Source organism: Triticum aestivum, chromosome 2A (assembly GCF_018294505.1).
Source record: "Triticum aestivum cultivar Chinese Spring chromosome 2A, IWGSC CS RefSeq v2.1, whole genome shotgun sequence".
In the NCBI taxonomy this organism is placed as follows: Eukaryota; Viridiplantae; Streptophyta; class Magnoliopsida; order Poales; family Poaceae; genus Triticum; species Triticum aestivum.
The window spans coordinates 573877426-573949514 of record NC_057797.1 but is presented as its reverse complement, the minus strand read 5'-3'; positions in this window follow the sequence as shown (position 1 = coordinate 573949514).

Sequence of the window (72089 nt, the reverse complement as noted above, 5' to 3'; positions counted from 1 at the left end):
TTTCATCGCTTTTCCCTTTGGTTGCCGCTTTCCCCCGTTGGATTCAAGTTGGATTCGAGTTTGAGATTTGCGTGTGTTCGGGGAAGGGGTGCTTAGTCTCGTTCGAGAAATTTCCTGCGTTTTTGTGACCGCATCGCCTTAGCTGCCTCCCCTCGCGAGCCCCTCGCAAGCCGGGTCAGGCCTAGCTTGCGCGCAGCCCAGACTGCCGCCGACGTGACCTCTCAGGAGGGTGTTTTACTGCAGATCCTACGAACCCAATCAGGGAACACTCGAAACACCACAACCCCCCATGGGCTGCCTCAGGGCCAGCATGGGACAAAGGTAAACTAGCCGACCATCGCGTCGCTTGGGCCAACCACTTGGCGCGGGCGCATGGGCAATGTAGCGTCTACTAATATGACGAACACAAGTTTTACATAAGGGGCTCCCCCTCCAAAATGCTCTCACTACAATCAGGCGAAAACCTGAGCTCTATTCATGCAGGGTAAGGAAGTAGGAGCAATGCACAATCAGTCGGATGAATCTCCCAATGCATTCTCAAGAGCACCACCCGAGCCGTTGTTGGCGTCGCTGAACTCGCCATCGCTATCCGCATCGCCGCCAGCAGCGTCAGGGCCGTTCACCACGCCGCCCTCGTCGGCCGCCACGATCACGTCGTCATTGTCTGAAGCGAAGGCCCTGATAAGAGCGTCCACGTTGTCCTCCACCCAGTGTGCCAGGTCGCCTCGGACGGCCTGGGGGACTGGGGCGATGGCGGCGTCAAAATCAAAGTGGGGATCCATGTTTTGGAGGTGGCTGAAGACGCAAGAAAAGGCGCGCCCAAGCAGGCCGCGGCTCCTCTCCTCCACCAACCTGTCAGCCCTGACCGACCGCGCCTCCAGCTGCGTCACCAGCAACCTCGCAGACTGGAGGGTCCAAGAACTGAAGATTGCCAGCATAGTTGACTGCGTGCGGCTCGCCAACAGCAACCTCGCAGATGTTGCCCAAGGCAGCGTTGGCTCTCTCCCAGAGCGTGGCAAGCATGGGGCCGTGCTCATGCTCCAGGATCCGCCGCTGACGGATCTCGACCGTGTTCTGGCCCGCGACAACATCAGCCTCCTCCACCCGCTGGCGGAGAAGGAGCACCTCGGCCTGGGAAGCGGTTAACTCACCTTGCGCCACCTCAAGAGTGGCCCGGAAAGCGTCGGCCCGCCGCATCGCCTCCTCCAGCTTGGCCCTCAAGGCAGCAGTCCTGCCTTCAGCTTCGGCCCGGATCAACCCCAGCTTCTCGTTTAACTCGTGCTCGAGGTTCAAATGCGCCATCGCCACTCGATGCCCGACCTCCTCGAGGACGCGGGCTTCCCGTGCGGCAAAATCATCCTCCGCCTGCGTCACCAAGCGCTCCCTCGTCTCCAGACACTCGTACTCACAGGTGCGTTCGGCGGCTTCCAGCGTCAGCGCCTCCTCACGCTTCTGGAGCTCTGCTGAGTCGCCAGAGGCCACCTTCATCAACGTGAGAGCTGCCTCGCGCAGCTCCACCTGCTCCTCTAGTGAGTGGAACCAGGCCAGGAGCTCCCGAGCCCGCTCCTCCGCCGCCGTTCCCCGCCGGTCAGCTTCCCGAGCCTCCTCAGCGGCCCAAGATCGGGCCTCCCAAGAGGCCACCAATGACGCCTTGGCCTCTGCGTCGCCAAGATCGCGCTGACAGCGTGCAAGGGCGATGGCGCCCTCCAGCTCGCGCCTCTCTGCAGCCAGGCGCAGGCCCTCGGCCTCAAGGCGCGCGTCTTCATCGGCAATCTCCTCTCCAAGCAGGCTTACCGCGTCAGCCGCCCTTCGAAGGAATCCTTGGCGGAGAGCGCGACGCTCCCGAGCATGCTCGAGCACGTCCTCCACACCATCATCTGCCCCAAGCAAGCGCCGGGGGCCGCGAGCCAGCATTCCCCCTCCGGGCTGGGGGCTGGCACCCTCGCGAAGGCCGGGCACGCCGCGTCAGAAGCCCGGCCGGGGGCCAGCCCGTCCCCAGGAGAAGAGCGTAGGAAGCGCCTCAGCCAATCGCAGTCCACGACCAGGCGAGAAGCCCACGGCAGGCCGGCTATGCCACGAGAAGGCCCGCGAAGGATCACGAGGTGCGCAGGGCCACGATACGCCTCGGGACGGTTCGCCTCGTCAGTCGCCCTCACCACAAGGGCTCCACTGCTTGGAGCGCTTGAGGACGGTGGAGGGGGCGAAGCCAAGGGGGACGGCTCCTCAGCCGTCTCCGCAAGCTCGGCTGGAAGGGGCCTGCGGAGCAAGAGTCAGTAAGAGCAACAGAAGGATCGGGAGCTGGGAAAGGAGAAGGCTTACTCATCAGTGGCGAAGTACTTCCTACGCTTCAGCAGGCGACAAGGGTAATCGTCGCCCAGGGCCTCCTTCTCTTCCGGAGGGCCTGAAAGTCCACGCGGAAGCGGCCTAAGAGTCGGGCGCAGGGATCAACCTGCGACGAAGATAGAGTGTCAAGGCGATCTGCGTCAGGGGCGCCTGCCTGGTGTGCGCCGCCAATCGCCTCGCCAAGAGAAGCCACCGGAGCCTCGGTGGCCTCGGTCGAAGGCGCAGAGGGCAGCTGCTTGTCACCCTCAGCCTCGGCGGCACGGGCCCCGTTAACTGCTTCCTCCCGAGCCTCGCCCGGTGCTGTCACCCTGCCGGGAGCCCCCTCGGCCTCTGGCGCCTCGAGCCTCCCTGCTCCGCCACTTGAGGAAGAGTCGCCTGGGCCAACTGGAAGGGCAGTCACCACCACTGGGTTCTCACGAGGCCCCTGAAGGCCGGCGGGGCGCGGCCCCCACTCATTAAAGATAGGCATCTGTCTCACAAAATCGCCCCTGCTCTGGCACAGGTACAGCAAGGCCCCTCCCTGCTAGATACTGCCAGGGTTGGGGTCCCCCATCAGGGTCAAGAGCGCCGTCCTCGGCACTTCAGGCGTCAGGTCCTCTTCCTGGAGCCTCATACGATCATCGCGCCCGCTGAAGGCCCACATCCGGCAGGAGTGGCGCTGGAGAGGAGCGACGCGGCGTAGCAGGAACTCCTTCTCCACCTTGGGCGCTGTCACGCCAAGCGACCTCAAGAATGCGAAGCGGTGCTAGACGAAGACGAGCTGGGGGCTCTCAAGCGTCTCCTGGCCCTAGCCCGAATTGGGGACAGCAGGCGAAGTTGGCTCCGACAGCAGGGGGCTGGGCACCCCAGCATCCACATACAGCCACCGCTCGCGGAACCCAGCCGCGGGCGGAGGGAGCTTGATGTCAATCCCAGAGGCCGCCGTCTCAGGCGTGGCAACGAAGCTCACACACGCCCAGCATTGGGTAGGGTCAACAAGGCGCAACAAGAAGAAGTGGCGCAACAAGGCAACCGAAGGAAGGATGCCCATCATAGCCTCGCAAACAAAGGCGAAGACCGAAAGGAGAGTGATGGATTCAGGACCCAGATGCATCATGTGGATCTGATAATGGGAGAGCACGGCGTTGAAGAAATCAGAAAAGGGAGGAACCAGACCCGCCCACAGGGCGTCGGCAAAATACGGGACCTCGGTGGTTATCCTGCCGATGGAGAAGTTGGACGCATGCCAAGCCGTCGTCCTCCCGCATTCATTGAAGATGGTGGCCAGAGCCAAGCTGACCTTGCCCAAGCCCTCGGCGGGGGCCGCCTACGGCGGCGGGCAAGGCGGAGACACGGGTTTCTCCCCTCTTCCCTTCTTCGTCGGAGCCATGGCGATGGGAGGGGGGAAGGTTCAAGATTGAGTTGGAAACAGGGACCAGAGTTCGAGCGGAGGAAGGACAGAGGGCGCTCGAGCAACCAAACGAGGGAACGGCTGTGTACGACTACGGGTCCGCCTAGCATGGCGCAAAATAAGGAGGGCGTGGGGGAACAATGCCGCCCGCGTCCAATCAACCACCACGTGGCGCCCAAGGCCGCAGGCTGTTAGGGCCCGCGGTGCTTCGCTCTTGCCCTTCCGCCTCCCAGCACGGGCAAGTCCGGGCGCGCCTTGGGCCCGGGGGCTACTCTCGGCGTTCTCGGAACGAGGGTCCCCAGACTTGCCTGCCTGCGGCCTGCGGCGTGGCTCAAAGGGGGGCCCAGCACGGCCCATCTTCACCAACACAAACCCAAGACCCTCGCGAGGGGCCAAGCCTCGCGGGGCGGACGACGCGGAGATTCCTCAGGCGTGGCCTCGTTAGGCTGGCTCACGAGGAGGCGGAGAGATCAAGGTGGGGTACCTCACGAGGTGCCCGTGACGCAAGCCATGATGACCGGGGGCACCAGGCGGGTGCCAGCCCGTGCAGCGTCCTCCCTTCCTCTTTGGTGCAAAGGGGGCAAGCGCAGCCGTGGAGTATCGAGGCATCAGGCAAAGGTTGCCATTTCGGTGCAACGAGACCAAGACCAGGAGGACTACGAGACGGAAGTCACCGTGGAGCCCAAGACGGCGTCATCACCAGAGCTTTGCGTAGGCGAAGACTACTTTTGTCAGGATAGTTGATACTAGCTGCCCCCCTTTAAATTAGCCCACCATTGTTGGCTCCCTTCCTGCTCGATATTTGGGAAGAGGACCAGGGACTCTATAAATAGGACAAGCCACCCACAAAGCAAAGGGAGGCTGGGTAAAAAAGAGCTAGCCGCAGGGATCGAAGGATAGAGAAGATCAGGTAGAAAGAGAGAGAGAGAAAGGTGACTGAGATCCTCCTAGCAGTTCATCGCCCCGACCAAGAACAGACCCTCGCGAGGCTGTTCTTCCTTGTATTGTTCATCATCATCAGCCCAAGAGGCAATCCACCACACCACACACTGGAGTAGGGTATTACACCACAATGGTGGCCCGAACCAGTATAAACCATGCGTCTCTTGTGTTGTTCTTTCCTTAGTTTAGATCTTGGCGAGGCGGAGGGGTGCAGGTAGGTAAGAGGCGAAATCTCCGCGCGCACCCTAGTGTTTGAATCTCAAGGGTCTGCCGGAACCCAAAATCCGACAATATTCATCAAGATCAATCAAGCAGGAAGTAGGGTATTACCTCCTTAGAGAGGGCCCGAACCTGGGTAAACATTGTGTCCCCTGTCTCCTGTTACCATCGACTTTAGACGCACAGTTCAGGAACTCCTACCCGTGATCCGCCGGTTTTGACACCGACATTGGTGCTTTCATTGAGAGTTTCGTTGTGCCATCCCCAAACGGTTTGATGGCCCCTTCAATCGTCAACAACGATGATTTCCAAGGTGTGACCTTCCTCCCTGGAAAGATCTTTGTGTTTGGCAGCTTCGCACTGCGGGCCAACTCGCTTGGCCATCTGGAGCAGATCGATAGCTACGCCCCTGGCCACCAGGTCAGATTTGGAAGTTTGAACTACGTCGCAGACATCCGTGGAGACTTGATCTTCGCTGGATTCGAGACCGTGGCAACCGCTCCTGGTCACCCCGATGGACATGACCTAAATCTGTCATCGGACTGCATCCAGGAGATAGCTCCTATAACCGCTCTGGCTTTAGATCCAGTGCATACTGCACCATCCAAGGACTGGAGGATCAACCCCACCACGGACGCCATAGATTGCCCGGCGTTGGAGCCGCACATGGACTTAACCTCACACGATATCCGCTTCTCCGAAACTCCGGACTCGTTTCCGGCAGTAAGTTCCAGACCATGTGAGTTCGCGGACGCCGAACTTGATCATTTATCGATCCTCGAATTCAGCGCCGCAGACATCTTCCAGCACTCGCCTTTGGGCGACGTGCTAAACTCATTTAAGAACCTGTCCTCAGCGGGGGACTCACAGCCGAACTATATCTGGTTCGAACTAGAAGTTGATGATAGGGAATTTCGCTCCCCACACGCCACCCACTTTATAGCCACTGTCGAAGACTTAACTGACATGCTCGATTACGGCTTTGATGACATCGACGGTATGGACGACGATGTCAGAGAAGAAGAGGCCCAAGGCCCACCGTTCACCGGACGTAGGACGGCCACTTCCTCGTACAATGTGTACATGATTGATGCACCAAAGGAGAAAGCGGCGATGACAAAGAAGATCCAGTTGAGGATAAACCTCCTGAGATACAATCAAAATGTCGGCATCAGCGGCACCACTCTAAGTCACGCCACAGTAAAGATAGCAACACCGGCAAAGGAGAAGATAACACTCCGGAAGATGCCAAAGACAACGAAGACCCCGTTGACGCAGCTACCGAACAGGATGGACGGGAAGATGGGCAAGCCAGCCCCGACGAACAGGCCAGGCCCAATGACTCAGAGGACGGTAGTTATCATCCGCTCTCTGAGGATGAGGAAAGCCTCGGCAATGAATATTTCGTCGTGCCTAAGGAACCTCTCGAGCAGGAGCGCTTCAAGCGCCACCTAATAGCCACCGCAAGGAGCCTGAAAAAGAAGCAACAATAGCTTCAAGCTGACCAAGATCTGCTCGTCGATAGGTGGACTGACGTTTCGGCAGCCAAAGAATACAACCTCAGTTGCCCAACAAAGAGTTACCCAAAGCGAAGGTTGCTACCTCAGTTTGATGAAGAAGCACCGGAGCCCATACTTCCCTCGCGTAATGCGGCCGACCGAACACTATGCGGTCGGGACAGTGCGGCGGACCGACCACCTCGTGGTCGGGATAGAGCGGCAACTCAAGCCGAACAGCAGCCCACCCCGCCGCCAAGAAAAAACAGAGACAAAACAGTTCAGGGTCATACACACGACCTCCGGCAGACCCTAGATAGTAGAGCAGGATATACCCAATCGATTTACGGATCGCGAGGACGTTCCTCGACACGTGATGATGGCTACCTATTCGGACGTGACAAACCTAGTCACACCCGAGCCGACAACCGTAGACGGACTCCATCGGATCTACGTCGCGACGCGGCCCGATATAGAGGCGCCGCACACCCTCTTTGTTCACCGATGAAGTAATGGATCATGAATTCCCCGAAGGGTTCAAACCTGTTAATATTGAATCATACGACGAAACAACCAACCCCGTGGTATGGATCGAGGATTTTATTGTCCATATCCACATGGCCCGCGGAGATGACCTCCATGCTATCAAATACCTCCCACTAAAGGTCAAAGGGCCAGCTCGGCTATGGTTAAATAGCCTGCCTGAAAACTCTATCGGCAGCTGGGAGGACTTGGAAGAAGCATTCCTTGACAACTTCCAAGGTACATATGTCCGGCCACCAGACGCCACGACTTAAGCCACATAGTCCAACAACCTGGAGAGTCAGCCAGGAAATTTTGGACTAGGTTCCTAACCAAAAAGAACCAGATCGTCGATTGTCCGGATGCGGAAGCTCGAGCGGCCTTTAAACATAGCATCTGCGACGAATGGCTCGCCCGCCACCTCGGCCAAGAAAAGCCGAAATCTATGGTAGCCCTCACGACACTTATGACCCGCTTTTGTGCAGGTGAGGATGGCTGGCTGGCTCATAGTAAAAATACGGCCAGCGATGCAGGCTCCTCTGAGGCCAAAAACAGCAACGGCAAGCTCCAACGTAACAGACGCAAACGCCGAAGCAATGGTAATAATACTGACGACACTATAGTCAACGCCGGATTCAATGGCTACAAGTCCAGCCAGCGGAAGAAACCATACAAGAGAAACAATCAGGGAGCATCCAGCCTGGACCGCATACTCGACCGTCCGTGCCAAATCCATGGCACCCCAGACAAACCAGCCAACCATACCAACAGAGATTGCTGGGTTTTTAAGCAAGCTGGCAAGTTAAATGCCGAGAACAAGGAAAAGGGATCGCAGAGCGAGGACGATTGCGAGGAGCCCCTGCAGCTAAACACATGGGGACAGAAGAAGTTTCCCCCTCAGGTCTAAACGGTGAACATGATATATGCTACACACATCCCCTAGAGGGAGCACAAGCGCGCACTCAGGGACGTCTATGCGATAGAGCCAGTCGCCCCAAAATTTAATCCATGGTCGTCATGCCCGATCACTTTTGATCGCTGGATCATCCGACCAGTATCCATCACGGCGGTTGAGCCGCACTGGTCCTGGACCCAATAATTGATGGGTTCCACCTGACACGAGTCCTGATGGACGGTGGCAGCAGCCTCAAATTTCTCTATCAGGATACAGTGCGCAAAATGGGCATTCATCTATCACGGATCAAACCCACAAAGACTACCTTCAAAGAAGTCATACCAGGTGTAGAGGCCCGTTGTACGGGCTCAATCACACTCGAGGTTGTCTTTGGATCTCTGGACAATTTCCGAAGCGAGGAGTTAATCTTCGACATAGTCCCCTTTCGCAGCGGCTATCATGCATTGCTCGGACGGACCGCATTCGCCCGATTCAATGCAGTGCCGCACTATGCTTATCTCAAGCTCAAGATGCCCGATCCACGTGGCGTCATAACAATCAATGGAAATACAGAACGCTCCCTCCGTACCGAAGAGCACACAGTTGCCTTAGCAGTAGAAGTACAGAGTGGCCTTCTCAAGCAGAACCTTAATTCGGCTGTCGAGCCCTCGGACACCGTCAAGATGGTCTGAACTACCCTGCAGCAGGATAGCTCGGCTCGTCAGGAGTTAGACTAACAATTCGGCCTTTGTCTCAGTCCTGTTCAAGTAGTGGCATTCGCACCACGCGTACATAACTACGCACTCAAAATTCCATGGGCATCGACGGAGGCATAGCTAGTTTGTGATCCGCAATACGGCTAGACCGCCCCGGACAGTCATACTTTCACTATTCCCCTTTTTTCTTTTATTTTTCCTTTTTTACAGGCCTTTTCTGGCGGCTTGACCATCGACTCTTCTCAAAGGATAAAAACACCAAGACAACAAGAAGCGTGGACGTACTGGAAAACTCTTAGGTGGTCTCTTTAATGATCCCTTTACCTATCTTCAGGACCCATACGCAGCTCTCTCTTGGTGAAGACATAGTAAATAGCCTTTCTACTTATTGCACTACATGTATAAATGCACTTTAACGCACCAATGCAGTTATAATAGAAACAGTTTGCAGCCCAAATTTTCACGGCTCTATCTTACCACTGGTTCTTCTTTTTCTTTATTTTTGTCTTTTCCTTTCTGGTAATTCTATCAGGTAGCACCTGTACACTCGGGTGCGTTTCAATTTGCTAGGGGCTTCATAGCACCCCACAGTACGGCAACAAAAGTCCGAACACTTTTTATAAGAATAGTTCGGCACCCCGAATTTAGCATTATATCCATTGGCTCTGAATCATGTCTTTGGTCAATAGTTGGGTTGCCCGGCTCCTGTGCTTGCTACCTTACATTCCGCTATATCGGCTAAGGTAGTAAAGGTAGAACTATTGCGATTGTGCCTTGGTTTATCCAAAGGAGCACCTCAATAGAGAAAGCCGAAAACTGATTGTCATGATGCAGCGAGAGCCAGTCAGCTGTTCGGAGGTTGCAAATCGTTGGAGATTTCTTCCGCATCACGCGAAGGATCGGTACTTCCCGATTAGACGCTTGCAGCACTCTAGCTCAGATACTAGGGGTTGTGCCCATGTTTTTGTTGTCAACCTCCTATGGCTAAGTGAGGGCGTTAACGTCGCGTAGTCTGATTGCCTAGTTTGTTGCGCTAAACAACTCCTTCAAGGACCATATAATTGGATCAAGATTGTTTAGATTCCATCCTGAACACCTCCGTACTACCTACGTGGGGGCAGAAGCCAACAACTGGAAAACCCTCAGATTTCACATAACACAGCCGCATAGGAGGACAATTTTAAAAACATAACAAGCATTATATTGCAAACTTGCTTTGTTCTATCATACAAGGTAGAAGGAACTTGAATACATTCATTCAAAGATAGTGTCTTGGGCACACTATGTTGCTACAATGTGAGACCCCTCTAGGACATCTGCAAAATAGCGCTCGAGTGTGCGGTGATCCTTGCCCTCCGGTGGCCCCTTGGTAAGCACGACGGCCTCCATCTTCGCCCACCACATCTTGCAGCGGGTGAAGGCCATGCGTGCACCTTCAATGCAGGCTAATCGCTTGACAACGTCCAACGACGGTGATGATCAAAACCAGGAGAAAGATCTGAAAAAGGAGGGTGGGGCAATAAGCTTGCTTCTTCACAAGCTTATCCCAGCCCCCTTTCTTGTCCGTCCTGACCGGCAGCACAAAAACTTTCTGAGAAATTACCCAGCAAGAAAAGCATGCGCGTGGGTGCAACGGATTTCGCTCCCGTGTGCCATCTGGCCGCATTGCATCAATATGGATCAAATAATCCATTGGGTGTACATTCTGAGATGGATAAAATTGCTTCTTACCCTTATTTTTATGTGATTCGGTCGATGGGAGAAAAAAAGGTTACGAGCGGCAGAGCAAGCACAAGTCTATCAACATTGCCGTAATGCTGGAACTATGGCGAATGCATCTATCTCATTGATGCATAGGCGTTCACCAGCCGCTTCACGAGCCCGAAGTAGCTACCGGGCATAGCTTCGGCTGGCCATAGATATATTATCAAATCCTTCATAGCTAGATCGGCCACCTTATGCTGCTCCACCAGCTGTTTCAGCTGATCGGTGAAGGGCACGGGATGCTCTGGCGCAAGATACTGCGACCAGAACAATTTCTCCGTGGATCTCCCTTCTTCGGCTCGGAAGAACTCCGCGGCGTCAGACACACTGCGCGGCAGATCTGCGAAGGCCCCTGGAGAACTCCGAATCCGGGTTAGTAAGAAATACTTCTTCTTTATATATTTGCTTTGCATGCTAAACGCCTTACCCGCTGCGATCTTCCCGACCTCTTGGATTTCCTGGAGGGCACCCTGGGCTTCAACCCGGGCCACTTCCACGCTTTGCCGAGCCTTGGAGAGTTCGGTCTCTTGAGCCGAAACATCGCCCTCTAGGGTCTCGTACTTCTTCACCATGTCCTGGAGCTCTTGCTGGACCTCGTTCAGCTGGGCCTTCAGCTTCTTGCGAGCGGCCTGCTCCTTGACGGCTCCCTCCTCGGCTTCGGCCAGGGCCGTTTTCAGGGCCTCGACCTCGGTCGTCGCCCCTACACATATAATGACACTACGGTCAGTATAAATCATTTACTCTTTCCGAATATATAGCGAGCCATTGCATACCTTGCTGGTCTTCCAGCTGCTTCCTTGCATGGCCAAGCTCTTCTTCGGCCCGCTCCAGTTTCTGCTTTAGTCCAGAGACTTCGGCAGTATGAGAAGCCACGACCAGCAGTGACGCCTCCTTATTCACATCAGACACACTTGGATAGTTTCCTGTGAAATTTAATTTATCCTCTGTCCGGCTTGTCTTTCCGAACACCGGACAGTGTGTCAGGGGCTACTGTCTATGTGGAGATTTTTTCGGTTAAACGCCGCTTACCGCAAAACCCGTCAGCAGCTGCAGGCTTCGGCCAGTCCGCTCTTGATGGACTGAACCTTCTCAATCACCGTACCCATAAGGATATGGTGTTCTTCCATAATGGAAGCGCCTCGTAGCGCTTCCAATAGATTATCCGGTGCCTCTGGTTTGACAGAGGTTGCCGGTGGCACGGGCGCGCCTCCTTCTCTTGATGGAGGCTTCTTGTCAGACTCCAGGGCCATATGGGTCTCTGGATCCATGCCCAGAGGGGGGCCGAATTGAGTACGGCCCTCGTCGTCAGTCTCCATGGGGGCTTGTTCCCCCATGTGTCCGACGGCCGAGGTATCACCCTCCGGTGCCGCCTTGACGGCCTCCCGAACCACTTCCTGGCCTTGGAAGGTCCTTCGGGACAGCACCTTGATGTCTCCCTAGGCCTCGGGAGAGTAAGTGGCCGGCGGTGTCTCGCTGGCCATCTCCTTTGAGTCCAACGAGCCTCTTGATGAGGATCGCTGGGAGCTATCATGGGCCGCACTCCAATAGCATAATTAATCATGTCAATACGACAAAGAGGAGAGGTTAGATTTATGGGCATGTACGAGTCTTAGCACTTACAATGCGGCCCGAGGCTTAGTGCGGTGGCGTCGCTCCGGGCTGCTGTCGACGTCCCATGCGGAGCTGCCCACGAGAGGGCCTTTCCCCTTCTTGGGCGCCTCCGCCTCCAGAATTGTGGAGGCCGCCCTCTTCTTCCTCCCTCCATCAGAGGAAGAGTCGCTCTCCTCCTCCTCATCGTCGTCATCTTCGGCGACGGAGCAAAGTGTCTTATCTTCGGACGCCACGTCCGAAGTGCCCTTGCAGCGGGGGCCACTCCGGACCCCCTTGGCCTTCCCTGTGGCCTTCTTCACGGGCGCCGTATAGGGAGCTCTTGCTACCTCTTGAGCATGCGTTGGTTTTCCCTTGAAGAGGAAAGGGTGATGTAACAAAGAAGCGTAAGTATTTACCTTAATTTTTGAGAACCAAGGTATCAATCCAGTAGGCGACCATGCACGAGTCACCTTGTACCTACACAAACAAATAAGAACCTCGCAACCAACACGATAAAGGGGTTGTCAATCCCTTCACGGCCACTTGCAAGATTGAGATCTGATAGAGATAATAATAAGATAAATATTTTTGGCATTTTTATGATATAGATTGAAAGTGAAGATTGCAAAATAAAATAGATTGGAAACTTGTATGATGGAAAATAGACTCGGGGGCCATAGGTTTCACTAGTGGCTTCCCTCAAAATAGCATAAGTATTACGGTGGGTGAACAAATTACTGTCGAGCAATTGATAGAAAAGAAAATAATTATGAGAATATCTAGGTATGATCATGTATATAGGCATCACGTTCGTGACAAGTAGACCGACTCCTGCTTGCATCTACTACTATTACTCCACACATCGACCGCTATCCAGCATGCATCTAGAGCATTAAGTTCATAAGAATAGAGTAACACTTTGAGCAAGATGACATGATGAAGAGGGATAAACTCATGCAATATGATATAAACCCCATCTTTTTATCCTTGATGGCAACAATAGAATACGTGTCATTTCCCTTTCTGTCATTGGGATCGAGCACCGCAAGATTGAACCCAAAGCTAAGCACTTCTCCCATTACAAGAAATATCAATCTAGTAGGCCAAACCAAACTGATAATTCGAAGAGACTTTCAAAGATAACCAATCATACATAAAAGAATTCAGAGAAGATTCAAATATTGTTCATAGATAATCTTGATCATAAACCCACAATTCATCAGATCTCGACAAACACATCAGATCTTGACATCCACTCCATGTCCTCTAGATCACGTTTGTTCCAAAAATCACGCTCCCGAAGGTTTCATTCCGTTTGGACTCCATTTGATATTCTTTTTCTGCGAAACACTGAAATAGGCAAAAAACAGCAATTTGGGCTGGGCCTCCGGTTAATAGGTTAGTCCCAAAAATAATATAAAAGTGTAAAATAAAGCCCATTAACATCCAAAAACAGATAATATAATAGCATGGAACAATAAAAAAATTATAGATACGTTGGAGACGTATCAAGCATCCCCAAGCCTAATTCTTGCTCGTCCTCGAGTAGGTAAATGATAAAAATAGAATTTTTGATGTGGAATGCTTTCTAGAATATTCTTCAATGTATTTTTCTCTATTGTGGCATGAATGTTCAGATCCGAAAGATTAAAGATAAAAGTTTATTGTTGACATAAAAATAGTAATACTCCAAGTATTGTTGGGGATATAACTATTAAGTATAAACCGCCTAGGAGGGGCCGGATTATACTCATAGTAAGTTATTCCTATTCGAAGCCCACGAAGGCAAGGCGCTTTATGAAGGATGTTTAACAAGAAGGCCCAAGGCCCAAAGGCGGGTTAGGGCCCGTAGATGTAAACCGCCATAAGATGTATAACTTGTATTGTAAGATAAGAAAGGGTAGAAACCGAGTCGGACACGACTATGAGTTGGCCAGGATTCTGTAAACTGTCGGGCGTCAACCTGTGTATATGAAGGGACGACCCGACGACAGTTTAGGGACAAGAAAGATCAGATCGAGAGCCAGGCTAGCGTATTCGCTCCCTGGTCATCGAAACCCTAGTAATATCACCTCAACTGGATTAGGCCTTTACCTTCACCGCAAGGGGACGAACCAGTATAACTCCCGTGTCCTTTGTCCGGCTTAACCCCTTTAAGCTAACCACAATGCGATGGATCCACGACTAAGTCCTCACACTAGGACATCTACTGTGACGTTTCCATGACAGTTGGCACCCATCGTGGGGCTATCGCACGATGGTTTTGAGTTCTTAAAGTGCAGCTTCGAAGGGCTCAAGGGATACGCTGTGGGCCGGATGACTAAGAGTCATCGTGGCAAGCTCTACATCGATGATGCTGGCTGGGGCCCCAAGGCCGGCTCTATTGAGTACGGGTACCGGGTCCCCTTTGGAGGAATTCACGTCTTCATTGGTAAGATCGGTGAACTGGGCCCTGAGCCGGACACCTGGACCGACATCATCGAGACGGCTCAGCGTTTGAGACCCACCCGAGTTCAGCCCGCCATGAAGCGTACCTTTTTGGGATTCATCAACGATGTAGAGTCTGAACCGATGTCTAATGGCGAGACGGATATCTATTCAGATGACGAATCATCCACCGGAGAGACCGAGTCAATGTACCAGTTACAAGATGGCCGGTTTGGGGGCTGTTCCGATGGCGACAGTATTCCGGACCCCCTTGAACCGTCGAACCAGGTTGCAATTTTCATGGCCGGTACGCAACCCATGCTACAGTCATCAACGGCAGCAGAATTGATTTCCAGATTAGCGGCGACGATGGCTGCTGGGGCAGGAGGCCCTCTGCGTCCACCGGCCCAAGTTTTGACTGACTTGGTGGACAAATTAACTGCGTTGGTGACTACGGTGGTTAACCCGACTGATCAGGATCAGCATAATGCGGCGATTGAAAAATTGCAGGATGAGATAGACATGCCAAGGAAGAGGTGAACATGGAAAACACCAGGATGGCTAAGGAGTGGGCCGCTTTGGATGCTCAGGCACAACGGGTTCAGGTGAAATCTTATCGGCTTATGCTAGATCAGAACGCATCGAATGATGTCATGAGGAGAACGCATCAGTCCCATTTACCTTTGGTTTATGAAGCGAGAAACCTCTTCAACACGCCCGGGGCAGGGACCAGTAACCAGCCAGTGATGAACCGGACTGAAGCACCAGGGACAGGGGCGCCGGTTCAACCATGCACGATGAACCCACCTCGACAGGACATCAACCCGCCGCAGCATGGAACGACGCCGCATCATGTGCCAACACCGCCGGGACATTACTCTAACCCCTTGGATAACATGGTCGCTGCCGCTTCACGGTTAGCGGCTCTCCCAGTCGAAGGCGAGTCCCCGGTAGCTGTTGAGACATGACGGGTTAGGGAGCTCCTTCAGACAGCTTTGGCTTAGCAGCAGGCTTATTCGTACAGCCGTGAGAGGATTCATTCCACCCCCGCCCGAGCCAGAGTTACATCAGACATATCGATGAGCCAGCCGTGTCAAGCAGTGCGTGAAATCTTAATCTGCCTCATGGTCATAACCCAGCGAGCAGTGGTGCCAATGTTCATAACGTGGTGGACCAAGCGAGAGTACGTCAAGAGGCCGAGTTAGCAGCGTAGTACACGGCTCGTCAACCTTCTCCAGTTTATCCTATGACTCCAGTCGAGACAGGAGTGACCTTCAGATCTTTGGGTGTGCCGTGTTTGGCCCCGGCATTGCGTAACGTACGGTTGCCCAAGGATTTTAAAGGCCCCCGTAAGGTACCCAATTATAAGCCGATTTACCTCCGGAAGCGTGGGTGGAGAGTTATGAGATGGAAATGGAACTGTTGGATGTTGACGAGGTTGCATGTGCTAAGTATTTCACCATGATGTTAGAAGGAACGACTCGTACTTGGTTGAAGGGACTACCAGCTAACTCCATTGGGTTGTGGGCCGAGTTAAAAGCCCGGTTTATCCAGAATTTCAAGGACACGTGCAAGCAGCCCATGTCGATTGTGGACTTAGCCTCCTGTGTCTAGGAAGAAGGTGAATCAACAACCCATTGGGTTCACCGGGTTTCAACGATACTGCACTCGTCGGACCAGATCAATGCCAATTCAGCAGTCCTGACATTGGAGAAAAATTGCCGTTTTACGCCCCTGAGGCAGAAATTAGGGCGGCTCAAACGTCATTGCAATGACATGGGAACACTTATGGTAGCTCTGGTTAAGTACGCTGACTCTGACAGTACCAAGGACCCCGAGTCTGATCATGACAAACCGGGAAAGGGAAAGAAGAGCGGCATCACCAAACGGCAGCAGCATAACCCGGCGGCGAATCAAGGAAGTAATGGTAAGCGCAAGGCTGATAACAACCTAGACTTTGTGGCGAATACCAATGCTCAGAGTGATGGCCAGTGTCGTAAGGGTAGACCGCCCCCGCAAATCAGAGGGTCAGGCATGAATCTAGAACATCTGTTAAATCAGCCCTGCCCGAAGCATGGTACACGTCAGAGACCGTCTACTCATCTCTGTAGGGATTGTTACATCATGAAGGAGTTCAAGAATTCAAATCTTTTTCAAAGTAACCAGGAGGTGGTCCAGGATCCGGTTGACAAGGGATGGGTTATGGTGGTGGCGCTTCAGGCTCTGGATTTCAAGGTCATCAAGGTCATCAGGGCAGTCAAGGCAATCATGGGGCTATCATCAACAATATGGTCAGGGGAATCAACAGCAGCAGTCTGGATATCAAAGTAACCCGAAATAGCTGAATAGCGGGCAATACCACATCTTCACCACAAGTTTGTGTAAGCGGGATCAGAAGCTTCATAAAAGGGCAGTAAACTCCATTGAACCGGCAGTACCCCGTTACTTGCGCTGGTCTGAGCAGCCCATTGTATGGAGTCGAGAGGATCATCCACCCCGGGTTAATAATCCAGATCATCTGGCATTGGTGGTTGCACCTCAGGTTGGAGGGTATAAGTTCACCAAGGTGCTCACGGACGGAGGGAGCAGCATCAACATCCTCTATTATGAAACCTTCCGTCGTATGGGGTTGACGGATAAAAATCTTAAACCGTCAAACACTATTTTCCATGGTGTGGTGCCTGGTAAATTAGCATATCCAGTTGGTAAGATAGCTATGTAAGTTGTGTTTGGAGATGAGTATGACTCCCGATCCGAGACATTGACCTTTGAGGTGGTGAAAATCAAAAGCCCTTATCATGCTCTGTTTGGAGGGCCGACTTATGCTAAGTTTATGGCAAGGCCCTGTTATGTTTATCTGCAGCTCAAGATGCCAGGTAATAAGGGGACCATCACGATACATGGGAGCCAAAAGATAGCCTTGGAATGTGAAGAAGGTGATGCGGCTTATGCTGAGTTGGTTTGTGCAACAGAGGAGTTGAAATTTTATAAGGACAATGTTGATCCGGCGGATATGACTTCTTTGAAAAAGCCAACTACAAAGCATGATCCGGCATTGAAGGTTAAATCGGCTAAGGAAACCAAGTTAGTTGATTTTGTTCCTGGCGATTCATCTAGGTAGTTTAGCATCAGTGCTAAGTTGGATCCGAAATAGGAAAGCACACTCATCGAGTTCATCCGTGAGAACAGGGACATCTTTGCATGGAAACCTTCTCACATGCCAGGTGTACCGAGGGAACTCTCTGAGCACACTCTTAATATTGATCCTAAGTTTAAACCGGTCAGGCACTTTCTCCGCCGCTTCAATGAAGAAAGGCGTAAGGCTATTGGTGAGGAGGTAGCCCGACTCCTGGCGGCTGGGTTCTTTGTTGAAGTGTTTCATCCTGAGTGGTTGGCTAACCCGGTGCTAGTACTTAAGAAAAATGGCACTTGGCGTATGTGTGTGGACTACACAGATTTAAACAAGGCTTGCCCGACCAATCCTTTCGCTCTCCCACGTATTGATCAAATTATTGATGCTATGGCGGGTTGTGAGCGTTTGAGCTTTCTGGATGCTTATTCCGGTTATCATCAGATCAAGATGGCGGTTAAGGACCAGGAGAAGACAACTTTTATAACTCCCTTTGGAGCCTTCTGCTATGTGTCTATGCCTTTCGGGTTCAAGAGTGCCCAGGCGACTTATCAATGCTGTGTGCAGAATTGTCTTCGTACTCTGATTGGGTGCAATGTTCATGCTTATATGGATGATATAGTTGTCAAGTCCAGGAAGGAGGAAACGTTGATAGATGATTTGAAGGAAACTTTTGATAATCTCCAGGTTTATAAGATGATGCTTATTCTGGCCAAGTGTGCCTTTGGTGTACCGGCAAGCAAGCTCTTGGGTTTTCTAGTGTCTAACAGGGTATTGAGGCTAACCCGGAAAATATCAAAGCAATCACTTCTCTGGCTAAACCGGTGTGCATCAATGATGTTCAACGTCTGGCGGGTCGTATTGCAGTGTTGAGCCGGTTGATCAGCCGGTTGGGGGAGAAAGCTATCCCTCTGTACCAGATGATGAAAAAGATAGATAATTTTGTCTGGAGTGATGCGGTTGATGCGACATTTGAGGACTTGAAGAGGCAGTTAGCTGAGCCTCCCGTCCTTGCTGCTCCCATTGATAAAGAGCCATTGCTGTTATATTTGGCTACTGATGCCCAGGCTGTCAGTGTGGCTATTGTGGTAGAGCGGAAGGAGGCAGGCAAGGAATATCCGGTTCAACGGTCGGTTTATTATATCAGTGAGGTACTCATTGAGTCCAAGCAGAGATACCCACATTGGCAGAAGTTGGTGTATGGAGTTTTTATGGCAAGCCAGAAGCTTAAACAGTATTTTCAGGGTCACCCCATCACTGTGGTCATCTCGGCTCCTTTGGGGGATATAATCCAAAACAGGGAGGCAACTGGCCAGGTTGCCAAGTGGGCCATTGAGCATGGACCTCACGGGTTAAAGTATATGCCTCGAACGACAATCAATTCCCAGGCACTTGTGGATTTCATCAATGACTGGATAGAATTGCAGACACCAGAGGAAAAGCCGGATAACACATATTGGACTCTTCACTTTGATGGGTCCAGGCAATTGGAGGGCTCGGGGGCTGGAGTTGTGCTAGCTTCCCCTCGAGGTAAATTTTGTTATGGCCGTCGTTTAATGTTTCCTTGCACTAACAATGCAGCTGAATATGAGGCTTTACTGCACGGTCTTTGAGTGGCTAAGGAGATGAACTTAAGCCGGGTTAGGTGCTTTGGTGACTCAGATTTGGTAGCTCAACAAGTATTAGGTACTTGGGACTCTATGGATCCACTCATGGCGGCTTATCGATGGGAGGTGGATATTATCGCTAATCATTTCAAGGGTTACCAGGTTGAGCATGTGGACCGGAGGAAGAATGAAGCGGCAGACACTTTAAGTCGGCTGGGTTCTCAACGTAAACCGGTGCTGCCCAATGTTTTTCTTGATGTCCTTCATAACCCATCGGTCAAGTTACCCACAAAGGAGGATTTGGCTATTCCTGACCCGGAGGCTCAATTGGTGGCGGCTCTTCATGTTATCCCGGATTGGGCGGTTCCCTATTTGGTGTATATGACCCGGGGCGACTTACCTGAGGATGAGGTTTTAGCCAGACAGATAATTCGGCAGTCTGATAACCCACAAGTATAGGGGATGAATTGTAGCCTCTTTCGATAAGTAAGAGTGTCGAACCCAACGAGGAGCTAAAGGTAGAACAAGTATTCCCTCAAGTTCTATCGACCACCGATACAACTCTATGCACGCTTGACGTTCGCTTTACCTAGAACAAGTATGAAACTAGAAGTACTTTGTAGGTGTTTTTGGGTAAGCTTGCAAGAAAGTAAAGAACACGAAAATAAAAGCTAGGGGATGTTTAGATAAAGACACAAATAAATTAGTTTTAGTAGAGAGCTTTTGTCAACAAGAAAGTTATTTGTCCCTAGGCAATCGATAACTAGACCGGTAATCATTATTGCAATTTTATTTGAGGGAGAGGCATAAGCTAACATACTTTCTCTACTTGGATCATATGCACTTATGATTGGAACTCTAGCAAGCATCCGCAACTACTAAAGATTCACTAAGGTAAAACCCAACCATAGCATTAAAGTATCAAGTCCCCTTTATCCCATACGCAAGCAACCTACATACTCGGTCTGTGCTTCTGTCACTCACGCCACCCACCATAAGCAAATCATAAGCATATTGCAAACCCTACAGCGGGAATCCCTCACGCTTGCGCGACACGGAGAGCACCATAGGACAACACCAATAATAAAACATACAACTCAAACCAATCTTGATCATCAAATAGCCATTAGGACAAAACAGATCTACTCAAACATCATAGGATAGCCATACATCATTGGGAAATAATATATAGCATTGAGCACCATGTTTAAGTAGAGATTAAAGCAGTTAAGAGAGAGGTTATACCGCTGCATAGAGTGGGGAAGAGTTGGTGATGATGGTGGTGAAGTTGTTGGTGAAGATGGTGGTGATGGTGATGGCCCCCGGTGGCACTCCGGCGCCACCGGAAGCGAGGGGGAGAGAGCCCCCCTCCTTCTTCTTCTTCCTTGACCTCCTCCCTAGATGGGAGAAGGGTTTCCCCTCTGGTCCTTGGCTCCCATGGCATGGGAGGGGCGAGAGCCCCTCCGAGATGGGATCTGTCTCTCTGTCTCTCTCTGTTTATGCGTTCTTAGATTCTTCCCTTTCACCGTTTCTTATATTCCTGGAGATCCGTAACTCCGATTGGGCTGAAATTTTAACACGATCTCTATCCGGATATTAGCTTTCGTGCGGCGAAAGAAGGGCTCCAACCGCCTTACAGGGTGGCCACGAGGGTCATGGGCACGCCTGACACCCTGGGGCGCGCCCCCTACCTCGTGCCCCCCTCGGGCACCGTCTCGCGATGATTCCACTTCCCAAAATTCATAAATATTCCAAAATAAATTTCCGTCAGTTTTTATTCCGTTTGGACTCTGTTTGGTATGGGTTTTCTGTGAAACAAAAAACATGCAACAAACAAGAACTAGCACTGGGCACTGGATCGATATGTTAGTCCCAAAAATAATATAAAAAGTTGCCAAAAAAGTATATGAAAGTTGAATAATATTGGCATGGAACAATCAAAAATTATAGATACAATGGAGACGTATCACGGTCCAAGTCAATGACTATTGTCAACAGAGAGTTGCATCATTGCAGTGTTACACAGGCGTTTCAGCGTTGTGTTGTGACGCCCCGAGTCTGATGCGCCAGGTGTCTTCCAGTTATTCGCTTTTGTTGCATTGCCATTCGCTTGCGTGTTGCATATTGCCATGTCATCTGTGCATTGCATCATCATGTTTTCAAAACTTGCATCCGTCCGGGTCCCCAGTTCTCCCCGTTGTCTGTTCTGAGCCCAACCACACTTGCACGCGCCCGTGGCATGTCCGAAATATTTTTTTATAAGTGGCCAGAAAATTTTCTCGGAATGGGATGAAAGTTGGCGTGCGGTCTTATTATAGTGTAGATAGACCGCCTGTCAAATTTCATCGCATTCAGAGTTCGTTTGACGCCCCAACGGATAACTATAGCGGCATTATAGTCGGTCAAACATAGGACGTTTTCGGTCTCCGAAAACTGTTGCCAGGATTTCCCCTCTCTTTCCTCCCTAGACTGTCTACACAGTCCACTACCTACCACCAGGCCCAACCTAAACTCTCTCGTCAGACCGCGGACCTCCTCGCGCGCGTCCGAAAATTGTCCCGGACCCGACCCGAGCAGTCGTGACCGATGGGTCCGGAACATCCCCAAACATCTACATCCCCGTTTTCTTAATTGGACTCCCTAACATATTTGTTCTTGTCCATCGGATTTTGATCGCATGATCCAACATCCCTCTTTTCTCGTATATATTTAATCTACCCCTAGTCTATTTTGGACCTAACCCTGTTCCCTAGGGATCCTCCCCAGCCGCCGCCACTACATTCCATCCCATCAGCCAGATCCGCCGCCACTCTCCTTGTTTTCAACGCCAGCCAATCCCCACTGTTCTTCATCGATCCATCCATCCAACCAGCAGCTCCAGCAGCCACATGAGCCAGCGCCCGTCCCTGGGTACCTCCTTCCTCCCGTCCTTGAGCTTGCCGGAGGCCTTCCGATGCCACCGGAGCACTAGCAGCCAACAAGTTGAGCACCTGCCGCGCCTCCTCTCTCCGTTCCTCTGCTTCTTCCTGTCCATCTCTTACATTCTCTCGTGTCAGCTCATATCTCTCTCTGTCCCTGTACTTGTTGTAGCAGGAGATCGCCATGGCCACTATTTGTCCTCATCGCCGCCCTTCGGATTCGCGCCACATCAGCCTCCTACCGTCCTCGTTGACCGCACCCGTCCGCCTCGGAGCCGGCCTCCACCGATCCTCTGAATCGCTCGCCCACGCCTCCTTCAGTGTCACCACCGCCATCTTCTTCATGGAGTCCTGCCAAGCCCCTGGAGCCGCCGCCCTGCTCCATGCCTCGCCGACCATTGCCTATGGCCTCGCCTGTGCTGCGCCCCTCGCTGAACCTCGCCGCCGCCTTGCCTGCTCTGTGCCCAGCCTGCAGCCCTGAGGAGAAGCCTCTGGGTAGACCTCGCTAAGCCCGCGCCAAGCCCTGCCTCCCGGAGATCCTCGCCTTCCGCCTGGATCCGCTGCGCCGCCACGGTTCCCCCTCGCCGTCGACCTCCATGCCTTGCCGTTGGCCTCGGCGGCAATCTGGAAGGCTTGGGCCCCTGGAACCGTTAAGATGTTTGCATGGCTTCTCCTCCAAGACAGACTCTGGTGCAACGATCGCCTGCAGCGGCGCGGGTGGCCAAACGTTTACTTCTGCGCTCTTTGTCTCAGAAATCTCGAATGTTCTACGCACCTATTCTGGGATTGCCCGCTCGCACGGTCGGTTTGGGAGGCGGCATCCTCCTGGAATGGATGTGCATCCCTGCAGCTTGCTAGAACAACGAGCCACTCATCGCTGAGGCACTGGAAAAAAACAGTCCAACTAGCACCATCAAACTCCAGGAAAGGGCTCAAGACGATGATGATGCTGATAGCCTGGGAGATATGGAAGGAGAGAAATGCATGTGTTTTCAACAGCAAACTCCCCCATGCTGAAGACGTGCTGCACTCCATCAGGAACACGATCGGGCTATGGAGAATGGCGGGAGCAACATGCCTAGAGCCCCCCTTTGGGGAATATGTAGCGAGAGATTAGGCCGAGGGCTAAGCCGATCACCCTGTAGTTTTCATTTTCATTTCTCAAACTGCATCCATGATCGCTTGATCACCCCCTGTTCTCCCGCTGCTTTATTATAAATCAATGAAGCCGGATACCCCGGATCTTTCAAAAAAAAAAGAGCTCGAACCGCTCGCAGCGTCGCCCCGCCCCGCGTTGACCAGTCCAGCGCTCGCGCGCTCGCCTAGCGCCATCCAGGGCCATGCCTGCTTCCCCACCTCACGGCCTAGTTTCAATGCCAAGGCCCAGCTAGGGTGAGCGACCTGGGCCAGATCTCAGTTCCGGCCCATGTATTTTTTTTCCCGCGCTGTGAATTTGTCTTTTATCCAGAGTTTACTAGTTTTACAGAAAAGTCCCTAGACAACATGCATATAATAACTCACAAACAGTGCATCATATTAAAACAAATTATATATGTAAAATGCTTAGAATTCTATGTATAGTAATAATTTGCAACTTTCATCTATGTTTAAAATGTTTAAACTGCTGTTTGATTAAATTTGCTTAAATAACTTGTTAAAATGTTTTATTTCATAACTAAATAACCGTAGCTCAAAATTTAATAAACTTTATATGTAATTGGGATAGAAAAATGCCTAGTTTATCGGGTGACCTTACTTTGCATATTTAATAACTCTAAAATATGGTTTAAGGCAGAACAGTACCAAACCTAATATATGCACATGAGGAGTTTCCGAACTTGTTGTTTGTTGTTCCGGCCTCATTTAAACTTGCCTAGATAGGTAGTTTTCATATGCTTCACCTATTGCCATGCTAACCAACATTTAATATTGTCGAGTACATAAACGAGAGAGAACTAAATAAGTCACGTGGTGTTTCGTCAATATGCAATGGAGTTGCATATTGGGCTCCACTTAATTTGAAGGATTGTTTGTGCATTTTGTCATGCCATGCCTCATTAAACCGGACATGCATCATACTTGGTTGTGCAGCATGCCATGCTTATGTGATGGTTGTTTACTTTGTTGTTTGCTTCTTTCCGGGTTACTTCTCCGTTAGCTTCGGTTTAGTTCCGGAGTTGTGAGGATCCGTTCGACTCCATCTGTTTGTCTTCTTCATGGACTCGTTCTTCTTCCTTGCGGGATCTCAGGCAAGATGACCATACCCTCGAAATCACTTCTATCTTTGTTTGCTAGTTGCTCGCTCTATTGCTATGTCGCGATACCTACCACTTGCTATATCTTGCCTCCCATTTTGCCATGTTAGCCTCTAACCCACCGTTCCTAACAAACCGTTTGTTTGTCTATGTTACCACTTTTGCTCAACCCCTCTTATAGCGTTGTTAGTTGCAGGTGAAGCTGAAGTTTGTTCCATGTTGGAACATGGTTATTGTTGGGATATCACAATATATCTTATTTACTTAATGCATCTATATACTTGGTAAAGGGTGGAAGGCTCGGCCTTATGCCTGGTGTTTTGTTCCACTCTTGCCGCCCTAGTTTCCGTCATACCGGTGTTATGTTCCTTGATTTTGCGTTCCTTACGCGATTGGGTGTTATGGGAATCCCTTGACAGTTCGCTTTGAATAAAACTCCTCCAGCATGGCCCAACCTTGGTTTTATATTTTCCTAACAACCTAAGCCTTTTTCCCTTGGGTTTCCGGAGCTCGAGGGTCATCTTTATTTTAACCCCCCCCCCGGGGCCAATGCTCCTCTGAGTGTTGGTCCGAAACAAGCTGCCTGCGGGGCCACCTCAGGGAAACTTGAGGGTTGATTTTACTCGTAGCTACTCTCATCCGGTGTTGCCCTGAGAACGAGATACGTGCGACTCCTATCGGGATTTGTCGGGACATCGGGTGGCTTTGCTGGTCTTGTTTTACCATTGTCGAAATGTCTTGTAACCCCGATTCCGAGATTGATCGGGTCTTCATGGGAGAAGGAATATCCTTCGTTGACCGTGAGAGCTTGTGATGGGCTAAGTTGGGAAACCCCTACAGAGTTTGAACTTTCAAAAGTCGTGCCCGTGGTTATGGGAAGATGGGAATTTGTTAATGTCCGGTTGTAGAGAACTTGAAACTTAACTTAATAAAAATGCATCAACCGCATGTGCAGCCGTGATGGTCTCTTTTTCGGCAGAGTCCGGGAAGGGAACACGGTCTCGTGTTATGCTTGAACGTAAGTAGCTTCAGGATCACTTCTTGATCACTTATAGCTTCTCGACCGTTGCTTTGCTTCTCTTCTCGCTCTTATTTGCGTATGTTAGCCACCATATATGCTTAGTGCTTGGTGCAGCACCACCTCACTACCCCTGTCCTACCCATAAGCTTAAATAGTCTTGATCTCGCGGGTGTGAGATTGCTGAGTCCTCGTGGCTCACAGATACTTCCAAACAGTTGCAGGTGCCAATAATATCAGTGCAGATGACGCAACTGAGCTCAAGTGGGAGCTCGATGAAGATTGTGTTTGTTGTGTTGTTTCGTTTCCAGTTGATCAGTAGTGGAGCCCAGTTGGGACGATCGAGGATCTAGCATTTGGGGTTGTCTTCTTTTATTTTGGTTCTGTAGTCGGACCTTGATTGTATTTTGGATGATGTATGATTTACTTATGTATGGTGTGAAGTGGCGATTGAAAGCCAACTCTTTATCCCTTTCTATTTAGTACATGGGATCGTGTGAAGATTACCCCTCTTGTGACAAACCTACCATGCGGCTATGCCTCTAAGTCGTGCCCCGACACGTGGGAGATATAGCCGCATTATGGGTGTTACAAGTTGGTAATCAGAGCCTTCCCCGACTTAGGAGCCCCCTGGTTGATCGAATCTGACATTGTTGAGTCTAGAACAAAATGTTTTGAGTCTTAGGATTATATATATATCGGAGAGTAGGATTCTTTTTACTCCTCAGTCCCTTCGTCGCTCTAGTGAGGCCTCCTGATGTAGAAGTTTTGACTCTCCTCTCCTCAAATTTCACGAAAAACAATTAGGATCACGCGGGTATCTTGGAATCATTCTGATAGTCTTGTGACGAGAACATTGTTCTTGGTGCCTCCTGACATTTAGGGGTTGTGGCAGTGTCCCGGGGAGTTGAGCTCCAAGGTGTTGTCGTTACAATTTTATCATTGCAGTTCTGGAATACCTGAGTTCACCGACATCGAAAATTTTATTTATGTAGTTGTTGGTGAGATAACCTCGACGCCACCTAGTACTGGGACGGGGGTTCGGGAGTATTGCCATAACTCGTATAACGGATGCTTTTCGAAGGTTGAGGTAAATGATGTCCGAAGGTTTCTTGGTTATGTGCTGAAGGATGGATACAACTGGATGTAGGATTTGTTAGTTTGGGTGAGATATTATGCTTCCCCTGTATCCCCAACACCTGATTGCATAACCAGAAAGTTTCGGGAGTTTATAAGTGGGAATTCAAGTATCACGTAGGATATCCTTCCAACAGACACATGATACGATATGGGGTCTATCATATGTTTGTTTCCGGCTTATTCTGCAAGCCAAATCCTTGTTTTGTTTTGTTGTGGTATTCGAGTTGCTTCGAAGTCAAATGTGGATTCCATACCCTTTCTAAGCGGTGCTCTCATATTTCTTTGGGAATACTAATCCTTCTTGATCATTGAGTTTGTCATCTCAATTTCTTCTCAACCGGTGTGCTCTTCTTCAAGTGGATCCGATCATTTCAACATCCGCAAGATCACCTCTCGGTTTTCCCAACGTTGTTCGTTTTATTCGTTCCCAAGTTGTCTTTGTTTTTCCCGCCCTCCCACCCTTTTTCTTCACGGACTCAGATTTCTTAATCAAGTATCAATCTTATGGATGTGAAGTCTCTTTATTCTTATTCTTTCTATGTTCTTATCCGGTGATTCTCGGGAAGATACTAACACTACAAAAAAAAAGACACATCCGTGACATTTTGGGTCGAACGAAAAAAAATTCTGTCATACATATGACACTTCTATGATGATAATTTTGACAAAACCCGGTATCATCATAGATGTGGTGGGCTCCCACTTCTATGACAAAAAATTATGATAGAAAATGGGCTTTTCATCCTGGGCAGGCCAGAGACGCAGTTGCATGACATTCTTTGGGCCGTCCATGACGGAAAAAACTGTGGTAGAAGCGAGGGGGAGGAAAATTTTGGGGAGTTCCCAGTTACGGTGGGAGGTCGGGGGCCGAGCGATGCTTGTTTCACTCGTACACATACGCGCGTGTGTGCGAGGCGTTGGCTCTAACTGAACCCAAGCGAGGCATTGTGCTCTAACTAAACCCGAGCGATTGCACTGCAGGCTACGCGTTACTGAACCCGAGCGATCGATCGATGGCTGTTAACTGAACCCGATTGAGCGAATCCTTCACTACTACTGCTAACTGAAGCCAATCGATTGGATGAACAGTGAGCGTTGCGGGGGGGGGGGGTGGATGAATAGTGAGTGGTGGCGTTGCCTCTGGATGAACAGGACCCCGTGATGTGGAGGGCTGGATGAACAGTAGACGGTGGAGGGGTGCCCGTGGAGGGGTGGTTGAACAGGACCCCGTGGTGTGGATGGCTGGATGAACAGTAGACGGTGGAGGGGTGCCCATGGAGGGGTGGTTGAACAGTAGCCGGTGGACTAGCGCGCGGTCGAGGGAGGACGACGGTAGCCCGTGGAGGCTGGAGGAGGTCGACGGTGGAGATGAACAGTATCCTGTGGAGTCCCGTTTTGCGGTATGCCACACCCCTCCCGATGAACAGGACCCCCGTTTCGACCGTAGGAGGTCCGTTTCGTCCGTTTTGCGGTACGCCACACCCCTCCCAAGCAACAGGACCCCTTTTTTGGCCGTTTTGCGGTACGCCACACCCCTCCCGATCAACAGGACCCCCGTTTCGACCGTTGGAGGTCCGTTTCCTCTGTTTTGCGGTACACCACACCCCTCCCGATCAACAGGACCCCGTTCCGAATGTAGGAGGTTCGTTTCCTCCGTTTTGTGGTACGCCAAGCCTCGTTTCCATCACCTGTTCCATCCAAGCCCTCGCGATGAACACGACCACGCATTCCGTTCCGACCCAGCTGGTTGGCTCCCACGCGTTCTGTTGCCTCCCGATGAACACGAAGCATTTCGTTGCCTCCCCATGAACACGATGCATTCCGTTGCCTCCCCATGAACATGACGCATTCTGTTGCCTCCCCATGAACACGACGACAACGTTGTTTCTCCGTTCCGACCCAGCCATGTACACGAGCCCTGGCCGTACGTATGCGCGAGTAGGCATTCGAGACCCCGCCCGTATGTACACATACGTGGCCGTATTTTCCTTCCTGCACCCTGGCCGCTGTACGTACGTGTACATGCTACGTGCGCGCCTCTACTATGACAACTACGCGCCTCTACTACGACACGTGCATGCCTCTACATCCACCAGTATATATGTACGTACATGTTCGCGACCAGAATGACAACGATACGTACGCTTCGACCAGGTGGGTCCCGACTGTCAGGCACTTCCTTGTGTGCGAAGATGTAGCTGGTGGGTCCCAGCAGTCAGGGGGGCGAATCATTTTTTTGCACGGACGCACTTCCTTGCGTGCGAAGATGTAGCTGGTGGGTCCCAACAGTCAGGGGGCGAATCGTTTTTTTGCCCGGACGCACTTCCTTGCGTGCGAAGATGTAGCTGGTGGGTCCCAGCAGTCAGGGGGAAACGTTTTTTTTGCGAAATACGGTGGACCGACCGGTGGGTCCCCGCTGTCAGGTGGAGGAATCATTATTTTGCGCGTAATAAGGAGGCACTTCCTTGCTGCGGCTGTGGACCCAGCTGTTAGCTTCTCCACGTACAGTCCTCGTCCGATGGAAGTCATTCCTTGACCACGTTGACCATGTCGCGCCGAGAGCACCACGGAGGTGGACGACGGCGAGGAGTAGGAAGGGGACGACTTGGAGCCAGGGAAGACGCAGCAGTGGATGCCCATGCGAAGAGGAGTACGAGGGTTCACTGGTTCGGCTGTGATGTGAGGCTGCTATCGCCGCAGAATAACAGGGGGTGTGGGTGAGTAGAGGGATGGCCTGGCCAGCGGTGGGAGTACTAGGGGCAGTGAGGCCTCCGCGGCATCACAGCCGGCCATGGGAGGCAGGAGCATGCGACACGACCGGCGGTAGTTTGGGCGGCTGGAGCAAGAAGACTAGAGGTTGAAGAAGCACTACGGCCGTTGGATGAACATCGTACGGTAACAGGAGCTAGAATCGTTCATATTGACTAAGTTAACAAAGCCCTCCGTCCCCGTCAACTTGGTAGGCCGACAAGTCAGCCTCCCACTATGCTGGTTTCCAGCTGGCAGGGGGGAATACTCATTTTTTGTGCGTAATAAGGAGGCACTTCCTTGCGTGCGAAGATAGCTGGTGGGTCCGACATGTCAGCGGGGGGCATGTTATTTTCGCGAAATACAGAGGCCCTTCCGATGGGTCCTAGATGTTAGGTGGAGGAATCATTATTTTGCGCGTAATAAGGAGGCATTTCCTTGTGTGCGACCGTGGACCCAACTATCATCCTCTCCACGCACGGTCTACTTCCGATGGTGTCATTCGTTGACCACGTTGACCACGCCATGCCGAGCGCATCCAAGGTGGTGGACGACGGCGAGGCCTCGGACAGGAACGAGCTGAAGATGGGAAGACGCGGGAGTAGAGCCGCAGACGGAGAGGTGTACGAGGGTTAACTGGTTCTAGTGCGGTGTGGTTCGGCAGTCGATGGAGAAGAACAGGAGGTGTGGAGGGGTGGAGGGATGGCCTGGCCAACGGTGGAGTAGCGCTTCATAGCGAAGCGTGCTAAGTAGAGCTGCTAGTAGCAGGAGGCGGGAGGTGGTCCCGGCGGCGCTAGAGGAAGAAGACGAGAGATTGAAGATGGATGACGGTCGTTGGATGTAAATCCAACGGCTAACATGTCAGAATCATTTGTTGACTAAATTGACAACGACTTGCGTTGGCTTCGACCTATTGGCCCACATTTCAGCCTCCAAAAATGTGGCACGTATTCAACCCATTTTTTCAGAATTTACAGTCTTTTTTTGCGCGGTAGAATTTATAGTCAATTTGATATCTTTTCAATTACAGCCATTAGTTGGGCTGGGTGAACAAATAATGTAGCGTCCATGCGGCCCATTTATTTTATTTCCTTAAAAAATTCAGGCCATTTGCACTTTCTCGAAATACACGATTTTAAAGGGCTTATTCTAATTATAATGTTGGGTTGAGCCAGCAATGTTATCAAAAAATAAAAAGGGGCTGAGCATTTTGTTATAAATATATTTAAATAATAAGTGATATTATTACATTCGTCCTTAAATCTTACCAAGCTTTTGTACACAATCACTAAGATTTTCGTGCCAAAACTAACTAGGATTTTATTTGTTAAGAAATTATTTTTATAAGTTAATAAGATGTGGGATATTGTTTTCTTACATATGTAAGTATCTGTTAAATATATGACAACAATAAAAATAATATATAATAACATATAAAATAATTTAAATATATATAATATAGTTAGAAGGGAAACATAAGTTGGACCTGGCGTTCCTATTCTTATATAGAAAAATAGAACAGACCTCTGCGTTTTCTTCAAAAAAATACATAAATTGGGCTGTCAAGAATAAAACCTCGGATGGGAGGTCCATAGGCCGGTCGATACATGACGTCCCTAAGAAAATACAAACAGGCCTATGGACCTCCCATCCGAGGTCGTGGGCTGCGCATATTAAAAATGAAAGCCTAGACGGGGAAGCCCAAAACAACGTCCAACACTTGCCAAAACTTCGTCCCTCGTTTTCTCTGTGTTTCGCACACTCGACATTGTGTGGGTATTTTGACTGTGCATCATATGAAGATGTGCTATGCATGAATGTTGATCAGCATGATGTTAACTAGCCGGTAGTTCCATTTTCGACCATGAATAAAACTTCCAACATGATGTTAACCCTGTTTGAAAAGGCCATGTTACTATAAATGCTCTGCCTCTGAAAGTTGCAGTTTCTTATCTGAAACTGAACTTGCAGTTTCTTATCTGAAACTGAAACTTGCAGTTTCTTCTCTGAGAATCACATTGTCTGCACTTTTATACTCTTATGAAACTACATTTTCAAGTGCTAAAAATAGATCTCTAGAATTCATAAAATACTTCATATGCTCAATACTACAAATCTGAAATTCAAGAGACATTCATATCTGAAAGTACTCTCAAAATACACAACACAAAACACAATTCACAACCTGCAAATACTGACAACCCTAAGCTCCTCCTGACAATTCACAACCTGCCCGACTATTGGGCTGGGGGGCCAGCCCCCTCCTATTCCTCGGCGGCAGACAGCCGTCCCGTGAGACGATGTGAACGGCGAGGGAGACATTGGCGGGGAAGCGTCTCGGGCCAACTGCTTTTCTCCTCTTGCAGTTGGGTTCGGTCAACGAAGACTCCACCGGCTCGCTCTGGCAGGACACCCTCACAAATGGCACCCTATAGATGCTTGATCCTTCAATCTCTGGTGGATGCTCCATCTGGGATCGATACTCCCACCACCGCTCCCTCACGATCGGATTCGGTGAATCTGTTTGCTCCATGGCCCAGAGGAGCAGCTCTATGTACTCTAGCGCGACTCCCTCTGGGAGTATCGCCGCCTTTTCGCTCTGTTGCAGATATTTGGCCATGGATGTCGCCGTCGCCGCTAGTTGGTCCTTGTTGTCAAACCAAGACTGTATCTCCAACATCCTAGCTAGCTTCACAGGGTCGCCATCTGCGATCCTCACGTATCGGTTGTACTCCTCCATCAATCTACTTCTCCACAGCACCTTCACTCGCCGGCGGTGGTTGTTAAATGGAAGAGGAGAGGAGCAGCGCTGGTTTTGGATTAGAATAGGAGAGGAGCGACGCTGGTTTTGGACTGGAACATGAGAGGAGGGGCGATGGTTTTGAAATGGAAGAGAAGAGGAGCGGCGCTGCATTTAGATTGGAACCGGAGAGGAGCGGTGGTGGTTTAAGAGGAGAAGAGCGGAAGAGCGGCGCTAGTCTTGGAAGTATTTTTTTGTTGTTTTGCGTATTTTGGGTCAAAGTTTCACCACGTACTGTATTTGACAAGCAAAATGTGAATGCATGTCACCAAAAAATTGTATTGTTTGGTTCGTATCTGAATGTACTTTCAAATAATATTATTTTTGCAACGTATAACATATATTTTATGTGCGAAAATCATAGTCAATTATGACCCAGAATAAAAGGGAGACTAGTTAATGTGGGGTCGCTTTCTTAATTGAAGGGTAAATTGATTTTGATTTTGATCCAGTCACAGCGTGCCGGCCCTCTCGTCCAATCCTAAATCGATGTCGCACGCTCCTCTCCCTCTTCTCCATTGCAAAACCACCTCCTCTCCTCTCCATCATCTCCATTCCAAAACCGCCATCTCGCCTCTCCCTCTTCTGATCTTCTCCATTGCAAAACCACCTCCTCTCCTCTCCTCTCCATCATCTCCATTCCAAAACCACCATCTCGCCTCTCCCACTTCTGATCTTCTCCATTGCAAAACCACCTCCTCTCCCCTCCATCATCTCCATTCCAAAACCACCGTCTCACCTCTCCCTCTTCTCTATTGCAAGATGTGGGGACCCCCGACTCATAATTCGAGATCACCGAATGCACGTGTACAGTGATCCCAGAGATCAATGCTCACCGAAGACACATAGAAGCTGAATAACAAGAGTCTTACATCCATACATACCGTCTTACACAAATTATGACCATTATGGTCAAAACTTACATTGATAAAGCCTTAAGGGCTGAACATCAAATGAAACACAAGCAGCGGAAATCTCCGTCGATAAGTAGAACCCATGCCATCTGCCTTAACCCTACAGGCATTCTGACTGGGACACGTCCTAGTTCGCATGTTCGTCTCCAAAGAACTCTTCTTCGAACTCCGGTTCTTCCATGCCTGGCCAATTAAATAACCAGTAGCAAGCCAATGAGTACTTTGAATGTACTCGCAAGCAACCCATGTTTTGGTTCAAGGTACAACAATGCATGATATAGGTAATTTTTTCCGGAAAGCTAGTTTTGGGTGCAATTACATGTTCAACAACTTGTAAGAAATGCATCAGGAGAATTCAATTAACCATGAGGATAGGTTACAGATATCAACATAAATAGAGTGGGCATCAACCCAACTCAATCATGTCAAGTTCTGACTTGACCCAAGTAGTTCTTCCCACTTATCCAAAACACACACACCGGTTTGTAAACATGCGGACGTAGTTTAAGTAGCACCGCCCAATTGTCCTTGACCGTGGACACGGCTATTCGAATAGTTTTACACTCTGCAGAGGTTACACACTTTACCCACAAGATCCGAGAAACTTCCGTGTCATCCACGACCCGCGGTACCTCAACTACCCGGGGTAAGCACCCGATCACTATCTTTCCCCTAGACGACACTAACAAGGAGTCCACTCGTTGTTCCGTATCCTCACGATGTACATCATATGAGACTCACTCGAGATCGTAACATCCGAGAGGGGACACAATGGTGTATCCGGTGCCCTGTGAAAACAGTCATGGCCGCCCTACCTGGCACGACCCCGTCCCGAGAGAGAGCACCAACTCTCCCTCGTCACTAGTAATGCGGGCTCCAAGCTAGTATCGGCCTAAGTAATCAATAATGCCCTTTCCCATATAAGGGTAGAGTGGTTGCGCATGTAAGGTTGGGACAGTCGACAAATCTTAAATCTAATCCATTTTCGAAAACAACACACACACTTGCCTCGGTACACCACTTCGTCATCAAGTGGTTACCCATCTCATTGCCTCCCTCGGGCATAAGTGGCACCCGACGGGGTTTTCGAAAAGTCTTTTGAAAATACTTTGTCTCCATCACTATGCATATTCCCGTCCCTTTTTGCGTAGCACTACTTTAGCATCCTATCTACTCCCACCGGCATAATCCTCATAGAAAGGTAGGGTCATGCATCATGCAAGTGTCAACAAGAAAAGCAACGAAGGCAAACCACCCCAAGTGGTCACCATTTTATCATGACTCGATGCAAGCAATAAAAGTGCCATATGACATGCATAAAAGGGGTTTCTTAGACATGGTCAAAGGGATGCTTGCCTTGGTCTTCAAAGTCTTCAAGTTCTTCAAATCCTTCTCCTTCTTCTTCTTCTTCAGCAACTTCGTCTAATACGGGATCTAATCGTCGCAAGAAAATAACGAGAAAATAAGGCAATTGTAAAACAGAAAAACCAAAGTGCTCAGAAAAATGTCAACTTATTTTTGATAAATACTAGGGGGAACTCTAAGAAGGGGAAAATTATTAGTTATGGATTTGGAGTTGTATAATAGGAGAAATGGATTTTTAGAGGGGAATATAAATGCTCAAATTTGAATTTAAATTTGAACGGTGCAGAAAAGTTTGATGGATATTTATGAAAGTTACACCATTAAATAGGTGGGATTTTTAGAAAAATATGGGAGTTGGAATTATTGCATTTGGATTAATATTTAATCCTGTGGAATTTTTGCAAGTTTCCAGAAAAAGAAAAAGGAGAAGCAGCACTGTGCAACTAGGCCAGAAGGGCCACAGTGCAGCAGGCCCAGAGGGGATTCAGCCCGCGGGAGGCTGCCACGTCGAAGGCGTAAAGGCCAAATACGCCTTCAGCCGACGCAGCAAACCGGTACGCGTGCGCGTGCGTTTTAAACTTGATGGGTGGGGCCCACCCGTCAGTATGTGAGGCTGACTGACGGGCCCCACAGCCGTCGTCGTCAACCTAGGGTCAGAGAGGGCGGCGAGCTCACCGGCGACGTTTTCGGGCACGGCGGGGTGAGCTGATGGCACCGCTGGACTCCTCGTCGTGTCGCTGTTCGGGTGGTGCCGGAGTTGGTCGTCGGGGTGGCCTGGTTCGCCGGCGACGAGGAGGCACGGCGGAGGAGCTTAGGGATGTGCTTGGTTAGCTCGTTCTGAGCTACAATAGGAGCGGGAGAAAGAGGGGAATGGGTCAGTGAGGTCTGGTGGTTCCAGATCGAGCAAGAGCGGGGGCGGAGAGGGGCTATACCGCGAGATCAACGGTCGACCGAGGCGGCGGAGCTCCGGTCGATCCTGAGCATAGAAGCTCTCCGGGGTTGATTGGGTGGTGCGGTCACGTTCTTGGGGGTGTGAGGAGGAGGCGGATGCCACTAGAACGGCCCGGGGCGGGCTTATATAGCCGCGCGATGGTCCACCGTGGACTTGTGCGCCGGCGAGCTCGTTGCCATTGCCACGGGTCACGGGGGCCTGTTTGAGTGTGTCTGGGGTGCTCGTGGGGGTCGACTACACCCAGGGGGAGAAGAGAGGGAGCGGGGAATGCGGCAGAGCGGGTCCCCATCGCGGGCAATGACTGGCGCGCTCGGGCGGCGCTCTGTCCGCATGCGAGGAGAGCCGGAGAGGGAGGGAGAGGAGGGGGCCGACAGTGTAGCATGACGTGGACGTCGAGGAGCATCGTCGGGTGCGCTGGGGAGGCCCGAGGTGGCCGGAGGTGCTTGGCAGGGGGCGGCTACAGTGCGGGTGTGCACTGTAGCGCGCTCTGGAGCACGCCAATTGCATGCCAGGGCATGTCTTTGGCTTGTAGGGCGCGGCCACTTGTGTCTAGATTGTTTAGGGAGGAGTAAACAAAGGGGAGAGGGCCTTGGATGCCCTGGATAGCCAGTAGGACAGGAGAGAGGTTGAGGGAGAGAGGGAAATGGGCTGTCCAGAGAGAGAAAGTGGGGTTTTACCCCTCCAATAATTGAGCTATGGGTTTGCCATTGCTACTGGAGGTGCAAGGGGACTAGGAGGGGCTGTGGTAAAGAGTTGAGGCCATGGAGAAGAGTGGAAGTGGTCAAAACAGGGGTTTTAGTAAAATGGCAGAAGGTGTTTGTTGCTGGTTTGGGCAAGAAGATGAACTCCTATTGTCATGAGGCTTGACAGGGTCAAATGGCATGAGATAATAAGCGGTTCCACCAAGATTGAGTTCATTTGGGCAAAGTTGCCAATGCAGCTTTTGTAAACCCTAGAAATTAGCAGAAATGGACTTTTCAAGATTTAGTCATGCAAATCTATTCTCCTTGATGCACCACTTAGTTTAGTGTCATCATTTGAGGCCTTGAACATGTCCACAAAAGTTGAGGTCAAGGAGAGAAAGTTGGTAGTACAAACTTGTTCAAATTTGATTCTGGTCAGAGAGGGTTTTGGGGCACTTTGATCAATATAACATTTTCTCCAACTTGTGCCATTTGGTCTAGATGAATTATTAGACCATTTGAGTATGTTCACAAGGTTTGAGAAGATTTGGACATGTTTGGCAATGTAAGGTTGCTCAAACTTCAAAATGGACAGAAATGGTTTTGAGGGGATTTCATGGGGTTATACTATTCTCCATGACATGATACTTGCCAAAATCATCAAACATGTCATATGTGACATGCTAGAATTTTCTTGGAAATTTTGGAGAATATTTCCTTTGTAAATATTTCAAAAGGTTGAAATATCCAGGAAGGGTTTTTGAGGGATTTGACCAATATTTTGAACATGACCATGTGTTGAAACTCTTATATATGGGAAATATATGACCACTGAGTTTCCCTGATTTCTGTCAAATATTTTTAAAACAATAAAATAATTTTTCCCTATTAAAGACCATTTCTGGCCTTAAGAAAAAGCTTTTAAATAAAATAGGAAAATAACTTTTAAAATTATATTTTTGTGGTTTCTGGGTATCCTATATCTAATAGGTTTCAAATATACCTTTTGAAAGATTTTTCATACCTCAAATCAAGTACTTGAAGTGCAAATCTCAATTCAAGGGTTTTTGGAGAACTACTTTTAGAAAATAATTTTCGGCCAAATTATTTTTGTAAGAAAATACTATATTGCACTATACACATGGCATGATCATTGGGCAGAAGTTTGGAGCAAGGAGATGAAGTATAGAAGGTGAAGCTATGTTGACTTTTAAGAGCACTTGAAAAACACAGAGAGAAAACCAATTCAAATAAAAAGTCAAATAATGCAAAAGTTTTGTCAAACCACACTTTATCATGATTTATCATATTAAGTGTTGTGCCATGAAAATCAGGGTGTGACAGACCCACCCCCTTACAAGAATCTCGTCCCCGAGATTCTCAAACTAGGCATGGAAAGGAATACGAAAACTGGATCCGGGGTAGTCTTCACGTCCTCATACTGCTTCTGCTTCCGTTTGGTGCTCCATTGAACCTTGAAGTACTCGATGGCATGGCTTCGTTTTTGTCGTCCTGCTTGATCCAGATTGTAATTGGGGTCTCTCGCATAGGTCATATTGGGCTGGAGGTCGATGGCTCGTGGTCGATGTCCTTGTAGATACCGGGCTAGTTAGGAAGTTGGAAACGTTTCTGGAGTGGTGTCGTGTGGAAAAACGTTGTGCACAGTGGGTGACTCAGGTGATAACTCTAGCTGGTAGCCGTCTATTCTTCGTCTTGCAGTGATCTTGGAGAGGGCCGATAAATCTTGGTGTGAGCTTCCCTTTGACATGGAAATGCTTGGTTCCTTTGAGAGAAGTGGTTTGCAGATATGCCTGGTCTTTGATGCGGAGGTATACTTCTTGAAGATGGTGATTGGTGTACTTCTTCCTCCTAGACATGACGATCTTCAGATGTTCCTTGACCAGCTCAACGATTCTTCTTCCGTCTTCGGGTAGACAAGTATGTCATCAAAGAAAGATGACAACTAACTTGTACAAGCACTCCATGAAGTCTATGGGGTACGTAAAGTGGGCTGAGGCATTGGTGATGGACGCGGTTGAGCATTGGCCAAGGTCTTATCGATCTAGAGCCAAAGCCCAAGGTCAGGGTCTGACCATGTTGTGGCTTGGTAGGGCGTAAGTGTTTCAAGGATTCTAGTGTGCGAATGAATGTTTATCATACCATCCTTGAGCACAGTTTCTGAGATGCCAATTGTTCTATCTAGTCTTCCAAACAATCACATCATGTTACCGAAAGAATCATCCCGTATAGGTCAACTCCAATCATCACTCATGTTATTCAAATCCTCATGACTCCCCGAGGGGAGGTCTAACAAAATCATATACATGTCAACTATCCCCAAACTCATATGTATGGCTACCCCTAAAAATCCATGGGTAGAGCATATAAGCTGCTAAGCTTGAATTTAATCACCACAATCCAAGTGCTCAGTCTATTGATCCAAGGTCCATGATAAAGCATCTCTATCCTAAGGAAACACGTCGTAAGCCACTCCAAGATCTTGTTTCCTTCCTATGAATCAACTCCAATAGCCCATTAACTTCCATTAATCACTACATAATCCATTAATTCTACAAATCCAATGTCTATGGTGTCTCACACTAATCTTCTAATGTCCTATAGTCCCCAAATACTTGAAAGGGCTATCTTTACCATAGTAAGTCCACCAATTTCCATTATCATGGTCAAGTAAACTCCAAGGTCAAGCTTATATCAACTCCGACAATTAATCCAATCTCCTAGTTTATAGTCCTCCAAGAAACATGGTATCATGATCGAGATCATCAGTCTAAATCCAATTTACTCCGAACCATGTAGAATTACTCTGCATCCATACTCCACTAGGATAACGTATTGAATCCAAACCTCATGTCCAACGAGAATTTCTATCTATTCCCCCAAGTCATTGATACAAACTCATCAAGTCATTTGTCCTCTATTCCTATATCCTCAAACTGGTCTTCCCTATGGCATCGTCAGTTCTGGTGCTATATTAGGATGATAATGTGCTCGTTCACTATGTCCACTAGTTCCATAATGAACCCAGTGTTGTGCAAGGTTTACAGAGGCTTAACTGGTTCTCTTGCAATTCTGTGGGTTAAGCACATGGTTAAGGACTCGAGCTGGGGTATCTTGTGAAGTCTCAAAGGGTCTAGGAATGGGTTTCTAGTCTGGGGGTTAAACATGACTCTATGAGGTTTTACTTGGTCGAGGAGGCTGTAGAAAAGTTCTTCAGTTCTAGTTGGACGCCGAAGTAGACTCCTTGGTGCATCTTGTCTTGCTGGTCTTCAGTTGAGGAGAGAGATGAGAGGGATAAGTAGCATAAAGGGGGATGCCTAAAGGGGGGGTTCTATAGTGCAGGTGCAAACAACGGGTGGCAAAAAGGGCCAAACAAAATAAACAAGGTAAGGAAGGTGATGTAGTCGCATACTTATTGCCTAGGGAAAAGTGCGACCTATGTCAAAACACAAACAAATAAAAACAAGCAACACACAATCATGGTTCTATTCGAACCATCATACGGACTCGACTGCGCATAGGGGGTACACGACTCATCCTACCCTAGGGGTTCTCGGACTCAGTAATCGTGCCTTGAGCCTTGTGCAGTCTTCTGAGTTTTCCTCAGGTGTTGCTACGTCTCTTGTAGTTGTTCAATGAAATGATCCAGGTTGAGCCTGAAGATTCTTCAACAACTTCTTGCCTGTTGAAGTGATGGGGTGAAGGTGGCTCCTCGTAGCAGGCATTGACTCGGTCTTCTGTTGTCTTCTTATTCATGACGATCCTGTTTTGTCTTCTAAGGCGTCGATGGTACCAGGTAGGTAATCCTTTATGCAATGACATTAACAAGGCATAGTAGAGGTCCAACATGTCGGTTACGTTGATGACAACATCGACACCAAGAGCGGGGGATGAAGAGAACTGTTTTCCTGCTCACTATAGTGAGGCAGACCAAATGGCGAGGTTCTCATCCACCGGTGGTTGCCGATACAACAACGGTAGTGACAGGGTTACTCTATTAGCGATGTATATCATGATCTTGCATATCCTATGCCATGATCATCATAGGCTAACGTTGCATCATCCTGGGAAAATTCAAAGGTGTCACCGTCCTCTGGGTCTTCATGTCCTCATTCTTCAAAGGCGTATCTTCTGTTGGCATCGTCTTGCTGTGGTGTTGCCAATCTTGTGTTCAGAAGAGGTGGGTGAGTGTTTGGCAAGATGTAATCCTTCTAGGCTACCCACGAGGATTACAAGGAATCCCGTGGTCAGGGGCTTGAGGGTGCTAGCGACCGTTTCCAATAGTTTTGAAGGGAAGAGATCGATAGGGAAAGTATACCTTAGTTTTCGAAAAAAACTGAGAAGGGAAGAGAAGTATAGATAATTTTGAAAACTAGTAATAGTTTTGGAAATAGTTTTACCCTAACTAACGACCATACTAACTAAGGCTTCCTACAGTCAGGATGGCTCTGATACCAGCTCTGTGGGGACCCCCGACTCATAAGTCGAGATCACCGAATGCACGTGTACAGTGATCCCAGAGATCAATGCTCACTGAACACACAGAAGCTGAATAACAAGAGTCTTACATCCATACATAACGTCTTACACAAATTATGACCATTATGGTCAAGTCTTACATTGATAAAGCCTTAAGGGCTGAACATCAAATGAAACACAAGCAGCGGAAATCTCCGTCGATAAGTAGAATCCATGCCATCTGCCTTAACCCTACAGGCATTCTGACAGGGAAACGTCCTAGTTCGCATGTTCGTCTCCAAAGAACTCTTCTTCGAACTCCGGTTCTTCCATGCCTGGCCAATTAAATAACTAGTGGCAAGCCAACGAGTACTTTGAATGTACTCGCAAGCAACCCATGTTTTGGTTCAAGGTACAACAATGCATGATATAGGTAAATTTTTGCGGAAAGCTAGTTTTGGGTGCAATGACATGTTCAACAACTTGTAAGACATGCATCAGGAGAATTCAATTAACCATGAGGATAGGTTAGAGATATCAACATAAATAGAGTGGGCATCAACCCAACTCAATCATGTCAAGTTCTTTGACTTGACCCAAGTAGTTCTTCCCACTTATTCAAAACACACACACTGGTTTGTAAACATGCGGACGTAGTTTAAGTAGCACCGCCCAACTGTCCTTGACCGTGGACACGGCTATTCGAATAGTTTTACACTCTGCAGAGGTTGCACACTTTACCCACAAGATCCGGGAAACTTCCGTGTCATCCACGACCCGCGGTACCTCAACTACCCGGGGTAAGCACCCGATCACTATCTTTCCCTAGACGACACTAACAAGGAGTCCACTTGTTGTTCCGTATCCTCACGATGTACATCATACGAGACTCACTCGAGATCGTAACATCCGAGAGGGGACACAACGGTGTATCCGGTGCCCTGTGAAAACAGTCATGGCCGCCCTACCTAGCACGACCCCGTCCCGAGAGAGAGCACCAACTCTCCCCCGTCACTAGTAATGCGGGCTCCAAGCTAGTATCGGCCTAAGTAATCAATAATGCCCTTTCCCATATAAGGGTAGAGTGGTTGCGCATGTAAGGATGGGACAGTCGACAAATCCTAAATCTAATCCGTTTTCGAAAACAACACACACACTTGCCTCGGTACACGACTTCGTCATCAAGTGGTTACCCATCTCATTGCCTCCCTCGGGCATAAGTGGCACCCGACGGGGTTTTCAAAAAGTCTTTTGAAAATACTTTGTCTCCATCACTATGCATATTCCCGTCCCTTTTTGCGTAGCACTACTTTAGCATCCTATCTACTCCCACCGGCATAACCCTCATACAAAGGTAGGGTCATGCATCATGCAAGTGTCAACGAGAAAAGCAACGGAGGCAAACCACCCCAAGTGGTCACCATTTTATCATGACTCGATGCAAGCAATAAAAGTGTCATATGACATGCATAAAAGGGGTTTCTTAGACATGGTCAAAGGGATGCTTGCCTTGGTCTTCAAAGTCTTCAAGTTCTTCAAATCCTTCTCCTTCTTCTTCTTCTTCAGCAACTTCGTCTAATACGGGATCTAATCGTCGCAAGAAAATAACGAGAAAATAAGGCAATAGTAAAACAGAAAAACCAAAGTGCTCAGAAAAATGTCAACTTATTTTTGATAAATACTAGGGGGAACTCTAAGAAGGGGAAAATTATTAGTTATGGATTTGGAGTTGTATAATAGGAGAAATGGATTTTTAGAGGGGAATATAAATGCTCAAATTTGAATTTAAATTTGAATGGTGCAGAAAAGTTTGATGGATATTTATGAAAGTTACACCATTAAATAGGTGGGATTTTTAGAAAAATATGGGAGTTGGAATTATTGCATTTGGATTAATATTCAATCCTGTGGAATTTTTGCAAGTTTCTAGAAAAAGAAAAAGGAGAAGGAGCACTGTGCAACTGGGCCAGAAGGGCCACAGTGCAGCAGGCCCAGAGGGGATTCAGCCCGCGGGAGGCTGCCACTTCGAAGGCGTAAAGGCCAAATACACCTTCAGCCGACGCAGCAAACCGGTACGCGTGTGCGTGCGTTTTAAACCTGACGGGTGGGGCCCACCCGTCAGTATGTGAGGCTGACTGACGGGCCCCACGGCCGTCGTTGTCAACCTAGGGTCAGAGAGGGTGGCGAGCTCACCGGCGACGTTTCCGGGCACGACGGGGTGAGCTGATGGCACCACTGGACTCCTCGTCGTGTCGCCGTCCGGGTGGTGCCGGAGTTGGTCGCAGGGTGGCCTGGTTCGCCGGCGACGAGGAGGCACGTTGGAGGAGCTTCGGGATGTGCTTGGTTAGCTCGTTCCGAGCTGCAATAGGAGAGGGAGAAAGAGGGGAATGGGTCAGTGAGGTCTGGTGGTTCCAGATCGAGCAAAAGCGGGGGCGGAGAGGGGCTGTACCGCGAGATCAACGGTCGACCGAGGCGGCGGAGCGCCGGTCGATCCCGAGCATAGAAGCTCTCCGGGGTTGATTGGGTGGTGCGGGCACGTTCTTGTCGGTGTGAGGAGGAGGCGGATGCCACTGGAACGGCCCGGGGCGGGCTTATATAGCCGCGCGATGGTCCACCATGGACTTGTGCGCCGGCGAGCTCGTTGCCATTGCCACGGGTCACGGGGGCCTGTTTGAGTGTGTCTGGGGTGCTCGTGGGGGTCGACTACGCCCGGGGGGAGAAGAGAGGGAGCGGGGAATGCGGCAGAGCGGGTCCCCATCGCGGGCAATGACTGGCGCGCTCGGGCGGCGCTCTGTCCGGATGCGAGGAGAGCCGGAGAGGGAGAGAGAGGAGGGGGCCGATAGTGTAGCGTGATGCGGACGTCGAGGAGCATCGTCGGGCGCGCTAGGGAGGCCCGCGGTGGCCGGAGGTGCTTGGCAGGGGGCGGCTACAGTGTGGGTGTGCACTGTAGCGCGCTCTGGAGCACGCCAATTGCATGCCAGGGCATGTCTTTGGCTTGTAGGGCGCGGCCACTTGTGTCTAGATTGTTTAGGGAGGAGTAAACAAAGGGGAGAGGGCCTTGGATGCCCTGGATAGCCAGTAGGACAGGAGAGAGGTTGAGGGAGAGAGGGAAATGGGCTGTCCAGAGAGAGAATGTCGGGTTTTACCCCTCCAATAATTGAGCTATGGGTTTGCCATTGCTACTGGAGGTGCAAGGGGACTAGGAGGGGCTGTGGTAAAGAGTTGAGGCCATGGAGAAGAGTGGAAGTGGTCAAAACAGGGGTTTTAGTAAAATGGCGGAAGGTGTTTGTTGCTGGTTTGGGCAAGAAGATGAACTCCTATTGTCATGAGGCTTGACAGGGTCAAATGGCATGAGATAATAAGGGGTTCCACCAAGATTGAGTTCATTTGGGCAAAGTTGCCAATGCAGCTTTTGTAAACCCTAGAAATTAGCAGAAATGGACTTTTCAAGATTTAGTCATGCAAATCTATTCTCCTTGATGCACCACTTAGTTTAGTGTCATCATTTGAGGCTCTGAACATGTCCACAAAAGTTGAGGTCAAGGAGAGAAAGTTGGTAGTACAAACTTGTTCAAATTTGATTCTGGTCAGAGAGGGTTTTGGGGCACTTTGATCAATATAACATTTTCTCCAACTTGTGCCATTTGGTATAGATGAATTATTACACCATTTGAGTATGTTCACAAGGTTTGAGAACATTTGGACATGTTTGGCAATGTAAGGTTGCTCAAACTTCAAAATGGACAGAAATGGTTTTGAGGGGATTTCATGGGGTTATACTATTCTCCATGACATGATACTTGCCAAAATCATCAAACATGTCATATGTGACATGCTAGAATTTTCTTGGAAATTTTGGAGAATATTTCCTTTGTAAATATTTCAAAAGCTTGAAATATCCAGGAAGGGTTTTTGAGGGATTTGACCAATATTTTGAACATGACCATGTGTTGAAACTCTTATATATGGGAAATATATGCCCACTGAGTTTCCCTGATTTCTGTCAAATATTTTTAAAACAATAAAATATTTTTTCCCTATTAAAGACCATTTCTGGCCTTAAGAAAAAGCTTTTAAATAAAATAGAAAATAACTTTTAAAATTATATTTTTGTGGTTTCTTGGTATCCTATATCTAATAGGTTTCAAATATACCTTTTGAAAGATTTTTCATACCTCAAATCAAGTACTTGAAGTGCAAATCTCAATTCTAGGGTTTTTGGAAAACTACTTTTAGAAAATACTTTTTGGCCAAATTATTTTTGTAAGAAAATACTATATTGCACTATACACATGGCATGATCATTGGGCAGAAGTTTGGAGCAAGGAGATGAAGTATAGAAGGTGAAGCTATGTTGACTTTTAAGAGCACTTGAAAAACACAGAGAGAAAACCAATTCAAATAAAAAGTCAAATAATGCAAAAGTTTTTGTCAAACCACACTTTATCATGATTTATCATCTTAAGTGTTGTGCCATGAAAATCAGGGTGTGACACAAGATCACCATCTCTCCTCCCATCTTCCAAAGCTAGCACCGGACCACTCAGAAGGACATCTATGGAGAGGATGCATCAGCGAATCAGGCAGATCGCCGGCGGCGACCAGGCAAAGTTAGCCAGGTTGAAGGAGATCCTTAGTTGGTTTGACAATGAGTGGGAGATTTCGAGGATGGTGTGGGCCATGTGGCAATGTATGCAAAAGAGCGAGACAACGGCGATGAGGGCGGCGATGTACATGTACTCCTCGGCGGCAGTCACGCCGCAGTCCTCCGAGTTCATCAAGTATCTCCTCTAGGCGATGGAGCAGACAGATTCGCTCGAGGCGACAGTCAGGCGGAGCTGGTGGGCATACAGGTCGAAGGTCGAGCACCCAGAGGATAACGAATCGATCAAGTATGGTGTGCCGTTCGTGAGGGTGCAGAGCCAGCCGGAGCCACAGGAGTATTCGTTCTCCCATCGCAAGAGGAGGCCGGATGGCGCGACGTCGCTTCCCTGCCGTTCTCCACGGTTCCCTCGACGCTCGCCTCGTTTCAATGGCGGCGGTAGGGTTTAAGGTAAGCTTCGCACTAACCTAATCTTCCACCTGCTCATGCTTACAATCAGTGTGACAGCTAATGAAAATCATGCTTACAATCAGTCTCCGAGTACTACGCCAATCACCCTAAAATAGCACTGGACCTTTGGGTCAAAGTTGTGACACAATGTACAAATAAAGAAAAATAGATTGGTGCTTCTTTCAGAAAAGAGTACTCCCTAGAAAACTGCCAATATAAGCTACTAGTATTTGGTTAGATGATTTGCTGTGGAGAAAGATCCGTCCACAGAGAGCGCCACACATCCCACTGGTGGTGGTGGATGCCAATGCGTGCATGCAACATGGTTGGTGTCGGTAATTTTTTACTTGGCACACCTCGCACTCTGCATATATGCCGGTTCCATATGTACATTTGTGCAGTTCCACCAAAATGCAGCTGAATAACCCTGTTTGCACAGATAATGAAAAAGTGTGATTACATTATAGTGGCACTAGTTGATGAAACACACAAAATAAATAGAATAAAATAATGCGATAGTATCATAGTATGCCATGCTGCGAGGGCGAGATGGGCCCTGCGACGCCTCATACGGTACGCCTCATACTAGACATCGTCCCAAGTCTCCCAGATACACCTTCTGCCAGTGATGAACATCAGTGTACAGGGGTAGTACAAGGAGGCGCCTTGAGACATTCAAATCTCTATTTCTGTACATATCAACTAAAATTAAGCACCCCAGTTTGCAGAAACGCTTAAACATTAACAATGGGACTAGTTGATGAAACATACATTAACAAAGAGAAGCACTTTCTTTACCTACATTGGAAATGAAATGATAGAGATGACACTCGCTCTATTTTAACTGTATTATTACTTCATTTTATCAGTGACACTGGGGTCGAGCAGGTGGCAAACGAGGTGTACCGTGTGTTGCAAGGATGGAGGCCGGGGGTGCTTAGACTGGGATGCTGAAGTTGGCTCTTTCAGTCACCAACATGGATGATTCAACTCATGGGACCTTTTGGTGCAGTTCACCTAAAATGAAGCAATGTCCTGTGAGCTAGCAGCTTCTTCTTCAATTTTTTTTAAGAAAAGGGCTCCAGCCCCGGTTCCATTTCCATCAGAAAACGAAACCCACAGAGCTTCTTCTTCATTAGTTGCAATAAAATTGAGCAACATCAAGGTTGGTTGTGAAGCTCCTGGAATGCTCAACTATAATTTGGATATCATTTGTGCAGTTCAACTAAGATCGAGCGTGAAATGTATATCTCTCTTTGCACAAAAAAGGTGGAAAGGAGGGTGACTAACAAGTGATGAAACATGCATAAAATGAAAAGAAGCATGTTCCTTATCTGAATGGCAATCCTGCAAGGACAGTAGCAATTTCTAAAGCACTGGCATTGCTAGATATTAGTGTGAGCATTAGGATTAACTATGACAACCATTAAATACGACATTACTTTGGGCACGGGAGAGTAGGCGGACCAGGACAGTTGCATTTCTAACGAAAAGAACCAACTTATCTTAATGGGAAATTTTAGCAGGACATGTAAAGAAGTGCCATTGATTCATATTACTGGAGGCATTACGTTGAAAACAACATTGGTTTAACGTGTCCTTACTTTTAACAGTGCGACTGCTACATATTACCAGTGGCATTACATAAGAGTGGCTCAGGGCAACAAACATCAGAACCGGATATCTGGGTCGGTCCAATTTTTGTTCAGTATAGCCACCTTATACTGTGTGAGGCTAGCAAATCTAGTGCTGGACTTACTCTGTTGACTTGTCCCCCAGTCCCCACTTTATTTCCCTTTTCAACCAATAGATCGAGTTTATATTGAGTTTGTACTGCGTTTCCCTTTATTTCCCTATTAGACCTAGAGACCAGTTGGTAGCCAGTCTTTGCTACTTTTCGCCCCCATTATTTCCTCTTTCGACCAAGTCCTAGATTTAGGTAACAATTCCTCCCCCACCCCCTTTCTTCCTTGTTTGAACCAAGTAGTACTAGATTCGAGTGCATGAACTAGTTTTACCTCTTAAACGTAAAAAATTAGGTGGTTTTCGAACAGCCAATCGATCCTATCTACGAGGGGGCCTGAGAAATAGTAAAAGATACAAATGCAGCGACGTCAGGAGCTTGGGAAGTAGAGCAAGGCCAGTTTCGAAGGAAGTTATACCTGATGGTCGTCGAGATGTTGCTAGGTGGGCAGCGGGAGGCCGGATCTGCCCACACTACGGCAGCGAGGAAGAAGGGGTCGGAGGCCCTCCCTCGCCAGCGGTGCTTGGGATAGAACGACAAGGTAGGCTGATCGGGACGCACCCAGCAGTGGGTAAGAGTCATCGCCGAGGACGACCGCGTGAACGTTGCACCTTCTCACCTTCCCTGATGGAGAGGATCCGGCTGGAGCGGTGAGAAGAGAGAGAGAGAGAGAGAGAGAGAGAGAGAGAGAGAGTGTGTGTGTGTGTGGCCACCGCTGTCGTGTTTAGATCTGGAGAGGCCGAGACAGTGTGAAGAGAGCAACACTAGCAAGCAAGCGCGGAGGCTCCTGCCTATATAGTGGAGTAGTACTAGTTTTCTTTTGTCTACTGAAGCCGGCTTGACCTCGTCAATGACTGTCGAGAAGTCTTCATGCACGTGGCCCGGAGGCGCAGTTGTCGTCATTTTGATCTGAAGCGCCGGATTATAACATATAACACGAAAAAGTGCCAGATGACAAGAAATCATAACCTCACTGCCCAAAGGAGACAACATGAATCCCGACGGACAAACTAGACGAGGAACAAAGCTCAAATTAAAGATAAACTCGTACAAAAGGGGTTCGTCGATACATGTCCTAATTAACATAGCCGGCTTGACCTAGATGGCAGCCGAGTAGTCACTGTTCGTGCATGTGCTCCCAATGACTAGCCCAACTCAGTTGTCGTTGTTTAACCCTCGCAGTGATCCGAAGCACATGACACCTAATTTTGCGAGATGACAAGAAACCTTTTTTTAGATTTCTCACCACAACTACAGCCATGTACAACACAACCTGCATGATATGTAGACGATGGCCAATCCAGGCGTGTCTGCTGGAGTCTGGTCACATGCATGGACGAACTGATCTTCCGTGTCTTGCAGGGATCGTCCAGGCACCAACGTAGTACAACACTTCTCTAGTACTATCGCTCGTCTCCCTCTTCTATGAAGTCAGCTGACTTGCGGGGCCGGGGAGTGTGCCTATGGCCGGTTCTCAATTGTCGTCCCACATGTGTGTGCAAACACAATATGACACGCGTTCCATTCAGAGAGCAGCGTGCTAGACCGACCGACCGTCTAGGGTGCGACGCGAACGCGACAGGCGTGCTGTATACTCCGTACATGTGTACCGCCGTTTTCTAGACTCTTTGCTCCATGGCGCGGGCGCAATCCATGGATACAAAATTAGTATACTGTATACTATTTAAAAGTCAAGGGCGGGGCTTTTCCTGCGCGGTAGGCGGCGGGGCAGTTCCGCCTAGTCGGTTCGATAGAGATGCGAGAAGACGAGGGAGTAGGCTGCTACAAACATAGGGCTGTGTGATTTCATAGCAAGTTACTGCTGGACAGGTGGGGCCCCGTGATTTGACTTTCCATTATCATTTTAACTACAGCGCTACGACCGGCGTGAGTCTCCCGATTCCTGACCACCTCCATACAGGTGCCTCTCCCAATGCTCCACCCTGTAGTAGAGGTTGGCTCTTGCATGAGAGCCCACTTCTCCACTTTTTCCTTGCCTCTCTTTCCTCCACATATGCAAAAATGCCATGTAAAGCGCACTATTGTACTTACTTTTACTTGCTCCTACAGGTGCTTAAGCTTGCCACATAGGCATAAAGTCTGATGTGGCAAGTTAATCAAGAAGAGAGAGACTAGTTTGGTGACCCAAGGAAGAAACGGTGCTAAGCGCATGTACCTAGGTGAAAAGACAATTTTGAGTCTATAGCTAATTAAATGAAGCAAACTTAGCAACACCATTTCATTGGAAGAGGTCACTCCTTGGCAAATGCAATAAATACTAGTACTCCCTGTGTCCCATAATATAAGAAAGTGTTTGGCACTACACTAGTGTCAAAAACATTCTTATATTATGGGACGGAGGGAGTACGAAGAAAGAGATAGAGAGAAGTGAAAAAATACACTTATAGCCAACCTTATAGCCAAAACCTTGTTGTAGTATGAGTGACTAAGTGATGACTATATATGACATGCCAACATCAGATAGCCTAACGCACCGTGTTAAATCTCCAAGGGCGCGACCGCACAAGCGACGCGACGGTTGTGGTAGGCGCGACCATGATACGGGCTGCTGGCAGCCCTTGGATCTTAGATCAAACGGTCGCATGCTAAGTTGCTGAAAATTTGCAAAATAACCCTCCAGGATAGGATATTCACCCATAGGTCTAGAATCACGCCATGCAACCGTTTGATCTCAGATCCAAGGGCTCTCGGAAGCCCGTATCATGGGAGAATGGAAAGCCACTACCCTGTCGTTCGCACACTGGCAATTCGCTCCTACTCGTCCCCGCACGTCCTTCAATACTACGGCGGTTCGCTCCTAGTTGTCCTGTCAATTCACATTACAGCAGTTCCACTAATCCTAACCCTCCTCCCAAATCCATGGTGTCCCAAATCTCCATGACCGGCGATGAGTTCGACGTCATCTACACCCATTCTTCCACGATGGTGAAAGGATGCGTTTCTCGCTTTAGACGCATGTTCGAAGACTCAGATGATGACTGGGTCGTTGGGCTAGATGTTGTGTACACCACAATCCTGGGACGAGAGAAGGGTCTAAAGGACGAAGAGAGGAAGAAGCCCGCCGTGATCCAGGTTTGTGTGCATGACTTATGCTTGGTCTACCACATATGCCATGTCGACGTTGAGTGCTAGGATTTTAAGGACTTCCTCGAGAGCAACCTAGTCAAATTCATTACTGTAGACTTTGGTAACGACAAAGAAGTCCTGCGTCGTATAGGCCTCGTTGTAGGCAACACCTTCAACCTCCAGAAGAATCGGCTGGTGTCCTCTCATCAGCCTTCAATGCTGACCCTAGCAGGAGCCATGGTTCATCCTTCGTACGGTAAACTGGAGAAACCTCCATACACGTTTCATCGTCATGCATGGCAGCGGAATGTACTAGATATAGACCACATCCACTACACTGCAATGGGATGGCTACCTTTGCTTCAGTATCTACAAGGGTTGGATGAAGAGCAACAGCCAAGTGTGTGGTTCAAGCAAAAAAGTATCGGCCAAGAGGAAGAGGGACAAGGACGAAGTCGAGGACGTGGACGAGGACTCCGAGTAAGGTGGCAGTGTCGTTGCTCATGGTGGTTCTAATGCAGTGTCTACCGGAATAGTTGCAAAGTTTAATTTCAAGTGCGCTTATTTAATTTGAGGGGTGTGTTGTGCTGAGCCCCCAGTAGAACTATGTTATGTTTCTTCTCATTACTTTAACTCTTCAGTACGTACATACTAGTATTTCTTACATTTCATCTTTTAGTTGGTATAGTACTACCACTCGTTTCTTCACATTATATACGTACAATATATATGGCCAACATCATATAGCCAGCAGTTTAGTTGTCAAAGAATTTCAGGGTGCTTAGTTTTGTCAAAGAATTCCAGGATGCTTAGAGGGTGCTTGGATCCAAGGGACTTATTTTAGTCTGACTAAAAATAGTCTCTTTAAGAGGCTAAAGTTCGAAGCCCCCCTGACTAAAGAGGGGCTAAAACTAGTCATGAGTCTGGAAAAATTTTAGTCAGGGGCACCCCTACTAAAATGTGGATTAGTCCTATCTCTACTCATTTAACTCCTCTCCTTTAACACAGACAAGTTCTGGAATGGAGGGTTTGGAGGATAATAAATGCTCATTAACTTGATTTTAGCCTTTTTAGTATTTGGATCCAAGCATGGGTGAGGCTAGCATGTTTTAGTCCCACTACTTTTAGTCATGGGACTAAAACATATCCAGGCACCCTCTTAGTTTTGTTTGAGGGGTGGGTTGTGTTGGACACCATTATTGTGACTAGCCTTTTTAATAGTACTATATGCATAATTTGGCGACGAGCGCTCTTTGTATGTACCACCTTTTTTTAATTTCAAGTTTTGCTCCATGGCGCAATCCATCGATACTACTGTTGTACAAAAGTATACATTTTTAAAAGGCTAGAGGGTGGGGCAGTCTAGCTTGGTCAGTTTCACGATAAGCAAGGGCCTTTGTGATTTGATGGCTCATTACTGCTGGAAGGCGGGGCCTTGTGATTTGACTGCTCGTATAAATGCGCTGATGACCTGATCGAGGAGGAGCAAAGAACCGTGCAGGTCAGTTTCACGATAGGTGAGGGCCTTTGTGATTTGACGGCTCATTACTGCTGGAAGGCGGGGCCTTGTGATTTGACTGCTCGTATAAATGCGCTGATGACCTGATCGAGGAGGAGCAAAGAACCGTGCAGTATACTCAAGTTTTCCATTGGAGTAGTACTGCGACGGAGGAGCACGAAACACGGCAGCCCTGTGCCATATGGCGATAAAAAATGATCTAATTTGCTAGTCATCTCATTGTTAGCATTGTTCTATTCATTCCCTCAAAAAAACCATTGTTCTATTCATGCCTCGTAGAGAACGTGACACGTGCGGCGAAACACCCGAAGCAAAAGATGAAACACAGGAGCAAAAGAAGAAGGAAGATTATCACCCCAAATGATCTAATTCGTCACGGAGTCGTAACTGCTTCTTCATCGCATCCACGACCTCAATCTCCTTGCGCGTCTCCTCCGCCATCTTCTTCATTCTGTCCATGACACGGGATTTCTCGACGCGAGCCTTCATCATCTGTTCCATGGCCGAAGTACTACTAGCAACCCACAATTTAACTACTCGCATGCGTGCAGTGGAGTAATAATGTCTTTCTTCCGCCCTCACGTCCAATCAATTTGCATGTGTTGTATTAATTGACCATCAATGAAGTGAACGACTTTACACGCGTCAAATTATCACATGGGGTGGATCTTGGTACAAAATTTCGTCCGCCCGTGTACCCGCGTGTGCATGCGAGGGAATGAGTGCGTGCGTGCACATCTTCGCTTCGTGCATGTACCGCCAGTATGGCTCAGGGAGGACGAGTACATTCTTCTGGAACCAGCAGCACGTCACTGTGATCAATCCATGCAAGGAGGTCGCGACAACGCCTCTACATGTGCCACGTGGCTTCATGAACTGTAAGAGAGACACTGTGTAGCGTGCCATTGGTATTCTAATTTACGTGTTTTGCACATACTTGAAGTACTAGTAAGGTACACGTGCATTGCACGCATCAGATTTTGCAACCAAATTATGAATAAATACCACACTATAACATGTAAGCTCTGAGTCATATATGCCTAATGTAGCCCTTCGTTTAATTCTTATAGTTCATATCATTCAAAATCAAATAGTTTTTATAAAAAAGCTAAGAACACGGGAATAGGAAAAACATGGGATTATAGTCGAATGTCGTCTTGAATCCTACAGGATTGTACGAGTGTTTGATTGTGCATAGAAAAAACGCAGAATTCTTTCAAAGAGGTTTGAGTGGATGGAATGTTTCCTATAAAATCTAGTGCAAATGAATCATATGGAAAAATTCCTATGGTTTACAATCCTACGAATCAGACAACCAAGATAGGAAAAATTCCTAATGATTAGAATCCTCCAAAATTCCTTTGAGAATCCTTTGAATCAAAGAAGCCCTTAATCTATTTTATGATTCATGGAATTGTGCATTGTAAAGCATAAAGTAAAAACAAATAATGGCAATTCAACTAGAAAAAAAGTTTGGGCAGTTATGATACGGAAGATTCTAGAACAAAAGAGAACCACTGTTGTTTTGAGGTTTGTGCATTATGCTTAAGTTCAACCATGGAGTCTGCTAGATTGTACATGTGGCAAAATCCGGTGGGGGTAAGAAGATGGTGTGAGGGGCTGAGTGGAGGGATACTATGAAGGAATGCACAAGTGCGAGATCGATATTTAGAGAGAGGGGGCGAACACGTGCGTTGTTGCGCGTAGTGGCGGAGCCATGAAAAATAAATGATCTAGGGGCCAAGCATTGCTAATCCTTTACGAGGAGGGTCAATTCATGAACTTAAACCATTTTTAGCAGCAATTGTCTAATGATCACATTCATATTAGCCTCAATATATAGTGATGTTAGGGGGGAGGGGGCAGGGCCCTTACTGCCCCTGTCTTCGCCATTGTGCACGCGTCTAAGAGATGAAGCGGAAGGCATGGATGATGAGAGGGGGGCGTTGGATATATAATTAATGTGGGTGTATTAGCTATATATGTTAATCCTATATAGAGAGGTATAGATTGATCGATGTGGACGTGGGAAAGACGGTGAGACCTCACTGGATATATTGATTGATCGGTTTGTGTGGAAAACTATGAAAGACCTAGCTATATACACACATACATAGAGGAACATCGATCGTTGCGCATGCACGCGTGAGAGATAAAGAATGCCCGATATGATGGAGAGGGGGATGTGTGTGGGTGTGTGCCTTCATGGGAGACCGACCTAAAGAAAAAGATTGCATGCGTGTGATGGATAATGCCGACTGGTAGTGTGTGTGCATGCATGCATGAGAGAAAGTTAGTGGTACAATTATAAAGAGAAGACTATGGTGTGGGTGTAAAAGAATAGCTGAATAGGTGAGGTCATAATCAATGTAAAGTTGAATTCAAATATTTGAATAAGAGATCTTGATGTTTGAAACCCATGCATGCATGAATATAACGGAGATCTGCGCGGTGTGGTGTGGAAACGAGCATGTTGTAATGTATACACATTGAACAAGGTCAGACTGATTTGAATTTGATATACCGATGGCAGACATCATTTGGCCACGTCGCATCCGTGCATGGACACACTATTCTAATTGGAGATGATGGGCGGCTTTCGCATCACATATCTATATCTATACCCCTATATATATATATATTATATTTTTTATTTTTTATATTGTGTGCGGGTAACTTTAACTTTGAAACATGGTCGTTGGATGAGGCGAATCCGATGGTCCAAAGATGGCAAATTTGAGCACTACTGGCCATTGGATATCATCTAGATTCCACCAGATTTCACCACATGTATAATCTAGAAGACTCCATGGTTGAACTTAAGCATAATGCACAAACATCAAAACACAAGCACTTCTTATTTGTTCTAGAATCTTCCGTATCAGAATTTCCCAAATGTTTTTCTACATGATTTGCCATTATTTGTTTTTACTTTATGGCTTATGACGCACAATTCCATGAATCTTAAAATAGATTAGCTTTCTTATAAAAAACTAGATGATTTTGAATGAAATGAACTATAAGAATTAAACGAACATCTACATCATGCATATATGACTCAAAGCTTGCATGCTATAATGTGGTATTTATTCATAATTTGGTTGCCAAATCTCATGCGTGCAATGCACGTGTACCTTACTCTAGTCTAAATGGTGTTTGTATGTGTGTTGTGCGTGTTGAGGTGCAAATTATCTTTTTTGGGTACACGTTAAGCTTGTTCTTCCGAAATTTCAAGCCGCGCCTTATTGTGCCGAAAATTCAAGCTAGCGTCTCTGTCTATCATGCTGCGAAACTCCCGCCTCTTCAACCAGCGCCTTGTTAGCCCGAAATATTTAAGATATATCTTTGTCTCTTTGTGCTCCGACAACTCCCTCCATCTCAACCCGCGCCTTGCTATTCCAAAATTACAACGCACGCGAAAACTCCCACCTCCTGTGAAATCCCGACACGCGAAATGCCCGTGGTACCCCTGAACCGAAAGAACCGCCTCAAATCGGTGGGGCTACTTTCGTACCTTACCCCACATTTCAGACAAGCACGTCTCTAAGACATGGTTCCCCACTGCCATCCCATCCTCCCACCCATACGTACACCGAGGCCGCGAAAACTCGCGACAAAATCCCACACCCTGCTCCGTCCGCCACCCAGCCAGAGCCTCCCACAGGAACACCTCGACATCCCTCATCCACCGTACTGGATGAGGGTCCATCGTCGATCTCATCGTCCCGCCGGTTCAGCCACCCCGTCCTCCACCTCCAAGGAGCTGCCCCGACGTTCCTTCATCTTTCGCGCCACCTCCATTCCCACACCACCGTCTTCACCTGCACCACCGGAAGAGCATCATCATCACCGTTTCCTCGGATGAAGCTGCGGCCTAATCGGCGCCACCAAAGAGGTTGTACACTAATGCCGCATTTTCTTCTTGATTCGATCTCACGGTGCTGCCGGCGCTCGGTCCCGAGCCAACACGGTGCGGCTCCATCCACGACGGCGTTGCCGGCCACTTCCTCCATGGCATCGCTCCCTCGGCGGCGACGTCCACATCAGTAGGAGCTGCTGCTGCTTTAGCTCTCGCTCGCGCTGCTGCTCTGCTCTTGCTCTCGGTCCCCTGCCTGGTCTGCTCTTGCTATTGCTCTTGCTTGTGCTACTGCTCTCGCTCTTGCTCTTTCTTGTGATGCTGCTCCGATTTAGCTACACTTCAGTTGACTGAATCGACTTTTGGGTCAGTCGATTTTCAGGGGGTGGGTGGGAGCTCGCCGGGGTGAAGGAAGAACCAGCCGCAGCGGGGAGGGGGCTCGCCGGAAAGGTACCCCACTATCTATCTTAGGGTTCAGGATGGGGGCGGTGGTCGCCAGCGATGGCGGGGCGGTGGCGTGGGGATCGCCGGAGAAAAAGCTCAGCACGGGGGGGCTAGAGGGATGGTCGGGGCGGCGGCGGACCGATGGTGGGGAGTGTTTTTGGGGCAGGCAGGGCGGTGCACCGCCGGCCGCGGGTGGTGGGGGGCTGCTGTTTGGCCGGTGGTGGCTGGCGGCTCAGGGGGGTGGAGGTTGAAGATGAACCACAGGACCTTGATTTCGTATCCAACGGCTGCAAAATCGACTCACCAGAGATGAAAAGGTCAGTCGACCGATGTGTAGCCTAACCTTGCTAGTGCGTTCAGTTTCGACAACAAAATTCTGTTTCGACAGCAAAATTCAGTTTTGACAGTTAAGTTCAGTTTCGACAGTTAAGTTCAGTTTCGACAGTTCAATTCAGTTTTGGCAGTTAAGTTCAGAGATGAGTGGCTGATGTATTTTACATCTAGCACTTTGTGGTTATGTATTTTACGTCATGTATTGGAGATTCTATTAGAATTCCACTCAGGTTAACATTGTTTGTTGTCTCTCTTGTCCTACTTCAGCCTCGGCGTCGTACAACTCACCGGAGCTGCTCCAACGACGAAACCCTCCATCACAGCGGAGCAGTACCTCGGGCTCCATCTCCAGACGCCTAAGACCTTCTTCCCCTCCTCCAACAGCCAAGTTAGCCGGAGCATCCTCACCGGCCAACCAAATCACGCTGAGATTGACATGGCTTCGCCAAAGAGGTTGTACACTTGTTGCATCTATTTTTTACTCTACATGTTATATATATATTGTCCACTAAGCACTCGTAGTAACGAGAAATACGATTATTTTATTCTACTATATGACAAGCAGTCAGGTACCAGACAACTTAGCTATCCGTGATGGACTCTCTTGAACGCCATCATTATTTATCTCTGCACGTTTGAGCTGTGCATTTGTCGATGGGCCTGGGAGTTGAGCTAGTATGGCAGTGGCCTGGGTCCAAAGTAATAGAAGTAGCACAAGAACATTTTTTTAGTGTAGGATTTTCCTTGCTCAAGCCTGCCTACTAGAATCGCCAGTGCTTGAAAGGAAAAGTGAATGAAAAACATCGGAATTGGAAAGTTTCCTATGGTACTACTTTTCATGAATTTGGTGCAAAGGAATGGAGCAAAGGAAAACTGTAGGATTTGTTCCTTTAGTGTCTCCTTGAAAGAAAAACCGTAGGAATTCTAATTTCCACTTCTCCGTACATTTTCTTGTGGTTTGACTTAATCTCACCATGCTTTTGCATCCTGTGATCTTCCAATTGTTGTGAATCAAACACCCAGATTGACAAAAATCCTATGTTTTTAAATTCTCTGTTTTGCACGTGCATTCCTATCCTATTCCTGTCTATTTCCTATCCCTGCATTGTTAGAATCCTCAAATTCAAACAAGCCCTTACTCAATTACTTCTGTTACAGATATGTGTCAAAGAAAACCTTGTGTGGTTTGTCCTGCTCCTGCGGCGTTGTGTTCCACCCCAGCTCAGCTGCTCCAACGACGGAAGGGTTCACCACAGCAAGGATCCGCTCTCCAGACTGTCTTTCGCCGCCTTAGATCTTCTTCCCCGCCGCCGGCAGCCACAGCAACTGCATTACCATCATCAACTAAGAAGATGACCTTGAGGACTACACGGGTCCGCAAGAGAGGTCGCACTCTTCCGTGTCTGCTTACGTTATGTGTCACTTAATATGATGAAATGATACATTATCGTCGTGTTCACCTATTAGACTCCGAGTCAGGTCCAAACTAATGCTGAAACTTGAGTTTTTAAATGGTTGTGGGGTACATATTGGGGCAGCAATAAGTACTATCTGTCTACTATCTGGTTAATCTCCGGTGTCTACTATGAGTTTCATGTTGGGTGCAAAAAACATTAAAGGAGCCATTATCTGTATTTTTTAACTAAAGCTATTATCTGCCTGCTATCATTGGTTTTGGGTCTATCCACGGTTTGCTACCATCACTCTGGATTTGTGCATGCACTCCTTACATAATCTCACTATGTTTTATTCCTATGCATGCCAGTTATTGTACACAATGGAACTGGTCATGTAGAGCAAAAGAGACGAGCCTTGCATGGTAATAAAATTTCATGCAGACTTCGTTCCATGGTGGGTGCAAAGGCATCCCCCTCCACCCATTTCGGATCGTAATCAAGAGGAAGATAACTGTTCTAAGGGGGATTTAGAAGGAGAAGACCACTCCTATTTACCCCATGAGGTCTTCGCTCTAACTTGGCATGCTGATGTTGGTAATATCATGCATATGGTGCCTTGCATTGCTTACTATATAAATTAAAGATGTCATCTACTTAGTTTAGACATGATTTGTGTTAATGCCATCTATTTAGTTTCTTTATCGTATATGTGAATCATGCAATGCCATCTTGTCTAGCCAGGCATCATATATGTGAATTTTGCAATGCCACCCTGGTTAGCCAGTCATCTTATATGTGAATTATATCATGCCATCATTTTTTTATTATGTGTTAAATTTGTCAACAATTTTAGTACATTCAATTACTCTTCCTGTGCATCATCCATTCGGCACGGTCATGGAAAAATCTGGAGTGGAAACAAGCTCTTCAGAGCAGACAATGCTATCTGACGAAGCACATGTCTTGCTGGTTACCGATAGCTCCTCAGAGGAGGATTCAGAGACAGATGACCAGTCATATCCCCCCCCCCCCGAGGTGCATGCCCTAACTTGGTATCTTGCATTGCTATGACATTTGCTTAGTTTAGACATGCTTTGTGTGAATGCCACCTGTTTAGTTTCTAATTACTATATATGTGAGTTATGCAATGCCATCTTGTTGCAAGACATTATATATGTGAATTATGCAATGTTATCTTGTTGCAAGGCATTATGTATGTGAATTATGCAATGCCATGCTGTTTAGGCAAGCGTCATATATGTGAATTATATTATGATGTCCTTTTTTTGTATTGCTCATTGCTTTTGTCGATAATGTTTGTATATTCAACTGCTCTTCCTGTGCATCAGCCATTTGAATTGGTGATGGAGAAATCTGGAGTGAAAACAAGGTCTTCGGAGCAGACAATGCTACCTGCTGAAGCAGATATCTTGTTGGTTACATATAGCTCTTCAGAGGAGGATTCAGAGGCAAATGACCAGCCCTATTATCCCCCTGAGGTGTATGCTCAAACTTGGCAGGGTTATATTACTCATATAATGCATATGTTGTATTGCAATGCTTAGTTTTTACATCATATACACAATATTGAATGCCATCTCCTTAGTTGACACATCATATATGTGATTGCCCTCTGCTCACTTCCTTAGTATATAAATCATATATTTGAATTATGCCATGCCATGATGTTTACATAGACAGCATGTATCTGAATTATGGCATGCCAACCCATTTTCTAAAGACATAATATAGTTATATCATCTCATCCTGTTTACATAGTCATCATATTTTAAATTATGTCATTCTATCCGTGAATTATATCATGCCATCATGTTTCCATCGACGGCATGTTTGTGATTTATGGCATGCCAACCACTTTAATAGACACATCGTATAGTTATATCATGTCATCCTGTTTACATAGTCATCATATTTTGAAGTATGTCATTCTATCATGTTTAGTTAGCCATCATACATGTGAAATTGTGTCATGCTATCCTGTTTAATTAGCCATCATATATGTGAAATTATGTCCTGCTATTCTATTTGCTTAGACAACATAAATGTGAATTATTTCATGTCCTGTTTTCTTCCCTACTATCCATTGCACCTGTCTATCTTACAATGGCTGTACATTCAATTACTTTTCTTGTTTATCAGCCATTTCAATTGGAGGGAGTGGTCGCAGTATCTGTGGGAGTAAAAACATGGTCTTTAGAAAAGATCATGCTACCTGTCGATGCAGATAGAACCACAGTTGTACTTGCCCAAGAACCAGCCCCACCACACATAACCCACACTCATGCAGATTGTACCCCTACCCAGTTGGACAGAGAACTAGCTACACCCCTTCTAACCCCAACCCCAGCAGATAGACACCCAGTTCCCATTGACACGGCACCGTTTCCACCATAGAGCACCCAAACACGAGCAGTTAGTAAGGCAACTGCAGTGCCCAAATCACAAGGACCACCACTCCAAACCCGAAGTCAACGCTTAAAGCAGAAGAAGAATTGTTCTCAGGTCAGGTTCCGTAGCTATGGTTCATACTACTTTGCTCTTGCATCACTGTATTTATTGATACCAACTAATTTCAAATTTGAAGGATGCAATTGAAACTCCAATGGCGCAATAGGTATGTTTTAAACATGTTTCTTCAACGTGTTTGGTTGTTTGCTGTTGTAACTTGCTCTATGTTGATTTCAGTTTCAATTGAATAAACAGTTATGTTCTCATGCCATGCACATTACAAGTGTTGTTATTGCTGTGTAGTTTCCCACACTTATATTCTGTCTATGCTACTTTGTCTTAAATAGATATGATTCAAACTGTATCTATCTTGATTTGGCAACATAAACTAGAATGATATAGACCATACTGTGACCATACTACATAGATATATGTTTGTTTCATGTTGTTATCCTGTCCACCTTACTACTGAACTGGTTTACCAAAATGAGTTTCATATACTACATTGTAAACCTGAGATGTGTTTATTTGTTTCTCTTTTAAAACGCGGATAAAATATTGGAGAAGAGTACCTTGTTATGCAATGGTAAAGGAAGTAATGCAGATAAGGTTCAAGATAGTGAGACATCCCTGTTGGTCTCCAAGAAAGCTGATAAAAACTATATTGAAGACACTGAGACAACCCCAAAGTCCTATCTTGATGTATTGTTCGAGTTACTGGCTACCACTGCTAGCACCAGCTCTTCGAACTCGTTGCCTGAATCAGTTCGGCTTCTTGAGTCTCAACTTCAAGTTGAAAGACATCGATCAGATGTTATGCGACAGGAAGCCGAAGGACTGAGGAAGTCCCTGCAGAATTCAGATGCATACTTTCTGGTGCAACAGCAAGCGCTTGAGGACTTCAGCTCCAAACAAGAGAAAGTTAATAAGCTTGCTAAGCATCTTGCCAGCATTATGCGTACCCAGGATATTGTTCCTTGAGCACTTCTGAAGTGGTTTCAGTTCTGGACTTGTTTTGTTGTGGCGTTTATATGCTGCTGTGTTCCCTATATTTGCACTGGTGGCGAACTTTGATGCTCGGTGGATGTAATATGTGTAATAGCCGTGATAGCCTAGTGTAAGTTGCTTGCTTATTTATTTCCTTGTTGTCTTGTTTATTTGTTTGCTTGTAGTCAGTGAAGCTCTTTTTCTGCGGTTTGCTAGTGGCTGCAATAACCTATTTTTTAAAACTAGGCCATAATAACCATGGGCTAATATTTACTGTAGTGACACTGGGCCTCCTATGGGCCGTAGAAACAGTGGGCCTTCTACGGGCTGTATAAACAGTGGGCCTTGTACGGGCCGTATAAATAGTGGGCCTTCTACGGGCCGTAGAAACAATGGGCCTTCTTCGGGCCATAGAAACAATGGGCCTTCTACGGGCCGTAGAAACAATGGGCCTTCTACGGGCCGTATCATCAATGGGCCTTATACGGGCCGTATGATCGATTGGCCAAACATGGGCCAAACAGACCGCATTCTGGCCGTAAACAGGCTAGAGTTGGAATCGTCCGTTCATGGGCCGACCATAACGGGCCATCGTTAATAGGCCGTATTTGACGATGCTATGAAAACGGCCCAACGTATTAACGGACCACAAACGAGCCGACTATAACCACGGGCTGAATTTGGCCCACAAGCAGAAAATGACAGTAACGAACCGTAAGTAAACGAATGCTGGAAAATAGCCCAAGAATAAATGGGCTCTGAGAATGCCAAAAGATAACATGGGCTGGAAACGGCCCAACGGAATAACGGGCCGTTAATGGGTATAAAGTGATACACTGTTCTTTACGGGCCAGTTTCGCCACGGGCCGTTAATGGGTGTAAAGTGATACACTGCTCATTACGGGCTAGTTTCACCACGGGCCGTTAATAGGCCAAGAGTTACATAGGGCCTCATATGGGCCGAAAGACGTCATGGGCCATACATGGGCCAGAAGTGAGAACGGCTAGAATCATATTGGATGGCCCAGATGATGCTATTGGGCCTAATTTGAATAGGGCGTAACGTGCCTTGGTTAGCAGGCTGTAAATGGGCTATATGCGAACAGGCCGGTAACAGGCTTTCCATGGGCCGGCCCGCCACCTTTTGACCAAGTCAAACAGGCCGGCCTTTTCACAGGAATGGGCCTTTGTTGGGCCGTGCCACGTGTCGACGTATCATAGGCGCCTTCTGTCCAATGAGTGGATGACATCTGTCCCAGCGATGAGCCGACACGTGTTTCCTCCAACCAATGATGATTTTACACGTGGAAAATCCCCATTGGTCGGGGCTGTTAACGGGTTATCGGATCCAAAACCCGACCCGATAGCCTAACAGCATTCCGTTACAGTGGATGCCACGTGTCGGTCACCCTTGACGAAAGCATTTTTGTGACGCGCGATTTATCGTCATGGAAGTGGACACTTCCGTGATGATAATTTTGGTAATGTCATGGAACACTTCTACGACAGCACAGGTATGACTATCTTGATTCTGTCATAAAATCGTCATGGATGTACATGCATGACAGAAAACGCGACCTACTGTGACAAACACGTATCATCACGGAAGTGTACTTTTTTTGTAGTGTAACGGAGCTTCAAGTGTTTTATTCTTCGTTCTTTTCTTCTCCGGTGGATTCAATTCAAGCTTTGTCGAGCATATCCTCTCCTCGTTTCAAATGCTTTCTTATGACGGTGCACTTCTTAATTATTCACCTCTTGTTTTCCATTTGTTTCGTTGTGCTGAAGATATCTCGGAAGATTAGTGCTTCTATTCTTGATCAATCCAAGCTATTTTTTAGGTCTTACCTTATTCAAGCCATTTAATTCAACCGGCGCAATCTCTTTTTCAAATCGTTCAACAGTGTTTCTTTTGAGTGGGCCCTAACCCACAGGTCTTTTCCCAGGATCTTATCTGACTCTTCTTATTTTTCTGGAGTTATTTTCAAATTCATCTCAAAGTTTGATGTAAGAATGAGTTATCATCGGTCATATGTCTTTCTCCAAGATCTTTCAAATTCTTTTCATCATCGGTTCGATCTTTCTAATATTCATCCCGGAGTATCTCAACAACTCATATTGGTGTTTTGCATCGTCATTCTCAACATTAGAAGACCGAAGAAGAGTTTCTCTCAAATCTTGGTCCGTTCTCTCAGAAATGCGTGGTTCTAGCTTGATGCCATCCTCTCATAACTGGTTTCGATTGTGAGAATTCTTTTCACCCATCCGGAGCAATTCAGGAGTATTTTTCAGTTTGATTATCCGGAGGCCATCATCTCAGAATTATTCATTCTCAGCTTTCAGCTCTCTTTCTCTAAATTTTACCGGTGCATCATTCAAGTTTCGTCTAATCAGTTCGTGATCTATTCGTTCTCGTGTATCAATTCTCTCAAGTAGCTCCATTCGTTATCTAATTCTTCCTGGTGTTTCTTAATATTTCTTCGTTCATTTTTAATTCTTACGACGGTTTGTACAAGGTTCCCCTTCATACATTATCATATCAATTCATTCGTTCTTTCCAATCTTACCGGCGGATCGTTGAAGTCTTTTCTCAAGATTGCGCTATATCCTTCTTAATTCTTCTCAACGAGAATAAGTAGTATGCCAAATCCGTTTGCTATTCATTAATTTAATTGGTGACGGATACGCATAACATAATTCTTATTATTGTTTCACCCAAGTGATCTAGTTTCTTCTTTCCGGAGTGGTTCATCATATGACATTCTCGGTTCGAGATGCTTTATCTTTTTTTTCCGGAGTTCCAAGTTTTTCTCGGTTATATCATCACGAAGATCCATCTAAATCATTGCAAGGCTTAAATCTTATTCTTTTCATCCTTCACTTCTTTTGATCATCCTTTTATTACCGGAGTTCTTCATGGAGTCTCTACATGGTTGTTCATTAAGGATTCATTTCATTCTTCAATTGTTCTTCAAGATTTCTCTCGGAGTTATGATCCGCCAAGCTATACTCTCAAATAAACATGGTGCTCAACACATGTCTTGTTTTGAGGAGTTCAAGCATTCTTCATATTGCATTCTGAAGTGCAATTCTTTCATATCTCATCTTTTGAGGTGGTGTTATGTCATTCTTGATAATTTCCCTTTGTGTTTCATGATTCACAAGTTTTTCAAGAGTGACATATCTAAATCCATCATTTTCTCTTCGGTCAAGTCATCTTTTCAGACCATCAATCTCTTCATTGGAGTTATCTTGGGTTTATTTCACCTAAAGCTTTCCCTAAGGATTGTTGCTATTTATGGTGCTTATAAATGACCCAAGTTCTTCATTTATCCTTCTGGTGAAATAAGTTTCTCGTCTCCTTGTTCATATCAATCCAACCTATTGTTTTCGTTAGTGGCAGAATTTCACCTCAATTTTGAGAAGTTTTCTTCCATAAGCCCACATCAAGCTTTTCCTTTCATTGTTGATAATCCAACAACTCCATTCTAGCTTTTGTTGTAAGTGTGCTCTCTCAAGATCATGCTTCCCTCCGTTCATTCCATTCCATTCTTTCTTTTCTTCCGGAGGCATTGTGATGTTTCTCTCTTCTCTCATCATCTCAAGTTGTGAGGATTGTGTTCTTTTCATGCTTATCTATTTAACCGGAGTGTCATGTTTTCATTCGAGTTCTCTCATCTTATCAAGTTTTACCTCCCTTCTCAACCAGAGTGCTGTCTGAATTTGTTCTTACCCCTTGTGCCATTCTTTCAATAGTTCTGGAGGCAAGTGTGTTGTTGATTTCATCAAGTATCCTCTCATCTTGTCAAGTTCATGTTCAATTCCTTCCATTTACAGTCGGAGTGTTGTCCAAATTATATCATTCTTTTTCCTTCTCTACCTTATTTTAACCGGAGTGTTGTGTCTATCATTTCTGTTCTAACCGGAGTCTCATCCAAGTGCTTTCTTTTTGCCAACCTCATATTATTTACCTTCCTTTTTCCATCCGGAGTGTTCTCGTAATTGCCCTTATCATTCCTTGTACATCTCGTATCATCCGGAGTGCTTGCATGTACTTCTTGCCCATTGCAACCCTTTTCTCATGTCTTTTAACCACGGGGTTCTCGTGAGGTTCCTTGTTCATCTTTTCTAACGAAGTGTTTTCAATTTTGTTCATCTCCATTGTATTCTTTCTTTCAATTGTTTAACCTCTCAAGGTTCTTTGGTTTCATTCATTCGTCAAAGAAGCAACTTAGTTTTACCTTTTCTCTTCCTCTTCCGTTTCTCTCCGGTGCCATCCTAGATCTCGGGACGAGATCCTCTTATAGTGGTGGAGTGTTGTGACGCCCCGAGTCCGATGCGCCAGGTGTCTTCCAGTTATTCGCTGTTGTTTCCTTGCCATTCGCTTGCGTGTTGCATCTTGCCATGTCATCATGTGCATTGCATCATCATGTTTTCAAAACTTGCATCCGTCCAGGTCCCCAGGTCTCCCCGTTGTCCGTTCTGAGCCCAACAACACATGCACGCGCCCGTGGCATGTCCGAAATATTATTTTATAAGTGGACGGAAAATGTTCTCGGAAGTTTTTTTGAGCCTTTTTTACTAAGTCCTTAATAGCTAAAAATGCTTTGACTCTAAGGGTTACCTTGGTACCTTTATTCGGATATGCTTCTTTTCGGACAGGAGGGGCAGATTGACATTCAGGCAATGGAGGATGAAAGTTGGTGTGCGGTCTTATTATAGTGTAGATAGACCGCCTGTCAAATTTCATCGCATGCTGAGTTCGTTTGACGCCCCAACGGATAACTATAGCGACATTATAGTCGGTCAAACGTCGGACGTTTTCGGTCTCCGAAAACTGTTGCCGGGCTTGCCCCTCTCTTTCCTCCCTAGACTATCTACACAGTCCACTACCTACCGCCAGGCCCAACCTAAACTCTCTCGTCAGCCCGCGGCCCTCCTCGCGCGCGCGTCCGAAAATTGTCCCGGACCCGACCCGAGCAGTCGTGACCGATGGGTCCGGAACATCCCCAAACATCTAAAGAACATCCCCGTTTTCTTAATTGGACTCCCTAACATATTGGTTCTCGTCCGTCAGATTTTGATCGGATGATCCAACATCCCTCTTTTCCCGTATATATTTAGTCTACCCCTAGTCTATTTTGGACCTAACCCTATTCCCTAGGGATCCTCCCCAGCCGCATCCAGTACATTCCATCCCATCACCCAGATCCACCGCCACTCTCCTTGTTTTCAACGCCGGCCAATCCCCATTGTTCTTCATCGATCCATCCATCCAACCAGCAACTCCAGCAGCCACATGAGCCAGCGCCCGTCCCTGGGTACCTCCTTCCTCCCGTCCTCGAGCTTGCCGGAGGCCTTCCGATGCCGCCGGAGCACCAGCAGCCAACAAGTTGAGCACCTGCCGCGCCTCCTCTCTCCGTTCCTCCGCTTCTTCCCATCCCTCTCTTACATTCTCTCGCGTCGGTTCATATCTCTCTCTCTGTCCCTGTACTTGCTGTAGCAGGAGATCACCATGGCCACTATTTGTCCTCGTCGCCGCCCTTCGGATTCGCGCCACATCAGCCTCCTCCGCGACCTCCCCTTTCGGTCGAAGTCCCACCACGCTGCAACTCCCTCGAACAAGGTCGGGGCCGAGCCTCCTGCTCCTACCGTCCTTGTTGACCGCACCCGTCCGCCTCGGAGCCGGCCTCCACCGATCCTCTGAATCGCTCGCCCACGCGTCCTTCAGTGTCACCGCCACCATCTTCTTCATGGAGTCCCGCCAAGCCCCTGGAGCCGCCGCCCTGCTTCATGCCTCACCGACCATCGCATGGGGCCTCGCCTGTGCTGCGCCCCTCGCTGAACCTCACCGCTGCCTTGCCTGCTCTGTGCCCAGCTTGCAGCGCTGAGGTGAAGCCTCTGCATGGACCCCACCGAGCCCGCGCCAAGCCCTGCCTCGCCGGAGATCCTCGCCTTCCACCTAGATCCGCTGCGCCGCCGCGGTTCCCCCTCACCGTCGACCTCCATACCTCGCCTCCAGCCTCTGCTTCGTTCAGAAGAGCTCGAACCGCTCGCAGCGTCGCCCCGCCCCGCGTTGACCGATCCTGCGCTCGCGCGCCGCCTAGCGCCATCCAGGGCCGCACCTGCTTCCCCACCTCACGGCCTAGTTTCAATGCCAAGGCCCAGCTAGGGTGAGCGGCCTGGGCCAGATCTCAGTTCCGGCCCATGTATTTTTGTTTCCCGCGTTGTGAATTTGTCTTTTATCTAGGGTTTACCAGTTTTATAGAAAAGTCCCTAGACAACATGCATATAATAACTCACAAATGGTGCATCATATTAAAACAAATTATATATGTAAAATGCTTAGAATTCTGTGTAGAGTAATAATTTGCAACTTTCATCTATGTTTAAAATATTTAAACTGTTGTTTGATTAAATTTGCTTAAATAACTTGTTAAAATGTTTTATTTCATAACTAAATAACCGTAGCTCCAAATTTAATAAAGTTTAAATGTAATTGGGGTAGAAAAATACCTAGTTTATCATGGTGACCTTACTTTGCATGTTTAAAAACTCTAAAATATGGTTTAGGGCAGAACAGTACCAAACCTAATATATGCACATGAGGATTTTCCGGACTTGTTGTTTGTTGTTCCGGCCTCATTTAAACTTGCCTAGATAGGTAGTTTTATATGCTTCACCTCTTGCCATGCTAACCAACATTTAATATTGTGGAGTACATAAACGAGAGAGAACTAAATAAGTCACATGGTGTTTCGTCAATATGCAACGGAGTTGCATATTGAGCTCCACTTAATTTCTAGGATTGTTTGTGCATTTTTTCATGCCATGCCTCATTAAACCGGACATGCATCATACTTGGTTGTGCATCATGCCATGCTTATGTGATGATTGTTTACTTTGTTGTTTGCTTCTTTCCGGGTTACTTCTCCGTTAGCTTCGGTTTCGTTTCGGAGTTGTGAGGATCCGTTCGACTCCATCTGTTTGTCTTCTTCATGGACTCGTTCTTCTTCCTTGCGGGATCTCAGACAAGATGACCATACCCTCGAAATCACTTCTATCTTTGCTTGCTAGTTGCTCGCTCTATTGCTATGCCACGATACCTACCACTTGCTATATCATGCCTCCCATTTTGCCATGTTAGCCTCTAACCCACCTTTCCTAGCAAACCATTGTTTGGCTATGTTACCGTATTTGCTCAGCCCCTCTTATAGCGTTGTTAGTTGCAGGTGAAGCTGAAGTTCGTTCCATGTTGGAACATGGTTATTGTTGGGATATCACAATATATCTTATTTATTTAATGCATCTATATACTTTGTAAAGGGTGGAAGGCTCGGCCTTATGCCTGGTGTTTTGTTCCACTCTTGTCGCCCTAGGTTCCGTCATACCAGTGTTATGTTCCTTGATTTTGCATTCCTTACGCGGTTGGGTGTTATGGGAACCCCTTGACAGTTCGCTTTGAATAAAACTCCTCCAGCAAGGCCCAACCATGGTTTTACATTTGCCTAACAACCTAAGCCTTTTTCCCTTGGGTTTTCGGAGCCCGAGGGTCATCTTTATTTTAACCCCCCCCCCCCCCCCGGGCCAGTGCTCCTCTGAGTGTTGGTCTGAAACGAGCTGCCTGTGGGGCCACCTCGGGGAAACTTGAGGGTTGGTTTTACTCGTAGCTAGTCTCATCCGGTGTTACCCTGAGAACGAGATACGTGCGACTCCTATCGGGATTTGTCGGCACATCGGGTGGCTTTGCTGGTCTTGTTTTACCATTGTCGAAATGTCTTGTAACCGGGATTCCGAGACTGATCGGGTCTTCCCGGGAAAAGGAATATCCTTCGTTGACCGTGAGAGCTTGTGATGGGCTAAGTTGGGACACCCTTGCAGGGTTTGAACTTTCGAAAGCCATGCCTGCGGTTATGGGCAGATGGGAATTTGTTAATGTCCGGTTGTATAGAACTTGAAACTTAACTTAATTAAAATGCATCAACTGCGTGTGTAGCCGTGATGGTCTCTTTTCGGTGGAGTCCGAGAAGAGAACACGGTCTCGTGTTATGCTTGAATGTAAGTAGCTTCAGGATCACTTCTTGATCACTTATAGCTTCTCGACTGTTGCTTTGCTTCTCTTCTCGCTCTTATTTGCGTATGTTAGCCACCATATATGCTTAGTGCTTGCTGCAGCTCCACCTCACTACCCATGTCCTACCCATAAGCTTAAGTAGTCTTGATCTCGCGGGTGTGAGATTACTGAGTCCTCGTGGCTCACAGATACTTCCAAACAGTTGCAGGTGCCAACGATATCAGTGCAGATGATGCAACTGAGCTCAAGTGGGAGCTCGATGAAGATCGTGTTTGTTGTGTTGTTTCGTTTCCAGTTGATCAGTATTGGAGCCCAGTTGGGACGATCGGGGATCTAGCATTTGGGGTTGTCTTCTTTTATTTTGGTTACGTAGTCGGACCTTGATTGTATTTTGGATGATGTATGTTTTACTTATGTATGGTGTGAAGTGGCGATTGTAAGCCAACTCTTTATCCCTTTCTATTCAGTACATGGGATTGTGTGAAGATTACCCCTCTTGCGACAAACCTACCATGCGGCTATGCCTCTAAGTTGTGCCCCAATATGTGGGAGATATAGCCGCATTGTGGGTGTTACATGTGTGTCTCCGGAAGAAGGCTGTGAGATCCTCCGTGAGATCCATGAAGGGGACTGTGACCATCATGCTGGTTCAATATCTCTGGTAGCCAAAGCTTTTCGTCACGGTTTTTATTGGCTGATAGCTCATGCTGATGCTGAGGACTTGGTCAGAAGGTGTGACGGTTGTCAGAAATTTGCACGTCGAGCGCATGTTCCAGCTTAGGAGTTAAAGATGATTCCAATTACTTGGTCATTTGTAGTCTGGGGACTTGATATGGTGGGGCCCTTTAAGAGATCCAAGGATAAGAAGACCCACCTCTTGGTGGCAGTGGACAAGTTTACTAAATGGGTAGAGGCCGAGCCAGTGAGCAAATGTGATACGGCGACGGCGGTTCAATTCATGAAGAAGGTGATCTTCCGCTTTGGCTTTCCACATAGCATTATAACTGACAATGGCACTAACCTTTCAGAGGGAGCTATGGAAGATTTTTGTCAACGTGAGTATATCCGGTTTGATATATCATCAGTAGCTCACGCCCAGTCTAATGGACAGGCTAAGAGAGCCAATCAAGAGATGTTAAGAGGTATCAAACCCCGGTTTATGGTTCCTTTGCAGAGGACACCGGGTTGTTGGGTCAAGGAGTTACCTTCCGTGTTATGGAGCATTAATACCACCCCCAACAGGTCTACGGGTTATATGCCCTTTTTCATGGTTTATGGAGCAGAGGCAGTTCTCCCTAGTGACATCCGTCATGACTCGCCCCGTGTGGCGGCTTATGTTGAAGCTGACAATGAAAAAGCATGTCAGGAAGCACTTGACCTGTTAGATGAAGAGTGTGACATTGCAGCAACTCGTTCGGTGATTTACCAGCAAGACCTACGCCGCTACCACAGCCGTCGGGTTAAAACCAGAACTTTTCAAGAAGGTGATCTGGTGCGCCGGCTCATCCAGGATCAGACTCATATGCACAAGTTATCCCTACCTTGGGAAGGACCCTTTGTGGTCAGCAAGAATCTAAACAATGGGTCATATTACCTTATCAATGTTCGAGACCACAAGGACTCACCCACGTCGGAGGAGGAGACCCGCCGGCCCTGGAATATTGCTCAGCTTAGGCCATATTACACGTGAGCCACAGGCTCTCCGTATGTACATATTTAAACAATGTATATGTTATGATTGATATAATAAACCGACATCCTTATTAGAGCGGGGCTTCTGTCGTTCTCTTACCTGAGATTCTGATTACTTTGGTAATCCGGTTATCAAGCCCATATTATAAGAGCACAACTCTGTTACCTTGGTAATCCGGCTATCAAGCCCATATTATAAGAGCACAGCTCGGTTACCTTGGTAATCTGGCTATCAAGCCCATATTATAAGAGCACAGCTCCGTTACCTTGGTAATCCGGCTATCAAGCCCATATTATAAGAGCACAGCTATGTTACCTTGGTAATCCAGCTATCAAGCCAATATCACAACTTCATATGAGCAGGGCTCTGATCTACTTGAGGCTTAATGCCCGGATTAAAGGGACCAAAGAGAGTCTGATGCATAGCATAGCTCAAACATAGGTATCCCTTGGGCACAGCCCACATAATCACTAGGGTACGCTTGGTCGTATTCGAACCATAGCTACACCTCTTGATAGACATAAGGCCACCAGGGAAATCACTTGGGGGCTTGGTCGTATTCGAACCATAGCTACACCTCTTGATAGGCATACGGCCACCAGGGAAATCACTTGGGGGCTTGGTCGTATTTGAACCATAGCTACACCTCTTGATAGGCATAAGGCCACCAAGGAAATCACTTGGGGGCTTTGGTCGTATTCGAACCATCGCTTTAACCCTCTTTATCATTGCAACACCACAATTATGACTATTTCAAACTTTTTTCATTTTTTCGGTTTATAACGCTTTATGAGTGTAATTTATCTGGTCTGGGCCCGTTCATAAACCGGCAACAGCTGAGGAATATCAATATTCAAGTTATGGGTTATCACCCTTATTATACTACCTTGTTGATCCAGTAGTGTGATAGAATATCATAGGTATGGTATGTTTTACATTATATATGGTTATTTTTCTGCCTAGCCATGGTTATCAACTATATTATTTGGCAAGATAACCCGTCCAGCGGTACACCGCTAGACATTTTTTGTTTTTGCAAAAGCAGATTCCATGGTGCTAAAGTATCATAACCAGACACAATGCATATCAAAATAGCGAATTAACAGTGTCATGCAAAGTACAA